The sequence below is a fragment of the Medicago sativa genome, chromosome 6, assembly GCF_051527215.1.
Source record: "Medicago sativa cultivar Bolivia chromosome 6, Bolivia_mono, whole genome shotgun sequence".
In the NCBI taxonomy this organism is placed as follows: domain Eukaryota; kingdom Viridiplantae; phylum Streptophyta; class Magnoliopsida; order Fabales; family Fabaceae; genus Medicago; species Medicago sativa.
This window is the reverse complement of record NC_140754.1, coordinates 78,323,906-78,395,994: the sequence shown is the minus strand read 5'-3', so window position 1 is coordinate 78,395,994 and position 72,089 is coordinate 78,323,906. Positions and strand designations below refer to the sequence as shown.

Genomic DNA, 72,089 nt, shown 5'->3' with positions numbered 1-72,089 from the left:
AACTCTTGGATGATAGCCACAATTTTATTGTCATTTAACAACTTTCGTTTTTATTCTTAAACTGGTTAAGATAGTGAGTGGTTGTTACGTGACACTCTAAACTCCAATTTAAAATATACGACAAAATATGATAGTTCTAAGCTAAATATGCATCGATTTCAAATCAGTGGCAGAACCAGAAATTTTATAAAGCCGCCTGGGGAAAATAAAACAATAATAAGTTTTAGTATCAAAGCTACCAAGGCTTGTTAAACAGACATTCATAACATCATAACATTGTTTTAAGGCATTTTTTTTTTTGGTCAATGTTTTAAGGCATCTTTATTTACTTTTTTTTGAAGTAAAGGCATCTTTATTTACTTGTTATTCTAGTATATGGACTTACAATCAAAACATCACTATATTGAATAAGATATTAATAACATTCAAAAAAAGTGAAATGAGAAAATATTTGAACAACGAAATATAAATTACCTATTTAATTTGTTAGAGTAATGATGATGGCTCTTTCATTATTATATGTGGGATCGTTATTATCTTCATCACCATGATCATTATTATTCCTATCAACACTTTTATTGCTTTCCTGAATTCACATATATAACACAAACAAGAATATAATTAAACTTTTCGCTACATGTCTATCTGATTCGTTCTATTAAATAGAAAATCTAATTTGATATAGAATATTTATTTAATATAAATATTTATTCATTAGAGTAAAGATATTGATAGCAATAAAATATGTATGCAACCTTGACATAAAAAGTTATCTATCTGCACACATCTATTAAAGATATAATATGACTTAGTTTTAGCAATGATTTATAACAACAACAACAACAACAAATCACGAGCCATTTCTAACTAGGTAAAATCTAAATAACAAAGGTGATTTGAGGCATGGCACAATCAAGAGTTAAAATCTAAATTATAAAATCTAAATACTTCATTCATTTGTTATCCCATGTGATTTGAGGCATTTGTATATTTAACTAGGTAATTTAAAATTAAAGAATATAGAGAAAAATCAAAACCAATATCATTGTTTGGTTTGATAGAAAATAAAAATAAGATTATATGGTTCAAGTGTTCAAAACCATCAAATCTTTTTTAAAATAAGGTCAAGAATATTTTTCCGCGTTCTGAGATTAAAATAACAAAGCCACCCTTAATTATAGGCATATAGAAATCGCTAACCATTGGCTATATATTTTTTTTTCACAAGCTAAAATGATATATATTAGAACTGCACAAGAAACGCCCTGCACAAGACGTGCAAAAAAGCAAAACCCTGCTAAATATTTACAACCAACCAGGTGCCAACTGAAAAGGCACCAACAAGAAACATCTAAAAGAAATTACTGGTGCACTCCCATGCAAAGGAGCGGATGTTTACACCAGTCATAGTAACAGTAATTAAAAGAAATGTTCTTAGCTTTCATCCACAAAAAAGAAATGCGTTTGACATGCTCAATAAGAACGAATGAGTTGGATGCCTCATTTTGAAAGATGCGATTGTTCCTCTCTTTCCATTGGTCTATATATTAAATCAATGAAATGATATTAGGTGACCGATGTTAAGAATTGGAGATACATGGTACCTATATCTAAAAAGGAAAATTGAATTTATTTATCATGGATAAAAGATCTAACATGTTTTACATACTATATAATAGGATTAATCGAAAAAGGTATGCATAGTTGAGGTTTTATTTCTAAAAATAAAACACATACTATAACACATTTTCATTCAAGTTGAAATGCTGAAAATGTGTACGTTTGTGCCATGCTTAGGACCTATAACTTTGTGAAGTAGAAGACACGCATGAGAAATATTCTTTCAAAACTTTGGAAAAGAATCATTTAAGCTATAGGGTTTTCTTTGGTTCTCATGAATTTCACGTTCAAGTTTACGCGACAACCGCCGACTACATCACTAAAACCATCTGAACCTCCTGATACAACAATAGGTGGCAACAACATGCTCAATGGAGGTAACAAAGATGAAAATAATGCAACGAAGCAACCCATGTTCATGTCCTTCAAAGACAAGGTCTTGGGATCACAACCTGTTGTTACAAGGAAACGAGTTTTGGTGGCTACCAAACTAGCACAGGTGGAACACATCAAAAGAAATAGATTACTCCCAATGCTCCATGCTCAAGACACAGTGATAGAGGAATTGAGCCTTCCATATATAGGGTGTTTAGTTGTGAAGCTTCTGGGCAAAACAATTGGTTACAATATGATGAAGACAAAACTTGAAACGGTATGGAAACTGAATGGGGGATTTGATCTTATGGAGGTGGGAAACTCTTTTTCCATGGTCAAATTTGATGAGGAGGATGACAAAACAAAGGTGATAAATGAAGGACCTTGGATGATTTTTGATCATTATTTAGCTCTTCGTCAATGGTCTCCGACATTAAATGCTGCAACGGCAACTATCGATAAAACAATGGCTTGGATTCTCAATCTAGTTTATTATGATGAGAGTGTGTTATGGGCGGTAGCTTCGATGGTGGGAACACCCGTGAAGGTGGACATGCATACTCTACGGGTTGCTAGGGGAAAATTTGCTAGGTTGTGCGTTGAAATAGATCTAACAAAACCTGTTATAGGAAGAGTTGGAATCAATGGAGAATGGTACAATGTCCAATACGAGGGTCTGCACATTATATGCACAATGGGCATATTTTGAAAGATTGCACCGCTCAACGGAAAACAACTACTGATGCGGCGGAAGTGGCATCAACTCCGATCACCGCCGCGCCGGAAGTACCAACAGAAACGGTCACAAGCAATAATGGAAAAGAAGTAAATGCTGAAAACGGTCATGGTGGAATTTCAGGTGATATTATTAAAGATATTTTGAACAAAACGGATTCCTTGGGAATTAATAGGGAGCCAGATTCAATGCACGGCGAGTGGGCAAGTGCTCGTATATGGAAGAATAAGCAGAAAAGATCAAGAGGTGACATTGGGTCAAGCAATACCAACACAATCAAAGGAAAGCCCGTGAAGGATACAAACACGGTTGGTGTGTATAAAGGGGGGTACACAGCTGTAGTTAATAAGGGAACTACTAAAGCATATAAAGTTGCAAGTAATGGTCCACTTGTAAAGAATATTGCTAACAATGATAGCCTCCAATCCAAACAAAGCGAAACCGAACTCATTATAGGAGATGGCAAAGGCAATATTTTTAATGTTTCTACTAAAGGGGAAGCTTCTCATAAGTCTGCTATTATTCCTCCACAACAAGAAGATAGAAATATGTGTGATATTCACAATGAAAGTAAAGAAGACCAAGGCACCATTATTAATAAGATGGATGCTGAAGATCGAAACATGGGGCAATCCCATGACGCCCAAATGCAAATAAATTGATGTGGTTTTTTCATATCAATTTCTTGTATCCTTTTTTATTTATTTTTTAATGATTGTTCTTTCTTGGAATTGTAGAGGTGCTCAAGGTTTAAATTTCCGCAGAGCACTTAATAATTTTTGTAGGAATAATAAAGTGGATGTTGTGGCTTTGCAGAAAACCAGGTGTAGCGGCATTGTTGCTCGCAAGGCCATTAAGAGGCTTGGTTTCAAGAATCACATTGTGTCTGAAGCCCAAGGTTTTTCCGGTGGCATTTGGCTTCTCTGGAACAAAGAAGATGTTCAATTTGAGGTGGTTCAAAATAATTTTCATTTCATTCATGTTAAAGTTAAGGAGAAAGATGTTGATCCTTGGTTACTAACTGTTGTCTATGCGAGCCCTCGTGAAAATGAGAGAGATGCAACCTGGTACCAATTAAGGGTCCTTGCTGATACTATTCAGGAACCTTGGATGATGGTGGGGGATTTCAATGAGATTGCTAGTCCCGATGAAAAAAAAAGGAGGAACTTAACCTGATCTCAGAAAATGTTTAAATTTTTCCAATTGGATTAATGAGTGTAGGTTGATGGAGGTCATTACTACTGGTACTAAATTCACTTGGAGGGGACCTAAGTGGAACGGGCGTGACAAAGTTTTCAAAAAATTAGACCGTGTACTCTGTAACGTTGAATGGTGAATAAAATATCATGAGGGATTTACAAAGGTTCTTCCAAGAGTTCAATCTGATCATCATCCTTTGTTGATTGTTTTGGATGGTCTTCCTAACAATGGTGGCAATCGTCCTTTTAGATTTGAAGCTGCCTGGTTATCCCACAATAATTTTCATAATTTATTAATCGAAAAATGGGAAAGAGGTAATGATTTTCTCCACCTTCTGCATGATTTTACACGTCAGCTAAAGATATGGAATCAAGAGGTCTTTGGGAATATTTTCAAACGTAAACGGGAATTGCTTGCTCGTTTGAATGGTATTCAAAACAGCCCCAATTATGGTTATAGCAACTTTCTTGAATCTTTGGAGAAGGATCTACAAAATCAACTTGCTGCCACTTTATATCAGGAAGAGTGTCTTTGGTTTCAGAAATATCGTAGTCAATGGATTGAGGATGGGGATCGGAACACAAAATACTACCATTCCAAAACCATTATTAGACGTAGGAGGAATAAAATTATGACATTACGTGATAATGATGGAGTTTGGATAGAAGACTATGATAATCTAAAATCCTTGGTTCGTAATTTCTATGTGGATGTTTTCAAAGAGGATAAACTTGACCGCGAAAATGTCATCTCTAGGAACACTTATCCTTCAATTGCGGAAGACCACCACAATATTTTGAGTCCTAGTATTAAAATGAATGAATGTAAGAAAACTCTTTTTGATATGGGTCCTCATAAAGCACCAGGAGAGGATGGTTATCCTGCCATCTTTTTCCAACAATGTTGGGACACAATTGCGGAGTCCATGTTTCATTTTGTCAATCAGGTGTGGTCTAACCCTTCTCTTATATCTTATATTAACAATACTCTGCTTGTTATGATACCTAAAATTGATAAACCTGAATTTGTTTCTCAATTTAGACCCATAGCTTTATGTAATGTTATTTATAAAGTTATTTCCAAAGTTGTTGTTAATAGAATTAAACCTTTACTTGATGGGATAATTTCTCTGTATCAATCAAGTTTTATTACTGGAAGAAGTATCCATCATAATATCATTGTAGCACAAGAGATGGTCCACTCTATGTCTAGAATGAAAGGTAATGATGTTTATGTCTATTAAAATTGATTTGGAAAAAGCGTATGACCGTCTAAACTAGAATTTTGTGGAAAAATGCTTAGAAGAGTGCAATTTCCCTCATAAGATCATTCAAATAATTCATCATTGTATTTCTTCACCTTCATACAAAATTTTGTGGAACGGAGAGAAAACTGACACCATAATTCCAACTAGAGGTATTAGGCAAGGTGACCCCCTATCCCCTTACCTTTTTGTCATATGCATGGAAAAACTTTCTCATATCATTGTAGATCAGGTGGATGCAAATTATTGGAAACCTATGAGAGCAGGCAGGTATGATCCTCAAATATCTCATCTTCTTTTTGCTGATGATCTTCTTCTTTTTGCAGAGGCTTCTGTTGAGCAAGCTTATTGTGTTTTGCATTGTTTGGATATGTTTTGCCAAGCATCGGGACAACGGATAAATAATCAGAAGACTCAAGTGTTTTTTTCAAAATATGTTGATAATCAGCTTAGAGAGGATATCTTACATCATACAGGGTTTTCTCAAGTTAACAATCTAGGCAGGTATCTTAGAGCTAACATAGCTCCAGGACGCACTTCAAGAGAACACTTTAGTCATATTGTCAACAAGATCCAAAATAAACTTAGTGGTTGGAAACAACATTGTTTAAGCTTAGCTGGTAGAATTACCCTCTGTAACTCGGTCATTAGTTCCATACCTTACTATCATATGCAGTACGCCAAGCTTCCTAAAACCCTTTGTGTGGAGATGGAAAAAATTCAACGGGGTTTTATTTGGGGAGACACTGAGCAGGGTCGTAAACCCTTTGTGTTGGATGGGATGTTATTTGTTTGTCTAAAATGAATGGAGGGCTAGGCCTCAAACGTCCCCACCTTATGAATGAAGCTTTTTTAATGAAGATGCTTTGGAATCTCAATGCTAAGTCTAATGATCTATGGTGCAAAGTGCTCCTTAGTAAGTAAGGTAGGAATAATGATTTAAGTTCGTCCATTAAATCTCAACCTTATGACTCTCCATTATGGAAAGCTCTTGCTGGCACTTGGGGGGAGTTTCAAAGAAATATAGTGTGGAAAATTGGGGATGGTCGTCATACCAATTTCTGGCTAGATAAATGGGGATCCAACAACATTTCTCTCATCATAGTAGCAACTCAATCTTGTATTGATACCACTCTTAATGTTAAGGATGTGACTAATGAATCTGGAATGTGGGATAACGAGTTCTTGTTTCAAAATCTTCTTGAAAACATTGCGACTAAAGTGATTGCGCTACCCGCGCGTATTGAGGCTGATGGTCCTGACACCATTGGGTGGAGAGGAACTAGTACGCATCAATTCACAGTTAAGAGTGCTTACAATTTGCTTGTTCAGGACCAATCTACTGTGGATGGTGATTGGAAAATGCTTTGGCAGTGGAGGGGACCGCATCGTATTCAAACTTTCATGTGGTTAGTTGCTCATGGTCGTATTCTTACAAACTACCGTCGTAGTAGGTCGGGTACGGGTGTTTCAGCTACATGTCCCTGTTGTGGAAATGCCGACGAAATTGTTCTTCATGTGCTTCGTGATTGCAAGCCAGCGTCTCAGGTATGGATTAGACTTGTGCCTTCTGATTGGATAACTAACTTCTTTTCCTTTGTTGATTGCATGGATTGTGTAACACCCACGTCGTGGCTTTCGATATCCCGCTAGGTGGATACGAAAGGTTCCCGACCTAAGGGGAACGGTTTAAGCCGCAAGGGACCCCCACGATAATAGTAGGAACCGAAACACATCGGAATGAGAGGGATCTGGAGGCCGTGTAGGTATGGGACTACATGGTTGAAGGAAGGCTTATAAGAATTGTTAGGTACTACCCATATCAACAAGATGCATCTTCTTTTCGGGAGCTCAATCCATAGGAACTCCACAGTTAAGCGTGCTTGGCTTGGAGTAGTACTAGGATGGGTGACCTACCGGGAAGTTTCCCGGTAAGCATGTGAGTGAGGACAAAGCATGCTGAAAAGACTCGTGTTGGTTTGTGGGGTTAGTCGGCAATCCTGTAAGCAGTCTGGGATGTTACACTTGGTATCAGAGCAGACCTCTCCCAGTACGGTGTGGTTCGGGGACGAACCAAGCGGAAGCTGGTGGGCATGTAACACCCACGTCGTGGCTTTCGATATCCCGCTAGGTGGATACGAAAGGTTCCCGACCTAAGGGGAACAGTTTAAGCCGCAAGGGACCCCCACGATAATAGTAGGAACCGAAACACATCGGAATGAGAGGGATCCGGAGGCCGTGTAGGTATGGGACTACATGGTTGAAGGAAGGCTTATAAGAATTGTTAGGTACTACCCATATCAACAAGATGCATCTTCTTTTCGGGAGCTCAATCCATAGGAACTCCACAGTTAAGCGTGCTTGGCTTGGAGTAGTACTAGGATGGGTGACCTACCGGGAAGTTTCCCGGTAAGCATGTGAGTGAGGACAAAGCATGCTGAAAAGACTCGTGTTGGTTTGTGGGGTTAGTCGGCAATCCTGTAAGCAGTCTGGGATGTTACAGATTGGGTTTTCAAAAACCTTAGCAAAAGATCGATTGGAGTTTCTGAGTTTAGGTGGCAGACAACTTTCATGACTACATGTTGGCATCTGTGAACTTGGAGAAACAAAGCTATATTTGAAGAAGGATTTCAAAGACCAGATAACCCAACTTATGTCATTCAAAATTTCATTAGGGCCATTGAAGAAGTTGCTCAAGATCATTTGCAGAAAAATCCTCATCATAAGGAAATTGTGTATATTGGTTGGAAAAGACCATTGGATGGTTGGGTGAAACTTAATTGTGATGGAGCATGCAAAGGTAATGGTGAGCTTGCAGGTTGTGGCGGGCTCCTCCGACAATCTGATGGCACGTGGATCAAGGGTTTTAGCCGCAAAATTGGAGCTTGTGATGCTCTGCATGCTGAGATGTGGGGTCTTTATCTAGGGCTGGATATGGCTTGGAGAGAGGGTATATCTCACTTGATTGTTGAGAGTGACTCAAAGGTGCGTATTGATATGGTTACTAACAATTGTAAGATCAATGGAACCATTCCTTCTTTGGTTCAGCGTATTCAAGAGATCCTTCGGCGAGAATGGCATACTCACGTTATTCACACTTGGCGTGAAGGCAACAGATGTGCTGATTGGCTAGCCAATTTTAGCTTATCTTTAAATTCTTGGAATCTGGTAGCTTTGGAGTCTCCTCCTAATGAGCTTCAAAGCCGCATGTTTGATGATATTTCTGGAGCGTGCATGCCTAGAAATATGCGATTAGCTCCTTAGTTTTTTGTTTCCTTCTTTTGGGCCTTTGGCCCTCTTTTGTACCAAAAAAAAAAAAAGAAATGCTGAAAATGTACAAGAAAATTAAACAAATTTTTTTAATATATGTCTAGAAGAGTAGATTATTGGAAGAAAAAAAATCAAACGACTAAGCTCTATTATTTACCTTGTCTATACAGATCAAGCATATATATACAGATATATTGTCATGGATGGGATATCTACTTGCAATTGAGTTTTTGTTGTTAGTGATGCCATCCACTGAAGTTAATTTTCAAAGGTCAACCCTTTGACACGAAAACAGAAGATGATGATGAAAATTTGTTGAACTTAAAATATGGACCATCAATGGAGTTTACAATGAGTTTGAGAAAACTGACAGTTGTGAGAGTTGGTTCACTATCACCAACTTTTGAAAAAATGTGATCTCCCCTCACCTTCGGTTGAAGTTAAACTTAGAAGGATGCATCTAAAAAAGAGATTGGTTTGTACGTAAAGGCTACATTGTTCCACCCAAAATTGTATAACTGTAACGTGTTTTGGACAACTTCATAAGAATCGAGAATCGTGATCTTTTCCTACTTATAATTTTAAAAATATTAAAAGTCAAACTAAACAAGGGGTACATTTGAATATGTTTAGGCCAAACAAGTAAATAATAAAATGCATAAAAAAAATTGAATAAAAATTAATTTATACTCTATAAAAATATTTTAAAATTAGAAATTAACATTGTACATAATAAAAAACAATAAATGTCCTCTAAAAAAATAAACAATAAATGTGTTCACACCTATTTTTTACCAATTAAAAAACAATAAATGTCCCCTAAAAAGATTTTGTTACTCAAGCTAACTAAAAACAAATTACAAAAGATAAAAACATACTCTAGAAAAACAAGGACAATATAGAAACTCCTCCGAAGCTCCTAGAAATGTCTTCCTCTTGAATTGCTCTAGTTCTGAACGATAACTTTTGAATGTGTAAGACTGGTATTTATAGCGAGAGTTTCTACCTGGGTTAGGGCTGAAAACGCGGGCTTTACCCACAAAAAAGCATGAAAAGAGGCTTTCGCCCTGCGCATTTTGGATGCCCAGGGCGCACAACACATGCCCTAGGCACATGGCACATGCCCTTGGCACATGAGTGTGGTTTCCGGACCCAGTTTCTCTGTTTTTTTCGTCGTTTTAGGTGTTTTCCTCCAAATAATTTGCATCAGGATCAAGGAACATAATTCCTCCCTCTTGTAAGTCTCATGAGACCTCTTGAATCTTTATTCTTGGTCTTTCCAAAGTCTACAAATCTTCAGATGTTCTTGATTTGCCGATTTTCATGATTTCTTGGTGAATTACTTCAAAACCCCCTTAAAATTGCTATGTTTTGGGAAAACTAGAATTACACACTCAAATATAAAAAAACATTACAAATATCCCGAAATCATAGGCAATCGTTCTAATACTCCTCCTTTTCACTGCTAAGACCTACAGAAAATGACTGAAAAACATTATTTTTTTTCTTTGCATTTTTTTTTAGGAAAAGAATACCTTTCTGGGAGTTGTGCTTGGGACATCATTCATCAGGTTTACAGCAAAGTAACCTATATTCTCAGCCATACTCTTTTCTATGATACACATATGTATTTCCTAAAGCCAGTAGGACTGGTCACGACATTTTTGCTCACTCAAGTCGTCACATGAATGTACCTTGCTATAAATTTGAAACAATTATAAACAGACAGTCAAGTAAAAATTATTTACACACTTTAAGGACTTTAAGGGGTTATAACTTGGCTTAGGTCAACGGTGGATATATTTGGGAAAGTGGGCTATCAAAATTACTTGGAGTTAGTTTACTAACTTAGGGATTCCTACTAAACATTGATTAACTACCAACCTTCCTTCCTTGATTCAAACAAGAAGGGTAAAACAGTAGAACAATTTGTCTTTATTTTTTTGACAGAAAGATACAACAATTTTTTTTTAAGAAACCAAAATTTTTGGCTCTTGATTTTTTTTCTTCTTTTTTCTATTTTTTTTTCGTGCAGATTCATGATCATCTACATTTTTTTCTTTTTCTCTGACAAAATATGTTCTACTGTTACCAAACCCCAAACTTAAGATGTTGCTATTTCTAAAGAGAAACCCCAACCTTAGCTTTAAAACATGTTCAGTCATAATAATACATATCTAACTTCAGAAATCAAACAGGGTGCCTTTAAAGTTCGGGACCGTGACATGATTCGTCACTAAGTAACATGAAAAGAATTTTTCGTCTGGAGGCTCAAAGTGGTTTCACAAAGGATAATAAGAATATAAAAGGGTGGCTTGGAAGGCTCAAGGTACCAAAGAAAAATTGTCTCGTGTGTATCATAATATAACCGATCGTCCGTAAAAAACGACCGCAAATTCAAGGAAAAATAGCATTTATATATGGAAGTCTCATAATTGCAAATATTTAAGTATCGAACAACCTATAAGGGATATGGAAATATTTGGCTCTAAATCTCACCGGTTATGCTATTCGGAAAAGAGATGGTGATCCTACAAGTACCTTCACTAGCAAGCCCCATAAAGTATCCTGCTCCTGAATGTAAGGGTAAACTAGCCTCCACTGTAAACGCTTTGACTAATTACTTAAGATTAAAACAAATTTGAGCATAAAATAAAATGAAAGGTTGTATATGTAAAGGAAGGAAATGCAACAACTTTATCATGTGATACTAGAATTCCTTTGTATACCGAACCAAAACATCCTGAACCAATCAAGTTCCTATTTGAGAACCCATCAGTTTCATGATATAGTTCACTGCTAAACCGCTTGCATTTTGAAAGACACCTTTGATTGGAACCTCACCTTCCAACATGTTGAAAGATACATTGAAGTATTCTAGGAAAACAATATTTTGCAGATCTTTAGGAATTGATCCAGACAACTGATTTCTAGACAAGTCTAAATATTGAAGAACTTTGATTGTTGTCGATCTCCACCTGTAACATAGCAACTGATATTAATTACTATTGATTGATTTTATAGGAAGACTTGAAACAGAATTCAATAGTCAACCAAGCTCTAGACAAATCCGTCACATGATAAGATAATTTTTAAAAAGATAGTATATAGGTAAATATTTTCTTTTGGAACACCTAATAAAGATAATAAGCTTCCTTTTTTTTAGAAGATATTCAGTTGAGAAAATACAGTTTTTTTAAAGTAAAATATAGATTCCTCAACCAACTTTACAAAATAATCGCTAAAATAGTTATCCTCATTCCCAATTTATAGGCCTAAATGATTCATATCTTTCTCGTTTTTTTTTTTATTCAATTGACACCAGACCCCTATATATACATGGAAGAAGGAAATTGTTTCAGAGATTGTCATTTAGCTCAAAAAATAATTGATTTGATTGCTTCATCTTTGTTACTGTGAACATACTTTAGTATTTGAGTTTATGAACCAAAAAAGTTAAAAGTTAAATAACGCTCATGAAGTATGTTAAGAATGGTGACAAAGATGAAGCAATCAAATCAGTTACTTTTTAGAGTGAGATATTTGTACCAGATTTCATGTTCATAGATTTGTTGGTGTTTCTTGGAGAATCAAAGGTATATTTAAATTTAAGAAGTACGAGGAAGAGTTATATCATGAAAAAAGAGTTTACATAAAAAAGATAATAACCTTTTTACATGATCTAACTCTTCTGCTTTTCAATGAATCATTCTTCATTGCTTCTCCTAGTTCTCAAATTTCAAATATTCATATGTTTAATATTGTTGGTGATGTTCCCTACTACTATTAACACAATAGTTCAAATAATAATGGTACCATGATGAAAGCATCTTTTTCTTATATTTCTTATATTAGTCACATCATCTCTCATAATGTAAAAATACTATAATATTTGATTAAAAAAAAAATCAAATCAAATGTAGATCATTCAATGAATACAACCCCGGGTTGCAGTGTTAACAACACTAGTGGTTTCAATGCCATGGAAAACACAATCACTATAAGATATTAAAGAATTGAGTGGTGGTGGTTGTTTTTCGGTTCCTGTTCTGTTTCTTGTAATAGGAACATAGGGGTTTTTTATTGAGTTTTCCTTTGGTGGAGAGGTGCCGGAACTTATAAGGCTCTCTTATGTTGTACTCTTTTTCCTCCTACGCGGGCGGGTTAAGTGCACCTTGCGCTACCATTGCTTAATAATATTTGCCGATTAAAAAAAATACTATAATTATCATACTAAAGAGTCTAAAATTTGATCTAATTTGAGTGATTTTCTCTGAAGGACACGTTAAATCACATTTAACAATATCATGTGTTCAGTGGTTACATTTGAATCAATTTACGTTTTTTTTAATCAAGTAGCCTAGTGACTTAAATGTGGAGAAGTGGTATGTCCAGGGTTCGAACCCCCGGTCCCTACATATAATATCTCTGCCAACTGAGCTAAGGTCACGAGAATATTTGCGTTTTTATTTGGATCGGCATGTATGTGAGGACTCCTATTAGATAATATTAAATTAATCATTTCAGATAATGAAAATATTAATGAATTTTATTTTCTACGGAAAACTATATATTTATGAAAAATTAAGGATGCATCCAAAGTCAAGTATCTATTTGTTATTTTAATTTTAATTTTTTGATTTTTTTGATTTGATTTTTTTGTTCTCAGTGAGCGTAAAGCATCTAAATAATAGGCATACTGTTTTATTGGTTTAAATATGTCTTTAAACATGTAATAAAAAAAATGTCCTTGAACTAAAAAAGTTATAATTAGGTACTCCTTCATCTATCTAATTAGGTCCCTAAACTAGTGGTTGTAAACTAGCATTCCCCTATAAAATAAAATAAAATAAAATAAAATAAAATAAAAAACAGTCAAGTTCTATAATCCCCACGCTTACCTAATTTATGTGCATCATTCATAATAATTCATTCATAATAATCATAAATATTACTTTTCATTTTAGACATCTATATCGATCCATCCATGTTTATCAACGCCTGAACAGCACAATGGCCGCTGCTCACGATTGTAGGGTATCGCCGTTCGTGCAATCATGAACGCAGGACACAAGCTCAAGCATGACTTTTCTATTGATTTGAATTAAACCAAATATGGCTTGGACTTATAGGTGCCAACAATCAATAACTGATACCATAAACATGGAAAAGTACAATCAATCATTTTTAGAACATACTTGTTCACATTGCACAAGACAAAACTATAACCAAAATTTAAAACATCTTACCAAAAGTCATTACTATTATCAATTTTCAGACATTGATATCACCCCCGTCATTGCATTAGACACAACTATAACCAAAACTCAACATCTTACTAAAAGTCATTACTATTACCGATTTCAGACATAGCTATCAATGAGTGATTTCCTCATCTCATCGACAATGACACTAGGTTGCGAGTCCCTCAACTTGAAAACACTCTCAATAACAGAGAGTTCTGTTGCTGTGGTGTCTGAACCACAAAATGATGTCCAATCGTTAACTATCATTCCAGCACCTATCACTTCACTACCTCTGTTAACTGTTCCGGCAACCAAAGGAACTTGAAGAAGTGTAGAAAGTTCGTCCAAATCTTCTATGGATGTGTGAGGGTGAACCTGCATCATGTGTATGACTATGATCAAAAGACAGTTTAGATGGAAAAAAGTATGAATTTTAAGGGAAAATATAACATTTTTACTCACCAAACCACCTCTGTTGGAGAGAGCACAGAAACTACCAACAAGAATATTGCCAGCTATGGTCTGCCTGAAAACTTCTACTCCAAGAACATCTGCAATTATCTCCTCCGTCTCCTGAGCAAATTATTTCACAATGAATATAAGAGAGCAAGCCAAGATTCATACAAGTTAAAAACATAAATTGATGTCTAAAGGAAGATAGCTTGAACTTTGAAGCTATAATGAGAAAACGTTTAATCAATGAGCAGTGTTAATAATAACCCCCAAAACTTAATAATGTTCCTACCCTATATATGAGAGATTGGCTCGACAGGCATCACAAATCGCAGTTAAAAGAACAAATTTGAAGACCAACAAAACTTAATAATGTTCTTAGCAGATAACTGAAGTAATGTGGTTGAAATTATAAACAAGGGATTGCTTGATTGAGTTGTTAAAATTTATGGTGATCAGATTCAGAAAGACTAGCAGTGTTTGTGAGATAATTTGCTCATTTCCTTATTCAACAACATTCATGCTTTACATGAAATACAAGTTTCTCTTCAACTCTATCTCAAATCCTAAGCATGAATAACCGATTAATAAGAGAGGAAAAATAATCTATAATCTACAATAAGACAATACCCTGTCAAGATCGGTGTGAGTGAGAGCCACGTGGTCATTACATGCTATACAATTTCCCAAAGCAGATAATTTTTCTTCTATCCTCTGAACAACAACTTGATCAGGTAGACTGTTTCTCAAATGTTGAAGTTCTGCAGCAATAACCATGAAAATACAATCAATACCATAAGTTCATATTCGTATAGTATTATATTACCACGAACAAAGGCAAAACATAAGATACCAGAGGGGAGAGAATATTAACAGTCTAAAAAGCCACCCTAAATCATAGAGAATTTGTACAAATGGAAACATGTTACAGCTGATCAATCTCGGCAAAAATGAAAGGAAAAAAAATGCTGAAAGGTGCCAAGAGACTAGAGCATTGAAAGCTATGTTTTTTTTTTTCTGTTTTCAATTACAAAGCAGCATTAGTGTTTGTTATGTTCATAGAAACGGGGAGTTTGTATCGTCTCATATGTGCAGACAACAATCAGAATCATTGGTTTTGACGAGTAACAGTTTGATATAAGATCTTCAGAGGAAACGGGAAATTACAAATGTGTTCGAATAGGCCATGCTACATCATATTAAAATAGCATCATAAAGTACCAAAAATAATCAACAACATATAATAACAATAGGAATTACCTTGATCTGTGGTAGTATGGGGCAAGAGAAGGCCATTCTTGTTTCCTACGAGTCAATGAAAAGGTAAGTTAATTAGGTACGATAAAATGGTTATGATTTAAAAAAGGAAATTGATGCAGTAATCTCATTCTATGCAGAAAGAAACATGACAAAACCAACTCAGGAATGGATACTCCTTAAGGAATCAATAGCGAATGAGGGTAAGAAAAGCTTTACCAGCACAAAGACGACCAACGATGCGGGTGCCAGCAATAGATGTCTTCACCACAGGGATAACACCACCTAGCTCAGATTCAAATACACTGCAACAAGAACCATATTACTTTATTCATTTAGAAAATTACCATAACAATTTCAAACTGTTCGAAACCAAATTCAAGTAACTTAAATTGACTCAAGAACTTATTTTCATTAGTTTTTGAAAAGAATGAAAACCTGTAGAAGCTTTCAGAGCCTCCAATGGCAACCATACAATAGCCATTGGTGAGTTTAGAGAACACTCCAATATCACAATTATTCTCAAACTGAAGTCCTGCAGAAAAAAATAATCATTCAATATAGTAACTTAAAGTAAAAAAACAGAGAAGACCATTAAGTAACACACACACACATGTGTCAGTGTGTGTAAGTATACGTCTCACTTACTAGTTGCCATGGTTGAGACTGTCACAAATCTTTAACCCACGTACACAAAAGGAAGATCTACAAGAACCAGAATTCTAATCAGAAAACAAAGTAAAGAACCATAATTAAATGCAAATAAATTCAAAAATGTAAACAATACACACCTAATAATATATAATCACTTGTAAGTTGTAACTCAGACACACTCAATAAAAGAGCAACAGGACTCACCTTACAGTATAAATCAAGAAGTTTACATATATCATCAAGATTAAAACAGAACGTTTAAGAAAAGAAAGTGTAAGATGTGAACCCGTGAGTATGTTATGTAATTATGCATAAGCATTCCATTTTGCATGAAGGGGTAAGGATTGTTTAAACCAACTCCCATAGAACAGTCATATATACTTACATATATGTTATACTATAAATCAAGAATTTCACATATTAAAACAGAACATAAAAGAAAGGAAAGTGTGAAATCTGAATCTCTACGTATGTTATGTTATTATGCATAACCATGCCATTTTGCATGCAGGGGTAAGGAAGGATTCTTTAAACCAACTCTCAAAGAAAAGTCTTATATACTTACATAAATAACATGTAACATAACATATTTAGTACAAACAGAACTGATCTTCGACGATTTCAAATGAAAACTTAAAATAATAAACGATGCCTCGGCTATAAACTCACTCAACCATTAAAAAATTCACATGTTTGTTAACTTGAAAACAATTTCCCTATCGAGTCTTTTAGCAACTTCCACATAGAAACAACCAACTCAAAAAACCCACAAGCAATAACAATTCTTAACATCAGAAACCCTCAAAATCAAACAGTCCTTACAATTGCTTCAACAGTAAAAGAATCAACTTCAAAAATCCTGCTGTTTATTTATTTATTTTTTTAATTCGCTTATCTTGGGTAAAGTGCACAAATCAACCGTTAATATTTTAATCACCCATGATCTATGAAGCACCGACACACACAACACAGACACAAGTCAAAATTGAAAAAAAAAATAAAAAAAAATATTTAATTGAACGTAATCTCATGTGTCGGCGACGTGCTCTATAGCACCGACACTTATGATCGAAGGGATGCCCCAGTATCCAACATGTGTCGGTGACCGAACACTGACACGAAACCAATACATGTGATTACATAGAATTATATCATTTTCTCAAAATTATATCAAAGTAGACATGTCTGTGTTTGTGTAGTGGACATCGTCCACCGACACTGGACACAACGCAGACGGCGCACCACAGATAAAATTTTGTGAAAATGATACAATTTAATGCAATATCGGTGTCGGGCACTTTCATGTGTCGACACCGGAATACACCTTCCATCAGAAGTGTGGGTGTTACTTCAGAGCCCATGATTGTTATTGTTATTCATATGCACATAACAATTGATATTTACTCACTTTATTCTCACAAGTGAATTTCTCACCTCCTTATCAAAAAAAAAAAAAAAAATATCCTGCATTTCAGAAAAATTTCTACAAAACTTTCACATACTTCATCTTCATACATCAAATACTTAATTTAATTTCAGCAACACAACACAATAATAATAACAACAATAAAAAAACCCTAATTAAAAAACTAGTATAACACGATAAAGATAATAAATTTCCATTAAAACTGGAACAAAAATTTCAGAAACAAAATTGGGGGTATTGGTTTTGAAGTTGGGAAGAAAAAGAGAAGAGAAAAGAATACCTGAAGCGGCGAAGAGAAAGCGACGGTGGAGGATGCGACAGCGACGGAGAAGAGGTTGCCGTGTGTTTGAGAGATGAATGAAATTAGGGTTTGTTTTTGTACTGCTCTTTTCCGTGGGGTGCACACATTTGTTTATTTTTATATTTTAATTTTAATTTAAAAATGTGTGGAAAAATGGTGCACTTGTATAACCCACCTCTCCACTCATGATCTTTTTTGTCTCTTTATGAGTTTACATTGTTTGATTTTTATTTTATCTTTTGGTATCAAGTTGTTTAGGGTGAGGGATTAATTAATTTCTTCATATGTGAACCAGTTATAATAACAAACAAAAGCAATTAGATTAATCATCGTGGACTTAACTCAGTTGGTAGAAACAATGCATAATATAAATAAGGTCTGGGTGGGGCCTCCGTCAGGGTGATCCTCTTTCACCTTATCTGTTTATCCTATGTGCGGAAGGTCTTTCAGCTCTTATTCGTAAAGCTGAACAGAGAGGAGATATACATGGCATTTCTATCTGTACTAACGCTCCTATTATTTCTCATCTTTTGTTTGCAGATGACTGTTTTTTGTTTTTCAGAGCTGAGGAAAGAGAAGCTAATATGATGAAACATATTCTCGAAGTGTACGAGGCAGCCTCTGGACAAGCTATTAGCCTACCAAAGTCTGAAGTTTACTACAGTAGAAGTGTTCCAATCCATACACAGGAGTCTATCACATCAATTCTAGGTGTTCGTGCAGTTATGGGGACTGGTAAGTATCTTGGGCTCCCCTCTATGATTGGCCGAAGTAAAGAAGCCACTTTCAGTTTTATCAAAGATCGCGTTTGGCACAAAATTAATTCGTGGAGCAGTAAATGTCTTTCCAAAGCAGGCAGAGAAGTTCTAATTAAATCGGTACTCCAGTCCATTCCTTCTTATGTCATGAGTATTTATTTGTTGCCAAATAAATTAGTCAATGCTATAGAGAAAATGATTAATGCCTTTTGGTGGGGACATGGTGGGTCTACTAGAAGAGGTATGCATTGGCTTTCTTGGGAAAGATTAACTGTTCATAAAAATGATGGTGGTATGGGATTTAAGGATCTCACATCCTTTAATGTAGCAATGCTCGGCAAACAGGGTTGGAAATTCCAAACAGATTCAGAGAGCCTTGTGTCACGTTTGTTTAAGGCGCGATATTTTCCTCATACTGATTTTCTGAACTCACGTATTGGTGCTAATCCTAGTTATGTATGGCGCAATATTTTTAGTGCTAAAATGGTTGTTCAACAGGGCGCTAGATGGAGGATTGGAACAGCCGCTAATATTCCTTTGTTTGGTGCTCCGTGGCTCAAAGATGGGCGCTCATTTACAACAAATTGTCCTATGTATAACTCTTTATCTCATGTTAAAGTCCAGGATATTATTGAGCCATCGACAAAGGTTTGGAATTCCACTCTTATATCTTCTCTTTTTGATCATAATACTACCCAAATTATTATGAATACTCCTCTTCACCCACTTGTTAGTGAAGATAAATTAGTGTGGAAGGCTGAGAAAAATGGCAATTATTCTGTCCGTAGTGCATATCGTATTTGTGTAACTGATATTGCAGATAATTCTTATTTACATGTTCCGGGGAGATGGAATTTGATTTGGAAGCTAAAAGTTCCTCCTAAGATCAAAAACTTTGTGTGGCGTGTGTGTAGGGGCTGTTTCCCAACGCGCGCACGCCTTAGTAGCCGAGGAGTTCATTGTCCGACAGATTGTGTTCTTTGTGGTAGCAACTTTGAAGATAGTATCCATGTGTTGGTGGAATGTCCAGGTGCAAAGCAAGCTTGGCGTGAGGTTCAGTTATGGGACAAGATTGATAGTACCCTCCGGAAAAACTATAATATGGATGCACTAATTTTTACTCTTCTTGATCAGCTGCCTTTGGTCCAAAGAGAATTATTTGTGACGATTATGTGGAGTTTGTGGAAGCGTAGGAACTTGAAGATGTGGCAGCAGCAAAATGAAAAAATCATGCAGGTTGTGGAGCGCGCAAAGCACCTTCTCGATGAATGGCGAATAGCCCAAAATATAAGAGCGCAACGAGAAGATGTTCCTTTGACTCATCAAGGCTATTTCGACGATGGCAATGTGGTGGAATGGTCGAAGCCGGCTTATGGTAGGTATAAATGTAACATTGACGCATCCTTTTCTTCTTCCATGAATATGGTGGGTATTGGAATCTGCCTTCGGGATGACAGTGGCGAATTTGTTAGTACTAAAACAGATTGTTTTTCCCCACTTTGTGATGTTGATGTGGGTGAGGCCGTAGGCTTTCACACGGCGTTGAGGTGGATGGCGGATCTTCATTATGATAATATTGACTTTGCCTTAGATTCCAAGATAGTGGTTGATCAATTTCAGTCTTCTGTAGAGGATGACAGTGAGTTTGGTTGTATTATGCATGCTTGTAGGCAGTTGTTTGAGAATAGTTTTCAGAACTCTCATGTCGAGTTCAATAGGAGGCAAGCCAATGGGGTCGCTCATGAATTAGCAAGGGTAGCCCCATATAATGCTAGCTCCCATGTTTATGATAATGTACCGTCATGTATCTCTTCTTTGATTGATAATGAAAAGCAATGAATTCTTCCTTTCAAAAAAAAAAAGTAAGGTCTGGGATTTAAATCCCGACCACAAAAAAAAAATTAGATTATACTTTCGTTGTCCTTGCATTAACATTTCCTTGAGTTCTTATGTGAGTCAAAATTCACAGCATATATTATATTTTTATCGAGTAGTTTAATGGTAAAAAAATTTTTAAGAAGATTTTATCTAGTAGTTTAGTGATTGTATTTGCACACCTTAGATTTGAAGAATTTAGGATTCTAACTATGGTATTTACATATTATTATCGTTATATTTGTACTTATAGAACACATGATTAATTTTTTGGTCTTGTTACCGAGTGTCATCGGGATACTTTTTAAACATTACAAAATAATCAATTATTCTTTTAAAAAGTAAAATATTTTGATTTCCAATCAATTGAATACACACATTTTTGTAACAAAAAAACATGTATTTTCATAAGTATTTACCATTTATAATCCTTAAAGATAGCCCTATGGACGCCCTTTAACATTTTCCTTAATTTTTATAAAGAAAAGATATACATAATATGACTAACATAATAGTTAAATTCAAAATGTCAATTGAAAATAGGATCCTCAACTTTCACCCCCTTAGCAAAATTGTGGTCCTCGCTGATTTTGACCTGATCAAAGTTGATGTGGCGCTTTTTTTCTAATAAGGTGGATATTATTTAAGTTAAAAATATGACCGCTCTGATTAATGGTTTTAAAATAAAAGCAAAAATGCTAGTAGCTTAGAATGCATGTTACACAATCCCAATCAAATTGGGAATTAGGGTCCTTTTCACAGCAATCACCCATTAACATTGTCTTCTCCTCTCAATTGATTGAAAGGGTTACAAAGAAGAAGATGACGAATCGATCTATATAGGGTAAATCGAAAGCGAAAATGACAGCGAGGAACACAAATTTGAAAGCGAAAATGATTGTGAAGAACATAGATGCGGAGAAGGCATATGCAAAGAAGATGAGCCATGCAGTTACTGTTGGAAAAAAATGTGTTTAACATTGTCACCTTAAGTTTTGATGATAACAGGATATTAAAAGTTCAATTGGATATGCTAATATTTGTTCAAGTGTGTGGGATCATAGACTAAAATTTATAAGTCTTTCATAAAGGCATTGGTTTTGGAAGAACAATTGAGAGCAAAAGAATTTACAAAGGAAGCTATGTTGCAAGTCAGAGTCTGAAGACAATCAGAATCTAAAGATCATCAAAAGTCTTGGCAGTCAGAGTCTGAAGTCACCCAAAGTCTGAATTTCATCAGAGTCTAAAGTGAAGAACCTGAAGTCAGTTATATTGATTATTTGAAGATACAAGTTTGCAGAAGGAATAGAAGCCTGGAGCAACGGCTAATTTAGAGGAATTATGTAACGCCCTATTTTATTATTTATTTATTTGATTGAGTTTAGAATCTTTTTATAATTTAATTAATATATTTGATAAGTGATATTTTTGTTGTTCGTTAATATTTATTAGTAGCCCCTATTTTATATTTAGTGGAAGAATATATTTAGTGGAAGTATATATTTAGTGTGGAAATATATTTAGTGGAAGAATATATTTAGTGGAAGTATATATTTAGTGGAGAAATATATTTAGTGGAAGAATATATTTAGCGGAAGTATATATTTAGTGGAGAAATATAATTATTTAGAATAATGAGGCTTTGGGGCAGAATTGGAAATAAGGGAAAATAAGTAGGTTAAAGATTTATATATAAAGAGGAGAGTCAGAGTTAGAAAATAAGGATTACGTGCAAACTGTTTTTGGGAGAAAGAGGAGAAACCTAGAGAAAGAGGAGAAACCTAGAGAAGAGAAGAACCAAAGAAGAGAAGTTTGTAGAATCCTTGCAATCAATCAACCTAAGGTAAGGGTGGGACTATCATTCAATAATCTTGAGTCTATGATTCTGAAATTTCATACATGTTGTAGGTTTAGTTTTTGAGAATTGGAGAATTAGGGTTAAGAGTGATAATTGATGATTTATGTTATGTTGTTGTTGTTGTTGATTATTGTTGTTGTTAATGTCATATTATGAATTGGGTATGAATTATGTTGAGTTGTTGTTGTTGATTGTGATGATTTTGAATGAATGTGAAGTTTGAATAATATAAGTTGCTTTTCCTGATTTTTTTCTTATCTCTGTCCAGAATTTTGAGATAGAAACTGGTATTGATCGGTACAGAATTGGTCTTAGGCGTAAACACGAAAGTTGTAGGTATGGATGTTAGTTTTCTAATGCCATTGGTCTGATGTCAAAACGATTTATAGAACTTGAGTTATGGTCAAATTACTGCACGTATGTCACAGTGAATTTTTATGGACTTTCTGCACAACTTTTTCGAATTTCAAACGAAAACTGGTATTGATCGGTACAGAATTGGTCTTAGGCGTAAACAAGAAAGTTGTAGGTATGGATGTTAGTTTTCTAATGTCGTTGGTCTGATGTCAAAATGATTTATAGAACTTGAGTTATGGTCAAATTACTGCACGTAGGTCACAGTGAATTTTTATGGACTTTCTGCACAACTTTTTCGATTTCGAAACGTAAACTGTTATTGATCGGTACAGAATTGACCTTGGGTGTAAACATGAAAGTTTTAGATAATTTTGTTAGCTTTCCAGTGGCTTTGGTTTGACATGAAAATGACTTTTAGTTTTTGAGTTATGATGAAAATACTCCGAGGAGGTCTTAGCGAAATTCTACGGTAACAGCATTCTCTGTTTCATGTTTTTGCGTCTTTTTCACACGTCTCTGTTTTAAATTGGTCTTTGGTATAAACATGAAAGTTGTTGATAATTGTGATATCTTTCTAGTATCCTTGGTTTGACATGGAAATATGTTATGTATAATTTATTATGTTTTTACAAAATTGCATGATAAATTGTTGATGTTTGAATACGATGTTATATGATGAATTGTTGATGTTTGAATATAATATTAACGATGATCTGTGAAGTTGTTATAAGATGATTTAATGTTGTTACTGATGATATATATATATATATATATATATATATAATCGTATATGCATTATGTGAATTATAAGTGATGTTTTGAGACGATGATGACATTTGATATTGTTATATCTTGAGATTATTGATGTGCTGCCATGTTGCTGTTTACTATTGATTAAAGCTGCATGTGTCGGTCTAAGATGTGAGATGTTGATCCAAATTATTGGAGTCATATAAGACGTTCATGTTGTCTAAGTTGTAAGATGTTGAGTCCATGCATACTCATTTAAATACGATGGCTCATGCCCTAGGAGCTTTTGTTCAATAAAGACGAGGGCTCATGCCCTAGGAGCTTTTGCTCAATAGCGACGAGGGCTCATGCCCTAGGAGTATATTTATGCTCAAAAGGGACGAGAGCTTATGCCCTAGAATGGTACCACATGCATGAGTAAAATGATAGAGTTGCATAGTCGAGTTAAGTTGCATTGTCGAGTCAAGTTGTTAAGTTGATTTATGAAGTTGATATTGATGTTGATTATGAAGTTTATTATGATGATGATAGTGATGCTACATGACCATTGTTATGATATGTTGATGATGTTTATGTTGTTAAATATAATTGTTGAATTATATGTTTAACATTATTGTTTGTGAATCTCACCCCTTCTGCTTGGAAATGTTGCTCTTCGTATGAGTAACTTGCAGGTGATCGAGAATAAGTAGTTGTTGATTGCTGTCGTGAGTGGCTATCTCTCACTGTGTCTTTAGGTGCTCTGATACGTAACGGGATGGGAACTTTTGTGGCTATTTTCTATTCCTTACTTATTGCTTATGATTTTACATGACTATGATTTAGTTTTTGGATTATTACGAGATGTTTTGATGACGCCTTCGTGCCAAGACTAATTATGTTGTTGAATTAAAATCCACTGCGAAGTTTTTGAATATTTATGTTGACCAATTTATGAAGGATGAATTGTTATTTATTCCATTTATGATTTTTAAGAAGTGTAGCATTCCGTTTATGTTGAATGACTCTGATTTATATGTGAAATTTTTATCTTGGAAAAACGGGGTGTTACAAATTAGAAGGCATTTGATGCTTATCCACTGAAGGAGGTCAGAGAAATGACAATAGTACAATTGTACAACCACTACTCCACTATTGTCTGTGCATAGTACTGCTACAGTTGTGTCTTTGCTGGTTAATTCTCCATACAAGGAATGGTTTTCAAATTATTCCTTCATAGGACATTAACCAAATCAAGCAACAGATCATTGGTGATTGATCAAGCTCAGTAACGACTCTTTTATGTGTTGGCACCTCTACAACGTCTATTTCATACCTCTATATAAAAGAATGAAGACTTGAAGATTAGTAGAGACTCTACAACATTTAAATTGTGCCAAAATTCTGTTGAAATTGTTGTGCATCAAACACTTAGAATTTCTTAATAATTTTCATATCTTAGAAATTCTAGAGTCTTAATAGTCCAATTTATTTTATATTGTGAACACCACTGTTTGTATATCAAGTGTTCCAACCAAACTTATTTATGTGTAATTTGTTTCTTTAGAAGTCTCTTGCCTTTGTGCTTGAGCATAGGAAATATCATGCTTGTCTGCTTGAGTATTTGAAGTCTCTTGCTTGTCTGCTTGAGCATTTGTAATCAGAATTGGATTATAGTAAAATCTCCTTGGAAGTGCAAGGGGGACTGGACTACTTCCGAATTGTGGAAGGAACCAGAATAATTGCTTTGTGTCTTTCTCTTCTCTCTCTATCTTTACTTTATCTGCTGCATTAGACTCTAAACATTGCTCCAGATTCTGAACTCTATCAGACTTTGGACTTTGAACTTATTTTAAAAAGAAGAAAAAGATAACACAATTCAGCCCCCCTTCTTGTGTTTTTCTCACCTTCAGTTACCAATGGAGAACATGTTACCAATGCATAATTAGCTCCGCAATGGCACATAACCTTTTTTTTTTGTTTTGTTTTCCTGAATAAGATAAAGCCGCCATGTTAATGTAACGAGCCATGAATCAATAACGAAGAAGAAAGGAATGACAAGAAAGGAACGACATAAGGGTTTGAAGTGAATCAAGAGAAAAAGGGTTTGAATCGAATGAAGAGGAAAAAGGAAAGGCAAAGAATTCGTAACAAAAATAGAAACAATAAAGATTGCTGGAAAAGAGAAGAACAAATCAAGAAGAAGAAGGAGCAATGAAGATTTGGCTATGGGAGATGAAAGGCTAAATCCCTAATTTACGGAGAAGAAGAGAAGAATAATGAGAAATGGAGCTATGTGGAAGAAGAAGAGGTCACATGAAAGCTGTTTTTTTTTTCTTCTTAAAATACACGTATGCGTCTTATATGTCACTTGGTTTTTAGAAAAATGCGCTACATCAGCTCTGCCAAGTAAAAATAGGGAGGGTCACAATTTTGCAAATTGGGTGAATGTTAGGGGCTAAAATTGCGATTTTCAAACTTGGGAGGCAAAAATCGGTACTCCCTCCAATCACATTTATAAGTAAAAACATTTTTTTTAAAATTCTTTGAACACATAATGTATTTGGTCTATAATATTAAAAATATTTATGTTTAATTACAATTTTGGTCATTCTCTTTTACATGGGGTGCAAACATTTTTTTTTTAGAATTTATTTTAATTTAAAAAATGCGTGAAAAGTACCGATAAAATGACTAACATAATAGTAGTTAAATTTGAAAGAAATTGACTACAATTTCGAAATTGTTAGGTTGGACGTTATGATTGGATTCGAATCCCGCATTCTTCTCTTGTGTGTGCAGTTTCCAATGAGGATTGTCGTTTTGTCTATCTACCAAAAAATATTGAAAGAATTTATCTAGTATACTCTCTCATTGTACAATTATTTTACATACGCATTTAATGATGTGTTGACATGTCAATTAATGAATATGACAACTATGTATTTTCATATTCATTAATTGACGTGACAACACATCATTGAAGACATGAGTAAAATAATTGTACACCGCACAATATACTAGTTAAATTCAATTTGAAATGTTAATTGAAAATATTTAGACTAAATTATACTTTTTTTTTTACACTTTTATCCCCTATTTTCATGAATTCATGAAATAGACCACCTATTTTAAAGTTATGGTTAAATATGTTTTTGGTCCTTATAAATATTCTAATTTTCCGTCTTAGTCCTTCTAAAAATATAAAGTTTACGAGATTTTAAGTCAACTAATGTATACCCTTCTATAAATATTCCCATTTTTTCGTTTTAGGCTTTCTACCTGTTCAAATCTTTCACCCACATTTTAGGTCCATGATTTTAATTCAGCTCATGTATACCCTTCAAATTTATGAATTAGATTTTACATGGATGTTTAGAGTATTATAAGAATCTCTCCAAAATATAAACAAAACTAACAAACCATGAATTTTTAAGCATAAAAAACATAAAATTTCAAGTTTTTGAATGATACACATAAGTTGACTTAAAAGCAAGGACCAAAAGTGGTGATGAAAATCTTTTGGAAGACTAAAGGTTTGTTTGGATGCGCAAAGAAAGTGAAAGGAAAGAATGAGAAAGGAAAGATTGTGTAAGGAAAGAGAAAGAGTAGAAAGTGAGAGGATTGTTTTGGTTGTTTGGTACAAGAGAAAGTGGAATAGAAAGTTGGAGGAAAGAAAGGCCTAAATGTAGTAATTGACATAAGTACCCTTAAACAAAAAAATACGTTAATAAAAAATAAATAATAAAAATTGGGGTATTTTGGACATTTTAAACATAATACTAGTATTTCTCAAGTTCTCTGTCCATAATAAATTAGATAACGACCCATATATTAAATTGATATGTATTTACTTATATTAATATTTATAATATCCCTAAGAAAAAATAAATTCATAATAAACGTCAAAAAAAAATCATAATATAATACAAAAATAGAACATAATGTCAAAAAAAATACAAAAAAGAAAACATAGAAATGGCAAAAAAAAAAAAAAAAGATGAAAACCTGACACAAAAAGAAAAACGATACTTACACTAAAAAAAGCGCTGGAAACAATTTGAAAGCAAGGGCATTTGTGACTTTTCAACATAAGAATGGGTTTTCTACACCCTTTCCGCACAAACCAGCACGGAAACCATTTTTGAGTGGGGCCCATCAATATTCTTCTTTCCTATGCCTTTTTATGTTGCTCCAAACAATGGAAAACTTTCCTTTCCACTTTCATTCTGTCCTCTCACAATCTCCCTCTCTCTCTCTCTCTCTCTCTCTCTCTCTCTCTCTCTCTCTCTCTCTCTCTCTATGGAAACAAACACACCCTAAAAGTCAAAGAAAAATATTAATGGGGCTACAATGAAAATTTGAGATATTTATAGGGACCAAAAACATATTAACAATTTCATTAACAAGATGCAGAGTTATACATGTTGGTAGGGGTGTACAGAATTCGCTCCGATCTTGCAATCTATCATGGCTCGTACACAAGGGTTCGGATTTGATCCGGTCAAAAAAATAAACAACGACAAGACATGGAGAAATCAGGTTCGGGTTACCCGTTTCGTCCCAGTTTAGTTTTAGGACAAAGACGTTTTTTCAATTTTATTTTATACATTATTCTATAACACTCTCACACTTCACTCTATTATTTCATACATAGAACAATACTTTATAATTTATGAAGATAACTTTGCATTATTTAGATTCATGCTAGGAATTCAGTATTTATACATGTACTCTGATGGTTTATTTTATGTAGAACTACACATAGTGTCATAACAAATACCAAGTTTGTGCGTTGAAAGGTAAGATGTGACTATGCTACATGTTGATCCATTGATTCATGGACATAAAGTTGTTGTGCACATCAATGTTAAAATCAACAAATGAAATTACAGTTTTTATTCAGAGCCTTATCACGATGACTAGGTGGTCATCATAGACTCATACAATTGCGTTTTAATTTTGCTTTTTGCGTGTTGCTTTTGGGTTTTACGTTTTAATTCTAAGTTTAATGTTTTGGCCAATGTTGGGGTGTAAAAATGAAGGCGTTGGGCTATGAAAATGAAATGTTCTGAGTTGTAAAATAAAAAGGGTGAAGGGCTACTGGGCTAAAGTCTGATAAATAGTTGGGCCCTCTTTGCAATTTTTGCTATATCAACCCCCAATGAAACAAATGTTTCTATATACACCCCCCAAATAAAAAAAATTGGCCCCCTTACAGGCATGAGACCTAGGCCACCACACCCCCGAACTATGCCTTGGGACGGCCATGGAAGGCACTCACAACTGTTTTGGAGTCAATATTGCTAAATTGCACATCGATGACACATTTTACGGCATGATATAGCTCAAGTGCTTCGCCCATTTCAACTGGATACACTGGAGATAACCACATAGTCTTAGCGAGCATGAAGGCTCCTTGCTTGTCCCATAAGCACATATATACACCTGCTTTTTTGTTTGTTGAATAGGAAACAAAGCATCTACATACATTCAAGTCTCCCTCGTTGTGGGCGTTGCCATCACACTTGCGTAGAACTTGTTGCTGCCTTGATGTTCCCCGTCCTTGTTGTCACAAATTTTGTATGAAGCTTATACGATACTATATTTTTTGTATACACCTGGTATCTCTATGTGCAGGTGTAAAACTAATCTCTCAGAATGAAGAGAATAACACGATTTCATTTTTATCATTGAATTCGAATTCAAGACCTCAGATTAAGTTGAAAAAGATCATTATCATCTCATCCAAGTATTCTTAGGTTTATAAAGACCAATTTCGGGAGTGAGCGAAAATAGAGGGATCAAAATTGTAATTAAGTCATTTTTTTATAATAAGATACATTTTATTTCTAAATAAATAAAATAACGATTATTTTTGTAAATCAAATAACTATCTGTATGCTTTTGTCTTTTAGAAAAGATCGTTTCTTGAGAAAAATATATAATTTTTTTTATAAGCATTATACTGAATTTAATAATTTTTGTTCAAGATCTATGTAAATTTGTGTTGGATCCACCCTCTGCATCATTATTCAAAGATTTCAGGAAGGAAAGCTGATATGGAACTTCAAAATTTGACATATTTGTTCAGATAGAGAATAAGATTGGTTGCAATCTCTAAGTTAGGGTGAAGAATTTTGGAATATACGAGTTCCAATGAACCTTAATTTTAATTTATAGGAGAATGGGTAAAGCGGGAAGAATGAGATGCTAACTTACATGTCACGTATGGTGCAATTAACGTCGTTAGCATTTGATGGATGAAAATGACTAATATGGTACCAATTAAACAACTTAAAAGATCTATCTGCATTTTTTTTAATAAGAGACTAATATGAACCCTGAAATAAAGATAAGGAACCAAAAAGGTGTTTAAGCCTTTAATTTTTTTATTTATCTTAAATTATGGTCCTCTTGTTGTCGAATCGGATCTAATAATGCCAAGTACCGAAACATTACTTGTAGTACATCATTTTTTTATACTATTTTGTAGATTATCATTTAATGATCATAAGCAGAGGGAGAATAAGCTTTAGAGAGGAAAAAAATTGATGTATAAAAAAGGTAGAAAAAGAAGAAAACAAAAACTACATAACAGACACAACATTATGATAGAAAAAATCTACAAGTTATAACTCAAGTGACAAAAATGTTAAAAGGTCAGACGTCATTATTAGGGTTCGAACCATGTTCCTGCAATTTTGCTCATTTCGTTCATCCATCTAAAAGAAATTATGATGCAATTTTGCAAGAACAAATCCAACAAAAATGCCTAAGATTGGGGGTGAAGGTCCCTCGCCATGTTCACACACATTATAGGACACTCAAATACAAGTAACAGCCTGGTAGCTTCACTTGTTGGACATGTTCAAGCAAGCAAACAAAACAAAAATAGGGTATATATACAAAAATATATAATTTGGACAACTTTCATTATTCATAGATATATTATTCAAAGGGAAATTTTATTTTACAGCTAGACAAATCCAAAAACTATAAGATTCAATTCTTCTGCATTTTCTTCATTGACTCTTGGATCCTCATAGTTGATCTATTATTTATATTTATGTGAACATGACGGTCCAATTCTTTATATTAACCGAAACATTTTTTAAATTATTGAGTGAGATTTTCTATTTAAATGGCTGGAGGTAAAAGATCTAACGTGTGTGAGATCTCTTGCAAATTATTATTGTATGAAGCTTGCTTTTCTGACCTGGAGAAGTTCACATTGACACATGGAAAATACTAAAATGCCCTCAGCGGTAGTTAACTACCATTGAGGGCCCAGCGGTAGTTAACTACCGTTGAGGACCAGCGGTAGTTAACTACCGCTGGAAAATTGCTTTACCGTACAACCTTTCTTTGTTTCTGCCACTTTTTCATCCCCCAACAACCCCCTCTTCTTCTTCTTCTTCTTCTTCTTCTTCTATTTGAGACTGAAATTGAAAACTTGTTTACGAAAACTTGTTCACTTCTTCTTTTGTTATGTGACACTGAAACTTGTTCACGGAATGTAATACTGCTTATTTCTTTCAAAAACTCAAGGGTGAATTGCTTAATCTCTTTATTGGAATTGGAATGGAAAGTGGAACCTCACCGTAATTTCCTCCTTTGACGTGGGTGCTTGTTGTACCATAATCATGATTTAGGCTTCGGCGAGAACCATGGAATTGAACTGGGATCAGCCCACGAGCATCAATTGGGACAAACCCATGAACAATTTTGCAATCTACTCTTTCAATTCACTCTCAACTGCTCTCTCTTTGTTCACTCTTTCCGACTTCAATAACAGTGGCATCTTCTTCCTTTTTCCCCTCTATTCAATTCAATTCAATTAATAATTTCTCAACATTTCTACCATTTTTGGTTTTTTTATTTAATTTTGAATTTGTTCATAATCAAATGAATAAATGGTATGTGGTTACAAAGGGATTTTAAAGATATAGAAAGAAACAGGATTGATGGGAAGTTCTGGAAAATGGAGAAGGAAGTGTACAGAAGAAATAGAAATGAAGTTTTTCTGATGGTCACAGAGTGGTGCGTGCATTTGGATTTGAGAAGGTTTCCAGCGGTAGTTAACAACCGATGGGTCCCAGCGGCAGTTAACTGCCGGCGTGTTTTTCAGCGGTAGTTAACTACCGCCAGGGACAATATGGTCATTTCCATGTGTCAATTGGAAGTATTCTATGTCAGAAAAGCAACTCTCTTATTGTATAGGTAAAGGACTAAACTATTTTGTTTGGTGGTCCTATAATGAATTAGACAACACATATTAGTAAAAAAACTGTGTAAAGAATAGAAATTGTATACATGTATGTTATGAAACTATAAAAATCTTGATCAAAATAAAGATATTAAACATGAATGTTAAGGCAAAAAATGTAACAGATGTCCTCGTGAACTTAGATCAGTTGGTTGGACAATGTATAAAATATGCAAGGTCCGGGGTTCAAACCCCGACCACTACAAAAAAAATCAAAGATCTAATTTTAAACATGCACTTAACTATATATATCAAATGCTTCCTATGACTGTTTTTTCTCTTCAACGTGAAATAATAATTTTCATGTCCTGAATTTGGGTATGGGTATTTATATTGCTATTTCATTTTGTTGGGTGCATAAAGAAGATAGAAGTTTTAACCATGAAAATGGAAGGAAAAAATGGAATATCTATAAATATATGTTAACACCAATGGTATCAAAATATGAAAATCTATAGCAAATGTAAGAAAAAATTGAGATTGACCGGAATGAATCAGTTCTCTAGTTGTGGTAGGATAAGGAGTACATTAGAAAATGATATATTTTTCTCGAGCTTTGTAGGACCAACATGAACGATAAACTTTTGCTAAGAGTTTTAACGTTACTGCATGTCTAATGTTAAATTTGAACTAAAAACATTAGTTAAATTAAAAGAGACTCGTATCATCTAATCTAATCATCGTTAATAGAAAATGATATCAGTATTGAGAGTTAAAGGAAAATGCATTAAGTTGTAGATCATTTATGTTATGTATGTGACTTTGGTTGAAAAATCTGGTGGGAAAAAGAAAAACTACATAGATTGAACTAAAAAAAATAATTGAAAAATGGATACTCCATGTGATCCTTTTTATAAGACTAGTTTACAAAAAATACGAATATTAAAAAAAGTTGTTGAAGTAATAAATTTATCATAAATATATGTATGTTTTACCAAATTGTTCATTGTATATAGATATATTTATTGTTAATTTTTCATATTTTAAGATACATTGATAATATTAATGAAAGGTGTATTTAAAAAAAAAGTTCATCTAAAATTTTGTAAATAATTAAACCAAATTTACCATTAGAATCAACTGGTAATTTTTTTTTTAAACGCGCACAACTCTAAAACGACTATTGCTAGAATGAGCATGAGGGAGCATTTGATTAGATTATTAGTAGTGGTCTGGTGGAAGTAGAAGACTACAAAAAAGTCATATTCAATGCCCAAGTGTCAAATGATGATTAAGTAAAAAGCAATAGGCGGAGAGGAGAGGAGAGTGTTTTGCGTGCAGGGAACAACTTATCTTTGGACAAATGTTGGGTGGATGTTAAAAACGTGACATCGTGCCACCAATCTCTCTCCATCTTCACATTCATGCCAAACATAACTTATACTTCTTTCATTTTTTTTTTGTGTTCAATTAAGATTTGCAATGTTATCTTATTTTTAAAATAGATTTGTCAAAAAAAGAATGAATATTGAAAAGTACAATTTTCTGACTTAATTTTATTCAATTATAAAAAACATTTCATCTTTTAAATTTATTGAATAATCAATGTATTTGATAAGTATTATATAATTGTGATCAAAGTAGTATATAAACACTTTCCCTAAATAAAAAGTAGTAAATAAACACTAATGAGAGTAAAAAATAATTTATAATAAAAATTAGTTTTTTACTAGTGCTTCAAACCTTTCATTCAGAATAATATCAGCAATATAAATACTTACTTCTTTAAAATAAAATTACTTTGTTTTTTTTATTTATAAAAAACACTCCTTCATAAAAGATTTTTTTTACTAGAAAGATATAATTTTTTTAGCTAAAAAAATTAATACTAAATTACTTTTTTTTGACAAATAATACTAAATTACTTATTAAATTGTGAGTCTTGTAAATGCAGCTATGTGCATCTAATTTGATAACTCAATGAACATTGAAATACACTAATCGGGGTCCAAATTACGAATTCTCCATAATAAGTCTAGCCATTGTTGGATTATAATAATACATATATACTCTTCGGATTAAGTGTGTCTAGTGTCAGACACACGTCAGTGTCCGACATCAATACATATAGTTACATTGAGTTATATGATTTTTTTAAATTATTATCGGTGTTGACGTGTCAATGTACCGTGTTTTTTTTTTTTTTAAATTATTCATAGTTAGATTATTTTTGGTATTCCTTTCTTGTCTCTCATACATAAATTAATAGGAATATTGCTCTTTTTTTTTTGTGGTGATAGGAATATTGCTATTTTAATGTAACACTCTTATTTTACTAATAATGTTAATTAAAAGATAGGATAAGAACAAACAACCTGAAGTAAATTCAAATCTATCTTTATGCATTCAATAGTCCAATAATTTTTTCAATTATTTCATTTTCCTAAACAAGAAAAAAAAAATACATTTTTATTTTATTTATTTATTTCCTTAAATTAGTCAAATATTGTGGCAGCTATTGCATGTTATAGACAGAGAGAGAAACATTGTCCTTATAGTTTCTTGAACTGTTTGAGGTTGTTTTATGTTACTACATGTTTCCATCAAACTATAGAGTTTTCTTGGACTTTGTAAAGTGATCTTGTAAATTGGAACACTTCAGAAACATTATTATTGGCTACTGCAAAGTAAAGCTTTGCAGCTTTTTTCAGTTGAAGTTCAGAAACTACAACCAAACACACCTTTGATTAGTGTATGTATATATTTCTTACTCAGATTCATTTATTTTATGTTAGTTTAATTTATATGGTTTCTGTGATTTTTTGCATGAAGAATTTGTTGGAGTAAGACATTAATCTGTGTAAACAAAGTTTTGTTTTTAATTATATTTTTTGATGAAAATTTCAATTTTTCAAGTGATAAAACAGTTTGGATTGGATTCACACATAAGGGGTTTGAACTTTGATCTTGCACCAATTGGTGGATCATGTATGGCCCACCTTGTTTTTCTTACAGTTTTTACTGTTGTTATTTTCTCATGTTCTTCATTGATAAGCTACTAGAATTGGCTGATCCCAGGTTTTAAATACTTCTGATGAGGCCACTGGTCGTATATAGACGATCTTTGATATCGCGGAGAATTTTTGTTGAATACAATTGATGCAGCTACAATTACAGTCTGATGTGGTTTTGAAAGTATGAATTAAAAACTTGACATCACAGCTACAATTACGGTTCCGGACCATTTTTTAAAACCTTGCAGCTAGTTGCCACGGTTTGATGTGATGTTTTCTAGTCCTGTAGTGAGCTCATATTTTCTCATGTTATGTGTTTCGAACTCAAGTCTGTTGCACCGTGCAACAGACTTGAGTTCAGAACATTATGAATTAGCAGTAGAATCCATGTGTATATAACTCAGCTTATTTTCAATTTGTAAGCTGACTTAACCATTTCCAGAATAGCAGTCGGAATTATACTCCTTGATAACCTACGTAGCACTGACACTTTAGATTGAAGGCATGTGCAGCATCCGATACTTGTTGGTATTGGTGTTAAACACGACATCGACACATGTGGCAGTGACACATTCAATAATTTCATTTTCTCAAATTTTGACTGGTGTCGACATATTAGATTGTCAATATTGTGTCTGGTGTCTGTGTCAGTGTTTCATAGCTGATAACTTCGGGTCAAAACTAGTTTTCTCATATGCGTAATGCTGAACATTGTGGTGACTACAAAGAAAGTTGTTGGAAAAAAGTCTGTATTTTATTGTCGAATGTTAATTGTTAATTGACATGAAATTTTGATCACATGCTTAGGATGTGGTTTCAGATTGCTGATGGATTTGTTGTAAATTAGGTTCCTATGGCGTCATCAGGTGAAGTTGCTGCAAAGATGGATAAAGAAAATGTAAATAATGGTGACGATGTGCATGATATAGAAAATGACGGTAGCTTGGATGGGAATGACGAGCAAATTGGAAGGTATTGGTCACAGTTTTCCGAAAGGAACATGACGTATCAAGAACCACTTCTTGTGAAGAGGATTAACACTACGTCTCAGATTGCTATAGTTGGTTCCAACCTTTGCCCTATTGAAAGCCTTGATTATGAGTAAGCAACATTCAATTCCTTTTGTACAACATATAATCTTAAACTCCATGACATATTCATACGTTGTTTTCAGCTTATTTTCTTAAACTTCATGATATCTTTGAAAATTACTTAAGCTTCTTTTGAAACAGCTTAACTTTATTTTATCTTTTTTAAAGAAATAGCATAGGATAACTGCTTATGCTACAAGCGCTTAATAAAGTTCCTTAGCCAAACAGGGCTTTAATAACAAAACTATATGAATTAATCAATTCACGGTGATATGTCAAAAACAAAGCTTTTTGAAATCTTATAATTATGTATCAGCCGATAAGAATAACGATTAGCGAGAACTTCAAAGAGATTTTTAACGTATTGAAATATCAAATACTGATGGAAAGAGTGATGATGTAAGTATACTTATTCCGTAATTTTCAGGGTTTTTGATAATGAAATGTTTAATCAGGACTGGAGGTCCAGGAAGAAGGTTCAGATATTCCAATATGTGGTACTTAAATGGGTATTTGCTCTTCTTATTGGATTAGGAACTGCACTTGTTGGTCTTTTCAATAATATTTCTGTCGAGAACATAGCTGGTTTCAAGCTGACTCTTACAACCGATCTCATGTCTAAACAAAGGTGAGCTTCCTTTTAATCACATATTGATGTTCATTCAGGATCGACTACATGAATTGAACGACACCACAATATATAGACAATTTAAGTTCAAATATCTCTTGAATTCAAACGACATGACAATGTTCCGATTATTGTTCATATATTCTCAAGAATAGTGGTTGTAGTGCAGATTTTTTGAGGCTTTTCTAGCATATGCTGGTCTCAATATGGTTTTAGCAGCGGCGGCTGCAGCACTCTGTGCTTTCATTGCTCCTTCAGCAGCAGGCTCTGGCATTCCAGAGGTTAAAGCATATCTCAACGGCATCGATGCTCACTCTATTCTTGCCCCAACCACCCTATTTGTAAAGGTGAGTAATACTTGAACATTTGAAAATTAATAAAATATCACAGTTTCGTTTTAGAAAATGATTTTCAGTGAAGAATGAACATTATTTTCTTAATACAAAGTGGTGTTATGTGGCCATATCATGAACTCTTGTTGGATATTAGTATAAAGCTATTTTACACCGACACTATGTCTCCTTTAAAGTCTTCTTTTTTTGGTATGCACAAAATGCAAACTTTTATTTCTCGAGACACATTATGTTTCCATATAAAACTTATGATTTGAACCTTTTCAGATTGTTGGTTCAATCCTTGGAGTGTCTGCTGGATTTGTGGTGGGAAAAGAAGGACCTATGGTTCATACAGGAGCATGTATAGCTTCTATTTTGGGCCAGGGCGGATCTAAAAAGTATGGTTTGACTTGGAGTTGGCTTAGGTATTTCAAAAACGATCGAGACCGACGAGACATGATTACCTGTGGTGCAGCTGCTGGTGTCGCTGCCGCCTTTCGATCTCCAGTAGGTGGTGTCCTCTTTGCCCTTGAAGAAGCAGCTTCTTGGTATCTATTTATGCTAAAATTAATCTATCTATCTCTCTCTTTTTCAACTTTGTGGTATCTTTTAAATTGTAAATTTGTTATTATAGAAGAAAAAAATTACTCACTAATCTCTAACATTTTTGTCAGCAGCAACATAATTATATTCTAAGATTCTGTGTAAGATGTTAATTAAAAACCAGAATCTAGTTTTCTTTGAAAGTGAGTGAGTTCGAGGAAAAAGAAAAAACTAAACAGTAATGACATGAGTAGTGATAGATAATGTGAAATATGGTTTTAAATTGCAGTTGGACCCTCAGTTTCAGTTACGCTGTCAACTTTTATAATAATGAAAGTTCGGTTGATGCAGTCGAAATTGCTGTTGAGACCTCAATATTTCCATAATCGCAGCTGCAGACTGCAATTTAAAATCATACGACCATCAATGTGTAAAAAATTAACATTCTAAGATGGTAAAATTGAATGGCATGAAAACTGATATTCTTTCTTATGGCGCATATATGTAGGTGGAGGAGTGCTCTTCTTTGGAGGTCATTTTTTACTACAGCAGTAGTTGCTATTGTTTTAAGAGCTGGAATTCAGTTTTGTTCAACAGGAAAATGTGGACTATTTGGTGAAGGTGGTCTTATATTGTATGATGTTGGTTCACCCCAAACAGAATTTAGTGCCGGTGACATAGTAGCAGTAATAGTCTTGGGAACTGTTGCTGGTATTCTTGGAAGCATATATAATTTCCTTGTCGATAAGGTCGTCCGTACATATAGCATCATCAATGAGTATGTCCTCACATTTAAGTTGAATATTATTTCGTCAATTTACTTGCTTCTTTCTGATCACAGTCCTGTTTGGATAAACAGCTCAATTAAGCGCTTATAGCATAAACATTTATCGTATAAGTGTTTATGTATAAGCAATTTCTATAGAGAGCTTATAGAAATAAGCTTAAAACAACGTATGGACTTGTCATAAGCTGTTTCGATAAGTTCAAATAAGTCGATCCGAACATGCTTAGTCTAATCTAGTGTATTAGCAACATAACTAATGGTTCTATCTTTTTCTTTTTGTTGCAGAAAAGGTCCATTTTTCAAAATCTCTCTTGCTGTTGCAATTTCTCTTTTGACATCATGTTGTTATTATTTCTTACCATGGATTGCAAACTGTATCCCTTGTCCTACCGATTCAAAGGTACCATGTCCCTCTGTTGACGAATCAGGAGAATACAAAATATTTCAATGTCCACCGGGATACTACAACGATCTCGCTTCCCTCTTTCTAAACACCAACGACGACGCTATTCGTAATCTATTCAGTCCTAAGATAACCAAAGAGTTTCATATTTCAAGTTTGTTTATCTTCTTTGCCACTGTTTACTTTCTTGGAATACTCACTTATGGTATTGCTGTTCCATCTGGACTTTTCATACCTGTGATACTTGCTGGAGCTGCGTACGGCCGCGTTGTCAGTAGACTCTTCGAACCGATCACACAACTCGACAGAGGATTCTTTTCTCTCCTAGGAGCTGCCTCCATGCTCGGTGGCACCATGAGAATGACGGTCTCAATTTGTGTTATATTGCTTGAACTCACTAATGATCTCTTGTTACTTCCACTTGTGATGTTGGTCTTATTGATCTCAAAATCCGTGGCTGATATCTTCAACAAAGGTGTCTATGATCAAATCTTGAAGATCAAAGGACTTCCTTATTTGGAAGCACATGCCGAACCTTACATGAGGAATATAGCTACGCGTGATGTTGTCTCGGGTCCATTAATGACCTTTTCTGGCATCGAAAAGGTTGGGAATATATTACATGTTTTGAATACTACAGGGCACAATGGGTTTCCGGTCATTGATGAACCGCCTTTCGTGGATGCACCAGAGTTGTGTGGACTCGTACTGAGGTCTTATTTACTAGTTTTATTAAAGGCTAAAAATTTTACCAGAGAGAAGGTTTACGCGAATCCGAGTATCTTAGAGAATATTTCTGTGTTGGATTTTGGAAAGGCGGGATCAGGAAAGGGAGTTAAACTAGAGGACTTAGATATCCAAGATGAAGATTTGGATATGTATGTTGATCTTCATCCAATAACTAATACATCGCCGTACACTGTGGTTGAGACGATGTCACTTGCTAAAGCCGCTATTCTTTTCCGTCAACATGGACTCAGACACATGTGTGTTGTTCCAAAGAGCCAAGGGGTATGATATTACTTGCACATACATAATACTGGTCGATATAACATGCACACGCTTAACACGTAACAGGTTTATTAAAATAAACTTTCATAATTTTCTCATCAGGTATTGGAATTTCGTACTTCAGCTTTTTTATGTAACATCTAACTGATAAAAGTACGGAATCTCTACCACTGATGAGAAAATCGAAATATAATATCACATGCAAGTCATCACTATACATCCTTGATTTTCTCATCAATGATTGAAAATCTTTACTCGTATCCAGAGTGAATTAGCCTCTTCACAGAAGCGAAATGGTACACCGCTTTTCAGTAATGTTGGTCACATAAACATGTTACATTTATAAAAAAAAATCGGCATTATTTGACGATTCCAAATTAGATCAGACAATTTTACAACTTCTATTGTTTCATTTGGTGCAAAATTTACTGACAAACTCTACACTTTGCAGAGACCTCCAATTGTTGGGATTCTAACACGCCATGATTTCATGCCGGAGCATGTTTTGGGACTTTACCCTGACATCAAGCATCACAAATGGCACTGAGAAAGAATCTCGATGAAAAACGTAATTCTTCTTCTTGATTGGAATACTGCATTCCTTAGCTGCATGCAGATGATCAAAATTTTTACTACATACATTGAGTTCAATAGTTCTTCACAGAACCCTTTTGAAGGGAAAAATGCTGCTAAAAGATGCAAATGCTTCATAGTTTTGAAGGGTGTGTGTTTATAAACAGTGTAATATATGTATTGTTAATATACGTATTGTTGATGGTACCAGTCAACACCAATCAGTGTTGTAGTACATTTTGTCAATAAAATCTCTTCTTCATGTTGCTTGTTTGATTTATATTTTTTGGATGATTTAAAAACTCTATGATAAAAGTTTTTTTGTATAATATTGTTAATTTAGGAAAATATGAAGTGGTATTGTGAATCTTACAAGATTGTTACCTTATTCATATATTAGGCTGTATAATAGAAACTATATGTATTTTATCTGGTTTTGACTATAAACAAAAAAGTATTCTGGTCTCAAATATAGGTAAATTTAACTACTTTCACCATATTTAACTAGTGAAATAATGCTTGCACATGTTTGTTATATATCGTTGTTTTGCTAAATGTTGGGAGTATTGAATAAATAATATATTTAATTAGTTAAAGGAACTTAACATAAACTTACCTGATATATTTGAAATTAAATGAAAGAATGAAGGAAAGATAGTCTATAAGAAGGAAAAAAAAACGGACAAGTTAGTCTATACCCTCTTTACACTTTGTTTGGTTGATGAAGGAAAGATAGATGAAAAGTGAAAAGAATAAATTATTTTGTAGTTTGGCATGAGATAAGATGAAAATATATCGTTTGGCGTCTTCTCCGTAAGTGGTGTTGCCAGGACCTCGGTCCAGGGGGTTCGAACTTTTGAATTTTACTTGATAATATATATACTAGACTCTAACCCGTACGATGCACGAGTTTTGTGGAGTTTCATTGACGCAGTACGGAAACGTAGAGTTAGCAAGCGCTAAACCTAGATAGAAAAGAACAAGTTTGCAAGCGACAAACTTGCGAAAATAGGGTTGCAAGCGACAAACCTATCAAAATAAGGGTTTCCGGAATCCACCAGAATTGAGAGAAAATCTCGAATAATTTTATTGAATCAAAAAGTGTCCTCTTAGGCTACATAAGTTCTGCTTATATATTGAAAGAAATAACAAACCCATGGGCCGAAATAAAATAAAACGAAATAATAATAGAAAGTACTAGAAAATCACTAAGATTTGGCTAAATACTAAATTACTAATAAAACCCCCCTGCATCAGTCTCCTCCACCTCTAAAGAACTCGACCCGAGTTCTCATTTTAATAAAGAGCTTCATTGACACCTCCAATGAACAAGAGACCACCCTCCAGGATCCCATTGAGTGAAATGTAAGTGCTTGACGGATGGAGAGTCATGCCTTTTCACAGAATATAGCCTCCTAATAATTTTGAAAACCCAAGCGATATGAGAATCAGCAGAACAGAAAGTTATGTAAATAATCACATCATCACCCAAAGCTTGGCACAAAATAATTGTTGGATCAATTAGCCCCCATGGTCCAATTTCACACTTGACAAACATATTTGAAAAATCATGGCAAGGAACTCCAATGACAAAGCTCTCCATGTGCACATGTAATCGGTCTATAGCTTTATTTTCCCATTCCACACAAGTACTAGAAATTGGAATGTAGTGTTGGGCTGGTGGTTCACTCACAAAAAGATAATTTTGAGCATAATGAAGATCATGCTCTTTGATTTGCCTACATATGCAAGCTTCTGCACTGGTTATGTAGTTAGGAGTACTTGTGAGTTTCTTGTACTTGTGACATCCCGCAGTAAAGGCAGAATCAAAAAGCACTTTTAGCAAATAAACTCCTATTTCTGAAGTACTTACTTTCTTTGTGCAAATAAGCTCAATGTAATCTTGTGGTTGGATATCATATACTAAACCTGGATCAAGAGCTTTTCTAGGATTAATAGGTCCAGCACCATGATCATAAGGAGTTGAAAATTTAGCAGAAGAAACAACTCCGAGAGGTTGAATAATATTATCATGAACATAAGCTGTTGTCATGATAAAAGATTTTATAGCAGCTGGACTCCATTCGGGATGCTTTGCTTTGATCATTGCCGCGATTCCACTTACATGAGGACATAACATTGAATTCCGGAAAACATGTTAAACTTCACTCTAGCACATTCGGACTCAAGCTTGTATTTACAGGTTGGAAAAGCCTCTTGATAATTATCACACCAAACTATTGACTGTGTCTCTGAACCTTTGTAGATCTTCCTACAAATTGAATAATATTTTCCCTTTTTCTTCTCAAATACCTGTTCTGCAATTTCAGCAGCATTGTCTATTTTTTTTATCACCAAAGTATCAAATTCAATTGCCCCTGCAACTTCTGCTTTGCCTCCATAAACCAATCTCTTAATTTTTGAAATATTAATGGCACCAAAGCACATTAGACAAGGTTCACAAGAAGCATAGATTCCACAGTCGGTAAGGTAAATTTGATCCAGCTTTTGACAAACCTCTCTTATAGCAGTAATTAATCTCAGCATGAGCAGTGGGATCTTTGTTTCTTAATACCATGTTATGACAGCTTACAACTACTTCATCATTTCGAACAATGATTGCACCAAATGGGCGTCCATCACCACATTCAACACCTTTATATGCTTCTTCAACAGCTTTTGTTATGAACTTTTGGTCTCTATCCTCTACAGCGTAAGATTTGTGGCAAAACCTGAACTGAACCCCATCTACATGTAATTCCTTGAGTCCAATGTGACGGCTGTGATGCGGCGGTTTTGCTGGTGGTCGATGTGGCGGATTGGACATGGGTCGGAGCTCATTCTTCTCAACATAAGTACTCAAGTTCTGCAGTTTGAGTCGAGCCAGAACGCTGCTTCGGTCTGGTGGTTTCTTCAAACTATTGACTTCAGCCATTAAAGAGTTAATCTTTTCAGTATCTTCAATTATAACTGGAGTCTCTTTAATAATTGGAGGTGCTTCTTGAATGGCCTTTTCATCCACATTAGATAACAATTTATATGATAGTTCCTCCTTGGTGGCATTATCTTTCCCCATCATCACATTTTCAAGTATGGATGTAGCAAAAAGAATTGGTTATTGACCAACCATCCCAATTTGATCCCTTAACCACTTGACTTGCAGTGTCCTCAAATCAAGTCCATCCATTGTCAATTTTATTTTGCTAATCACAAATGTCGGTAATGCATTTGCATCTGTTGCTGTCATATTCATAAGCTTCCCATATGAGAAATTCTTTCTACTTTCATGAGTTAGCCTCAAAGATTTTCTAGATATAGCAGCCACCAATGTTGATCTAAGTCGAAAACCGACACGCGTAACATTCTGGAAATATTGTGTCTCACATAGAACACCAACTGAATCTAAGAGATGGTTCAGCAAAATTGGCGCAAATGATTGAGAAAGATCATAACCAATTTTGTAGATGCCTCCAAACCAAAACCTTTTCCCCAAGCTATTGTTTAATGCTCTCAAAAGCCAAGGGTTAGAGCTTTGAAATTCTGACGTCCAACACTTTTGGAACTTTTCACTTAATGTGTCTGTTTGGTCCCATTTGTCTAGCTTCCAAACATCCTTTTCAGTGATAGGTTTTTTGTAGAGCCTCGTTTCATGAGTGGAGTTATCCATCCAAAACTTAATCCTGAAGTTGGTGGTGGTGCTTGTAACAGACATGAATAATGGTTGGAGGTGTTGTCGGAGGGAACCTCAGAGCATACAAGCTTCAGCAGAACAACGAAATTCGAAACAGCCTCCACGGAGGAATTGAAATTGACTTCCGAATTTGCAGCAGCAACACTTCTATCAGGTGGTTTCGTGATATCAATGGGACATATAACACACAAACTCACAAACAAACTAACAAAGAACAAAGGAGAGACTTTCTATTGAACTCTATTTTTATTCATAAAAACTTGATACACATGGAGAGAGAGTTACACAGCCTTTTATAGGCTTAGAATCCTTAATACATAAGCAAAAGTGAGTCGGTGCTGCACCTTGTAGAAAGTGGCGGTGCACACTAGATTTTTCTAGGTTGTGCTACACTTAGGCTTCGTTTGGATGCGAGAAGAAAGTGGAAGGAAAGATAGTAAGAGGAAAGAATGGTAAAGGAATGAAAGTGAGTAGAAAGTGAGTGGAAAGTGAGATGATTATTTTAGTTGTTTGGAATAAATGAAAGTGATAAGAAAGTGGAAGGAAAGAAAGATGTATAATTATTAGTTTACATAAATACCCTTGTATTTATATGGACATATATATTGACCATGATATACATGTATGTATATATATAGTGTGATAAACCTGATTCTGTATGTCCATAAAAACTTACCATAGGCTTTTTTTTGGAACAATAGTCACACAAAAAATGGAACATTATATTAAAAAAATTGAACATAATTTAAGGAAGCAAAAAAAAAAAAAAAGACTGCACCGTTTTAGAAAAATAATGTTTCATAAGTGGGGTTGTTTTTGTCATTTTAGCATGTTAGATGCCCAAAGCAAAGTTTCTGCAGGCTTTCTGCACAATTTGAGAAGGAAAGGTTTTAGGTGTGGGACCCACCAAATTAAAGCTTTCCATCCTCTCTTATGGACATGCCAAACGGTGGAATGATGCTTTATCAACAGACTTTCTTTCCTTGGAGCTATCCATCCTTAACCTTTCTCTTGAAACAAACGATACCTTAGATTACTTCTTAATGGCTAAGTAATTTACATTGGCGGTTAAAAAACTATTCTAGGTGGTTCTACATATTTCTTTATTTTACTTAATGATTAATCATAAATCTTTAATAGGCAAGTAGTAGACTAAGTCAAATTTTGTAACATTGCATCTCTTCTCCATTATTCTAGATGGCTTGATTTAACTTTTTTTTAACATTTGCCTCCCTTAAATCAAGCTTGCATCATTCCAAGCATTTTCTTCAATTTATAAAATGACTCGGTCTTCAACGGCTTTGTAAAAATATCTGCAATTTGCTCTTCAGTTGGACAATACTCGATCACAACTTCTTTCTCAGCAATCAACTCTCGTATCTTGTGAAACCGAATATCAATATGCTTGGACCGTCCATGAAAAACTGGATTTTTGCTTAATGCAATTGCTGACTTGTTATCACAATATATCTCCGTAAGAGTGTTTTGCTTCTGAAGCATCACTTCTAAATTTCTTCTCAGCCACACTGTTTGACTAGCACAACTGGTTGCTGCTATATATTCTGCTTCAGCTGTGGAAAGAGCGACCACAGGTTGTTTCTTTGAAGACCATGAAATTATACCGGTGCCTAGATGAAACGCGTACCCTGACGTGCTTTTTCTTGTTTCTATATCTCCTGCCCAATCACTATCTGTATATCCAACAAGCTTCACATCATTATTATTACCATAAAAAATTCCTTCGGTCAGAGTACCTTTAATATAACGAAGAATCCTTTTGGCTCCTTGCAAGTGACTAACACGCGGCTCCTCCATGTATCTGCTAAGTAAACCAACTCCATATACTATATCTGGCCTTGTTGCAGTCAAATATCTCAAGCTTCCAATCAAACTTTTATAATGAGTTGGGTCTACCCTTTTACCATCTCTTTCTCTTGTCAGCTTCAACTTTTCTTCAACGGGTGTGGAAATTGGCTTTGATTGCTCCATCTTGAATTTCTTCAAAATATCACTTGCATACTTCTTCTGAGAGATAAAGATTCCATCCTTCTGTTGAACGACCTCAATGCCGAGAAAATAGGACATTAGGCCCAAGTCTGTCATTTCAAAATAATTTATCATAGCCTCCCTGAATTCAGCAATCATCTTTGAATTGTTGCCGGTGAATATCAGATCATCAACATAGAGGCACACAATAAGAACATCTCTAGGATCAATGAATTTGATGTAGAGTGTGTGCTCGAATGGACATCTCTGAAAGCCGTTTTGAATGAAATAAGAATCAATCTTTTTGTACCATGCTCTTGGCGCCTGCTTCAAGCCATACAATCCTTCAATCTATAAACTTTATCTTCCTTTCCTCTGACCACGTATCCTGCAGGCTGCTCAACATACACTTCTTCTTCCAAAGTACCATTAAGAAATGCAGACTTAACATCCATTTGATGTATTTTCCAATTATTTTGAGCTGAGAGTGAAATAAGCATGCGAATTGTATCTAATCTCGCAACGGGAGCAAATACTTCAAAATAATCAATACCTGGTTTTTGTTTGTAGCCTTTAGCCACCAACCTCGCTTTATAGCGATCAATTTCACCACTGGGTTTGTACTTTGTCTTGTACACCCACTTCACTCCTATTGACTTCTTGTTTGCTGGTAATTCAGTCAGCTCCCATGTTTTATTCTTCTCAATTGCATTGATTTCTTCATCCATAGCTTTTATCCAATTTTCATCACCAGCAGCTTCTTCAAAAGTAACCGGCTCACAATCCGTAAATAAGGCAAAGTTGATAATCTCTTCATCTGATGGATCATTATCAGTACCCAAGACACAATCTTGCAGTCGAGCTGGTACTCTTCGATTTCTTTGTGCTCTGTTTGATGTTTCTGGCTCATCAGGTTCGTCTGGTTCATCAGGTGTTGTATCTATATTCTCAGCCTCCTCTTCATAATCATTTGGAGTTACTACCGGCTCCTTTTGTGACTTTGATGACCAATTCCACATTCCTCCTTCATCAAATGTCACATCTCTGCTGATAATCACCTTCTTGGTCTCTGGATTGTAAAGCTTGTATGCCTTTGAATTTGAGATGTAGCCAATAAAGATACATCTTTCTCCTTTATCATCTAACTTCTTTCTGAGTTGATCCGGTACATGAGCATAGGCAATACATCCAAAAACTCGGAGGTGCCTGATTAAGGGCCTCCTTCCACTCCATGCTTCTTCGGGAGTCTTCTCTTGAACACTTTTTGTTGGACACCTGTTCAAAATATAAACTGCAGTAGCCTCTTCACAGAAGCGAAATGGTACACCGCTTTTCAGTAATGTTGGTCACATAAACATGTTACATTTATAAAAAAAAATCGGCATTATTTGACGATTCCAAATTAGATCAGACAATTTTACAACTTCTATTGTTTCATTTGGTGCAAAATTTACTGACAAACTCTACACTTTGCAGAGACCTCCAATTGTTGGGATTCTAACACGCCATGATTTCATGCCGGAGCATGTTTTGGGACTTTACCCTGACATCAAGCATCACAAATGGCACTGAGAAAGAATCTCGATGAAAAACGTAATTCTTCTTCTTGATTGGAATACTGCATTCCTTAGCTGCATGCAGATGATCAAAATTTTTACTACATACATTGAGTTCAATAGTTCTTCACAGAACCCTTTTGAAGGGAAAAATGCTGCTAAAAGATGCAAATGCTTCATAGTTTTGAAGGGTGTGTGTTTATAAACAGTGTAATATATGTATTGTTAATATACGTATTGTTGATGGTACCAGTCAACACCAATCAGTGTTGTAGTACATTTTGTCAATAAAATCTCTTCTTCATGTTGCTTGTTTGATTTATATTTTTTGGATGATTTAAAAACTCTATGATAAAAGTTTTTTTGTATAATATTGTTAATTTAGGAAAATATGAAGTGGTATTGTGAATCTTACAAGATTGTTACCTTATTCATATATTAGGCTGTATAATAGAAACTATATGTATTTTATCTGGTTTTGACTATAAACAAAAAAGTATTCTGGTCTCAAATATAGGTAAATTTAACTACTTTCACCATATTTAACTAGTGAAATAATGCTTGCACATGTTTGTTATATATCGTTGTTTTGCTAAATGTTGGGAGTATTGAATAAATAATATATTTAATTAGTTAAAGGAACTTAACATAAACTTACCTGATATATTTGAAATTAAATGAAAGAATGAAGGAAAGATAGTCTATAAGAAGGAAAAAAAAACGGACAAGTTAGTCTATACCCTCTTTACACTTTGTTTGGTTGATGAAGGAAAGATAGATGAAAAGTGAAAAGAATAAATTATTTTGTAGTTTGGCATGAGATAAGATGAAAATATATCGTTTGGCGTCTTCTCCGTAAGTGGTGTTGCCAGGACCTCGGTCCAGGGGGTTCGAACTTTTGAATTTTACTTGATAATATATATACTAGACTCTAACCCGTACGATGCACGAGTTTTGTGGAGTTTCATTGACGCAGTACGGAAACGTAGAGTTAGCAAGCGCTAAACCTAGATAGAAAAGAACAAGTTTGCAAGCGACAAACTTGCGAAAATAGGGTTGCAAGCGACAAACCTATCAAAATAAGGGTTTCCGGAATCCACCAGAATTGAGAGAAAATCTCGAATAATTTTATTGAATCAAAAAGTGTCCTCTTAGGCTACATAAGTTCTGCTTATATATTGAAAGAAATAACAAACCCATGGGCCGAAATAAAATAAAACGAAATAATAATAGAAAGTACTAGAAAATCACTAAGATTTGGCTAAATACTAAATTACTAATAAAACCCTCCTGCATCAGTCTCCTCCACCTCTAAAGAACTCGACCCGAGTTCTCATTTTAATAAAGAGCTTCATTGACACCTCCAATGAACAAGAGACCACCCTCCAGGATCCCATTGAGTGAAATGTAAGTGCTTGACGGATGGAGAGTCATGCCTTTTCACAGAATATAGCCTCCTAATAATTTTGAAAACCCAAGCGATATGAGAATCAGCAGAACAGAAAGTTATGTAAATAATCACATCATCACCCAAAGCTTGGCACAAAATAATTGTTGGATCAATTAGCCCCCATGGTCCAATTTCACACTTGACAAACATATTTGAAAAATCATGGCAAGGAACTCCAATGACAAAGCTCTCCATGTGCACATGTAATCGGTCTATAGCTTTATTTTCCCATTCCACACAAGTACTAGAAATTGGAATGTAGTGTTGGGCTGGTGGTTCACTCACAAAAAGATAATTTTGAGCATAATGAAGATCATGCTCTTTGATTTGCCTACATATGCAAGCTTCTGCACTGGTTATGTAGTTAGGAGTACTTGTGAGTTTCTTGTACTTGTGACATCCCGCAGTAAAGGCAGAATCAAAAAGCACTTTTAGCAAATAAACTCCTATTTCTGAAGTACTTACTTTCTTTGTGCAAATAAGCTCAATGTAATCTTGTGGTTGGATATCATATACTAAACCTGGATCAAGAGCTTTTCTAGGATTAATAGGTCCAGCACCATGATCATAAGGAGTTGAAAATTTAGCAGAAGAAACAACTCCGAGAGGTTGAATAATATTATCATGAACATAAGCTGTTGTCATGATAAAAGATTTTATAGCAGCTGGACTCCATTCGGGATGCTTTGCTTTGATCATTGCCGCGATTCCACTTACATGAGGACATAACATTGAATTCCGGAAAACATGTTAAACTTCACTCTAGCACATTCGGACTCAAGCTTGTATTTACAGGTTGGAAAAGCCTCTTGATAATTATCACACCAAACTATTGACTGTGTCTCTGAACCTTTGTAGATCTTCCTACAAATTGAATAATATTTTCCCTTTTTCTTCTCAAATACCTGTTCTGCAATTTCAGCAGCATTGTCTATTTTTTTTATCACCAAAGTATCAAATTCAATTGCCCCTGCAACTTCTGCTTTGCCTCCATAAACCAATCTCTTAATTTTTGAAATATTAATGGCACCAAAGCACATTAGACAAGGTTCACAAGAAGCATAGATTCCACAGTCGGTAAGGTAAATTTGATCCAGCTTTTGACAAACCTCTCTTATAGCAGTAATTAATCTCAGCATGAGCAGTGGGATCTTTGTTTCTTAATACCATGTTATGACAGCTTACAACTACTTCATCATTTCGAACAATGATTGCACCAAATGGGCGTCCATCACCACATTCAACACCTTTATATGCTTCTTCAACAGCTTTTGTTATGAACTTTTGGTCTCTATCCTCTACAGCGTAAGATTTGTGGCAAAACCTGAACTGAACCCCATCTACATGTAATTCCTTGAGTCCAATGTGACGGCTGTGATGCGGCGGTTTTGCTGGTGGTCGATGTGGCGGATTGGACATGGGTCGGAGCTCATTCTTCTCAACATAAGTACTCAAGTTCTGCAGTTTGAGTCGAGCCAGAACGCTGCTTCGGTCTGGTGGTTTCTTCAAACTATTGACTTCAGCCATTAAAGAGTTAATCTTTTCAGTATCTTCAATTATAACTGGAGTCTCTTTAATAATTGGAGGTGCTTCTTGAATGGCCTTTTCATCCACATTAGATAACAATTTATATGATAGTTCCTCCTTGGTGGCATTATCTTTCCCCATCATCACATTTTCAAGTATGGATGTAGCAAAAAGAATTGGTTATTGACCAACCATCCCAATTTGATCCCTTAACCACTTGACTTGCAGTGTCCTCAAATCAAGTCCATCCATTGTCAATTTTATTTTGCTAATCACAAATGTCGGTAATGCATTTGCATCTGTTGCTGTCATATTCATAAGCTTCCCATATGAGAAATTCTTTCTACTTTCATGAGTTAGCCTCAAAGATTTTCTAGATATAGCAGCCACCAATGTTGATCTAAGTCGAAAACCGACACGCGTAACATTCTGGAAATATTGTGTCTCACATAGAACACCAACTGAATCTAAGAGATGGTTCAGCAAAATTGGCGCAAATGATTGAGAAAGATCATAACCAATTTTGTAGATGCCTCCAAACCAAAACCTTTTCCCCAAGCTATTGTTTAATGCTCTCAAAAGCCAAGGGTTAGAGCTTTGAAATTCTGACGTCCAACACTTTTGGAACTTTTCACTTAATGTGTCTGTTTGGTCCCATTTGTCTAGCTTCCAAACATCCTTTTCAGTGATAGGTTTTTTGTAGAGCCTCGTTTCATGAGTGGAGTTATCCATCCAAAACTTAATCCTGAAGTTGGTGGTGGTGCTTGTAACAGACATGAATAATGGTTGGAGGTGTTGTCGGAGGGAACCTCAGAGCATACAAGCTTCAGCAGAACAACGAAATTCGAAACAGCCTCCACGGAGGAATTGAAATTGACTTCCGAATTTGCAGCAGCAACACTTCTATCAGGTGGTTTCGTGATATCAATGGGACATATAACACACAAACTCACAAACAAACTAACAAAGAACAAAGGAGAGACTTTCTATTGAACTCTATTTTTATTCATAAAAACTTGATACACATGGAGAGAGAGTTACACAGCCTTTTATAGGCTTAGAATCCTTAATACATAAGCAAAAGTGAGTCGGTGCTGCACCTTGTAGAAAGTGGCGGTGCACACTAGATTTTTCTAGGTTGTGCTACACTTAGGCTTCGTTTGGATGCGAGAAGAAAGTGGAAGGAAAGATAGTAAGAGGAAAGAATGGTAAAGGAATGAAAGTGAGTAGAAAGTGAGTGGAAAGTGAGATGATTATTTTAGTTGTTTGGAATAAATGAAAGTGATAAGAAAGTGGAAGGAAAGAAAGATGTATAATTATTAGTTTACATAAATACCCTTGTATTTATATGGACATATATATTGACCATGATATACATGTATGTATATATATAGTGTGATAAACCTGATTCTGTATGTCCATAAAAACTTACCATAGGCTTTTTTTTGGAACAATAGTCACACAAAAAATGGAACATTATATTAAAAAAATTGAACATAATTTAAGGAAGCAAAAAAAAAAAAAAAGACTGCACCGTTTTAGAAAAATAATGTTTCATAAGTGGGGTTGTTTTTGTCATTTTAGCATGTTAGATGCCCAAAGCAAAGTTTCTGCAGGCTTTCTGCACAATTTGAGAAGGAAAGGTTTTAGGTGTGGGACCCACCAAATTAAAGCTTTCCATCCTCTCTTATGGACATGCCAAACGGTGGAATGATGCTTTATCAACAGACTTTCTTTCCTTGGAGCTATCCATCCTTAACCTTTCTCTTGAAACAAACGATACCTTAGATTACTTCTTAATGGCTAAGTAATTTACATTGGCGGTTAAAAAACTATTCTAGGTGGTTCTACATATTTCTTTATTTTACTTAATGATTAATCATAAATCTTTAATAGGCAAGTAGTAGACTAAGTCAAATTTTGTAACATTGCATCTCTTCTCCATTATTCTAGATGGCTTGATTTAACTTTTTTTTAACATTTGCCTCCCTTAAATCAAGCTTGCATCATTCCAAGCATTTTCTTCAATTTATAAAATGACTCGGTCTTCAACGGCTTTGTAAAAATATCTGCAATTTGCTCTTCAGTTGGACAATACTCGATCACAACTTCTTTCTCAGCAATCAACTCTCGTATCTTGTGAAACCGAATATCAATATGCTTGGACCGTCCATGAAAAACTGGATTTTTGCTTAATGCAATTGCTGACTTGTTATCACAATATATCTCCGTAAGAGTGTTTTGCTTCTGAAGCATCACTTCTAAATTTCTTCTCAGCCACACTGTTTGACTAGCACAACTGGTTGCTGCTATATATTCTGCTTCAGCTGTGGAAAGAGCGACCACAGGTTGTTTCTTTGAAGACCATGAAATTATACCGGTGCCTAGATGAAACGCGTACCCTGACGTGCTTTTTCTTGTTTCTATATCTCCTGCCCAATCACTATCTGTATATCCAACAAGCTTCACATCATTATTATTACCATAAAAAATTCCTTCGGTCAGAGTACCTTTAATATAACGAAGAATCCTTTTGGCTCCTTGCAAGTGACTAACACGCGGCTCCTCCATGTATCTGCTAAGTAAACCAACTCCATATACTATATCTGGCCTTGTTGCAGTCAAATATCTCAAGCTTCCAATCAAACTTTTATAATGAGTTGGGTCTACCCTTTTACCATCTCTTTCTCTTGTCAGCTTCAACTTTTCTTCAACGGGTGTGGAAATTGGCTTTGATTGCTCCATCTTGAATTTCTTCAAAATATCACTTGCATACTTCTTCTGAGAGATAAAGATTCCATCCTTCTGTTGAACGACCTCAATGCCGAGAAAATAGGACATTAGGCCCAAGTCTGTCATTTCAAAATAATTTATCATAGCCTCCCTGAATTCAGCAATCATCTTTGAATTGTTGCCGGTGAATATCAGATCATCAACATAGAGGCACACAATAAGAACATCTCTAGGATCAATGAATTTGATGTAGAGTGTGTGCTCGAATGGACATCTCTGAAAGCCGTTTTGAATGAAATAAGAATCAATCTTTTTGTACCATGCTCTTGGCGCCTGCTTCAAGCCATACAATCCTTCAATCTATAAACTTTATCTTCCTTTCCTCTGACCACGTATCCTGCAGGCTGCTCAACATACACTTCTTCTTCCAAAGTACCATTAAGAAATGCAGACTTAACATCCATTTGATGTATTTTCCAATTATTTTGAGCTGAGAGTGAAATAAGCATGCGAATTGTATCTAATCTCGCAACGGGAGCAAATACTTCAAAATAATCAATACCTGGTTTTTGTTTGTAGCCTTTAGCCACCAACCTCGCTTTATAGCGATCAATTTCACCACTGGGTTTGTACTTTGTCTTGTACACCCACTTCACTCCTATTGACTTCTTGTTTGCTGGTAATTCAGTCAGCTCCCATGTTTTATTCTTCTCAATTGCATTGATTTCTTCATCCATAGCTTTTATCCAATTTTCATCACCAGCAGCTTCTTCAAAAGTAACCGGCTCACAATCCGTAAATAAGGCAAAGTTGATAATCTCTTCATCTGATGGATCATTATCAGTACCCAAGACACAATCTTGCAGTCGAGCTGGTACTCTTCGATTTCTTTGTGCTCTGTTTGATGTTTCTGGCTCATCAGGTTCGTCTGGTTCATCAGGTGTTGTATCTATATTCTCAGCCTCCTCTTCATAATCATTTGGAGTTACTACCGGCTCCTTTTGTGACTTTGATGACCAATTCCACATTCCTCCTTCATCAAATGTCACATCTCTGCTGATAATCACCTTCTTGGTCTCTGGATTGTAAAGCTTGTATGCCTTTGAATTTGAGATGTAGCCAATAAAGATACATCTTTCTCCTTTATCATCTAACTTCTTTCTGAGTTGATCCGGTACATGAGCATAGGCAATACATCCAAAAACTCGGAGGTGCCTGATTAAGGGCCTCCTTCCACTCCATGCTTCTTCGGGAGTCTTCTCTTGAACACTTTTTGTTGGACACCTGTTCAAAATATAAACTGCAGTAGCAACTGCTTCTGCCCAAAATTCCTTTGGCATTTGTTTGGCTTTCAGCATGCATCTCACCATATCCATGATTGTTCTGTTCTTCCTTTCAGCTACTCCATTTTGTTGAGGAGTATATCTGGTGGTTAGCTGATGTTGAATTCCATGTTGCTCAAAGAAATTTGTGCCGACGAGGTATTCTTGACCTCTGTCTGTTCTGAGTGCTTTGATTGGACAACCACTTTGTTTTTCTACAAACGCTTTGAATGTCTTGAAGGCATCAACAACTTCTGATTTCTGCTTCAAAAAATACACCCAAGCCTTTCTGCTAAAATCATCAATGAAAGTAATAAAATACCTGCATCCACCAGGTGTTGGTATTTCAACCGAGCACAAATCTGAATGAACGATCTCCAAGAGTTTCTTTGCTCTCCAAGACTTTCCGGTTGGAAATGATTCTCTATGCTTCTTTCCAATTTGACATGTCTCGCATACACCACTTGGAATGTTCACAACAGGCAAACCAGAAACATATTAGGAGACATTTTTACCTTTGTTATGAATCTTCCATTTCTATCAATCAACGTGCAATAGCCTTTGTGAATCTGCATGTTGTAACCTTTCTCTGACAGTTGTCCCATGCTCAAGAGGTTGTGATGAAGACCAGGAGCATAGAAAACATCACTAATAAAATTTTGCGATCCATCTTTCAATTTGATAGCAATTTGGCCTTTCCCCTCAATTGGAATATTTGAATTATTTCCAAACTTCACGGTAGATTTTACCATTTCGTTCAGAGAAGAAAATAATTCCTTTTTCCCACACATATGATTACTACATCCGGTGTCCAAATACCAGATATTTTGTTCTTCCGAAAGTGTATTGCTTTCTAAAAATAAACTGTGTTGATTTTGGGAAGACTCACCAGAGTATTGATATGAATTCTCTACCATGTTTGCCTGATGTTTGTATCTGCAATCAGCTGCTTTATGCCCGTACTTTCCACAATTAAAGCAACCATTATTTGTCCTCTCTTGGTTGGAATAACCTCTTCCTCTGCCACGGTTGTTGAAGCCAAAATTGTTTCCACCTCTTCCTTGATGGGAAGGATTAAAATTGTTGTCTCTCCATTGATTGAAGTTGCCACGTCCTCTTCCTCTAAAGGTTCCTCGACCTCTTCCTCTGAAATTTCCTCTTCCTCCATTGTTGAAATTGTCACGTGCTCTGGCTTCACCCATCTGACTGGATTCAACAGCGTTGTTGAGGTTCACCTGGCTTTTCAAGGCTTCCTCCTTCACTTTTTCAGTCTTCTCTAATATTCGGTTGACGTGGCTTTCAATACTTCCCTGCAACTCTGCTACCGACAAGGTATCGGTATCGTGGGACTCTAATATCGTAGTCACCACATGATCAAACTTCATCGGCATGGTGCGTAGAATTTTCTCCACCACCTTGCTATCCGGAATATCTTCTCCATACACCCTCATCTTGTTGACAAGATTTATAACTCGAGTGAATATTGTTCCACTGTTTCAGAACTGGACATTTCGTACCTTTCATATTCTCTACGCAGAGACTGCAGCTTTGATTTCTGAGCTTTCTCTATTCCTTTGTGTGACAACTTCAATATGTCCCACGCCTCTTTCGAAGTCTTCACATTTGCTATTTTGCCGAAAATTGAGTAATCTATTCCTTGAAGAATTTGCGATAGTGCCAGCTGATCCTTTCTACGAGCAAGTTCATCAGCTCCTTGTTGTAAACCAGACTCCACATAGCTCCATATGTTGTGAGCTTTTAGATGTGTTGTCATCATAAATTCCCAATAATTGAAATCTAATTCAGAATTCAATTTGGGACCGGACCAAACAATATTGAAATTATTGTTTGACATATCTCTCTCAGAATATGCTTACAATAATTTCAACACAATGAGAACTCTTTTGTTCCTCACACACAGACTATTTTTGACTCAGTGAGAACTATTTTGTTCCTCATACACTCAAACTATTTTTGACGCTGACACTTTGCAGGAACTAACCCGCTCTGATACCAATTTGATATCAGTGGGACATATAACACACAAACTCACAAAGTAATAACTAAGAGAACAATGGAGGGAATATGTTTGAACACACTAATTTTATTCATGAAAACTTGATACACATGGAGAGGAGAGTTACACAGCCTTTTATAGGCTTAGAATCCTTAATACATAAGCAAAAGTGAGGCGGTGCTGCACCTTGTAGAAAGTGGCGGTGCACACTAGATTTTTCTAGGTTGTGCTACACTTAGATTACTTCTTAATGGCTAAGTAATTTACATTGGCGGTTAAAAAAACTATTCTAGGTCGTTCTACATATTTCTTTATTTTACTTAATGACTAATCATAAATCTTTAATAGGCAAGTAGTAGACTAAGTCAAATTTTGTAACATTGCATCTCTTCTCCATTATTCTAGATGGCTTGATTTAATTTTTTTTTAACATTTCGGCGGCGGAGACAACGTCGGAGGTAGAGCATAGATCGGTGATGGTGGTGAATGAGTAATAAGCAGACCCAGTAGCTTCGATGATTGATCCTGTGATTTCGACTGCGCCGGAGACGGTTGAACTGTAGTAGAGAAATGTTGCGGTGGTGGCCTCAGAGGTGATTCTGTTAAACACTGAGTTTCCTGACAAAGTTGCGCTTCAGATTTATTATCTTCATTGAACATTGTTTGATCTATGTCAGTGGACTCAACTCTATCAATATTTTGTTCTTGAAATTTAGTTTCAGATTTGTTTTCTTTTACTGTTGCTGGCATGTTGTTTGGAACTAAGGGTACCACTGTTTCATGATAGACCTCATCATTCGTAACCTCTTCATTCAAGACAGCATCATAAACAAATTTATACTTCTCCGCTGTTTGTTCCTTTTCGACAGATTCTTCCTCTTTGATTTCTTCAGATTGTTCCTCAATTACTTCAGGCTCTTCAGTTTCTTTTTCTTCTGGTTCTTCTTTCGGTTGTACATCATTCCTATTTTTTCCATCACAAAGTGAAACCATGTGCTCATCAGTCTCCACAATACCAACAGGTTCGGTGCCTGAATGTTCTTCGACCGGTTTCATAGATGCCGGAAACGCTTCGGTCGTCTGAGCAATGTCGATCTCCTCTTTCAATTGCGTAAGAATTCTTAGAATATACGTTATCAAAACAGAGTATTTAGCAATATCTTTAACCATCTTACGCGAACACGGGTAACCTGCAATTCTGAAAGCATGTCTCAAAAGGCCGGACAAGGAGTAATCTTTGTTGTAACAAAACGGACAACGATATACTGAATCGGAGATTTCAATCTCGTAGTAATCATCCGTCAACTTGTTGTAATATCTACGCTCATAATATTCCAAATCAGATTCATTGGCATATTTTGATTGTCGGTACGTAACAATAGTAGGGATGTTATTACAAACCCTAATAACCGGAATTGGTTCTCCTCTGTTCGGATTGTTTCTGTTGTTGTTGTTGGCGTTGTTGTTGTAAACCTTAGTTGTCCACGCCGACATCTGATCTAACAGAGCTTTGATGTCCGTGGTAAGAGTCGCGGTGATGCCGGCAAACTCTGCCCTCGTCATCAGTTGATCTCCCATGGCTGATCCGTTAGGAAAAGAACAGGAGAAACTTGCTCTGATACCAACTGACGCAGTACGGAAGCGTAGGGTTAGCAAGCGCTAAACCTAGATAGAAAAGAACAAGTTTGCAAGCGACAAACTTGCAAAAATAGGGTTGCAAGCGACAAACCTATCAAAATAAGGGTTTCCGGAATCCACCAGAATTGAGAGAAAATCTCGAATAATTTTATTGAATCAAAAAGTGTCCTCTTAGGCTACATAAGTTCTGCTTATATAGTGAAAGAAATAACAAACCCGTGGACAGAAATAAAATAAAATAAAACGAAATAATAATAGAAAGTACTAGAAAATCACTAAGATTTGGCTAAATAATAAATTATACTAAATTACTAATAAAACCCTCCTGCGTCATTCATATATAGGTATCAAACTGGCGATAATATTAATTTTAGAGTTACATTCAAAGTCATCATAGAAATAACCAAACTAAGTTATGATTGAGAATAATTGACATGTAAAATCTAAAAAAAAAAAAAAAAATAGAAACATTCAGTTTGCATCAACAAAAGTGAATATGAAATCAAAGTCATAAATTAAATTCTATGACAGTAATCAAACGTGGAAATAAACACAATAAAAATGATAAATCATAGAGAACTAGTGGTGTCTTCTAGCAAACCCATATATATATATGTATATATATATATATATGTGTGTATATATATATATATATATATATGTATGTATGTATATACAGTATAAACTCTATAAATTAATAATATCAGGACCAGAGAAATTTATTAATTTAGTGAGTTATTAATTTATCGATAAATTAATAATTATTAATTTAAAGAATTTTTAAGTAATTATACTGTACATACCAAACAAAAATGCAAATTAGTCTATGCCTCTTAGAATTATGTTGCAGCGAACCTTGGGACTCAACGTAAATTAGTAACTACTGTGTTCATATGCATTGGAAATCAATAATGACTTTTGAAATTTAAAGGAAAACAGACAACTATTGAATCATATTTCAATAGAGTGTAATATATTTTTTTTCAGTTTCTATGAATTATTAATTTATGATTTTCTTGGGACCGAAAATTATAAAGGGATCTCCTGAAAAATTATTATCTTATTATTTTATCGAGTTTTTCAATTTTTTACATTGGCCCAAGTCGGGACCGGACAAATTTATTATTTTAGAGAGTTTATTAATTTACCGAGTATTAATTTAAAGAGTTTCTACTGTATATATATGTGTGTATATATATATATATATATACATGTGTATATATGTATACATGTATGTATATATATATATATATATATATATATATATATATGTATATATGTATATATATGTATATATGTATATATATGTATATATGTATATATATGTATATATATGTATATATGTATATATATGTATATATGTATATATATGTGTATATATATGTGTATATATATGTATATATATGTATATGTATATATATATTACATTTAATTTTTTCTCTGTTCAATTTTCTCCATAATTAATAACCAATGAAAATTGTTTTTACGCTTACGATTTGGGACATAGCGAGTATATGTGTGTGTGAGAGTCAGAAAATTTGTTAACTGCAGATGTCAAAAAAAAATTAACACAATATTATTGGTTGATTTTGTTTGATCGGAAGACTGGTATTTATTTTTCTTAAATGCCTCATGTGACGGATGTTTTAGTTTTACCTCTTTTCTCTATTTTAATAGTTCAATTTTTATATATTACTTCCTACTCTGCAGGTTAACTAATATAATATGAGGTGAGAGAGACGAGCTTTGGGTTAGTGGTGCAAACTATATATTTGAGGGGATTCAAGATAAGATAAAACACAGGATGGTAGGTGTAAAATTAAAGAGTTGAGGGGGTTCAGCTGCATCCCTTGGATGTATGCTGGCTCCACCCCTGCTCTTTACTACAGTTAATTTATTTCATCATGACGCTCAGACTTGTGTACCCAGTTGTGGTTATGACGAAACGGCGGATCATTTATTTTTGGGTTGTTCATTCTTTGGAAACATTTTTTTTCCAGAATTGGGTGATTATTTCATCTATGTACCCTTTATATTTATCTGATCATTTTACTCAATTTGATGGATTGAAAAAATATATCCGGTACTTGTTTTATCTCGTTTGGTTCGCGTGTGTCTAGGTAATGTGGAACGAAAGAAACAATCGAATTTTCAATAACAAGGAAGCAACATTACAACAACTCTTGGACAAAATTAGGCATGGCAATGTGGGTGGTGGGGGGGGGGGGACGGATTTTTCCCATCCCCATACTCTACTCTCATATACTTACCTGTTACCCTACCCATATATAATAGTATGATACAACACAAACTGGTCGACTTTTTTGTTGGTTTAATAGGGTAAACATAAGAATAAAATGGGGTCAACATGTTAATAATTCTTACAAATGGTTGAAAAATAAAGCTAGAGTGGGGCCAATTGACCCCAAAGCATCCTACCTGCATCCGTGCCTGCCGCCACATCCCCATCCCTGCAATGGATATTTTTTTATAATAAAAATAGAAGCATTTTTCAGTCCCGAGCGTAATGTTGTAATGCATTATCTAGAAAAGAGATGATGACAATCGATGACTACGGTGAAGGAGAAAAGAGAGGTCGAGAGTGTGGGATATAGAAGGATAAAAGAGAGAACTATGATAAGTGAGTGTTATCTCAAAGACTGAGACTCTGACTGTGTGAGTAAAATGATTTAGGGTTTGAGTTTCTACTTATATAAAAGGGATAATAAATTGATTTTCTACATTCGGTACGAGTTTGGGTATGGGTTCGTTGTTGGTATCTATATCCCCGTTACCCGTCCCATACACATGTTTTAAAATTCCAAAGCCATACACATACCCAGTAAAAGAGGAGGAAATCCATCAAATTGAGTTTGGTTCGGGTGGGTACCTGCGGGTATGGATTTTGTTTCCATGCCTAGACAAAATTAAGTTACTGTCTTTTGGTGGTGAGAGGCAAAAACTACTAATTTAGCTTTTGAGAGTCATATTAGGCGGTTTAATCCCTTCCAATGTTTAGGATAATAATTGTAGATTTTTTTCTCCTTGGTTTTTGAGATTGCTTTGGCAATGTTGTTGTTTGTATAACTTTGCGTTTTGATCGGACACTCCTTATATATTCCATTTTAGTTTGTTAAAAAAAGATGAAAATAAAACATGATAGAAAAGAAATATATGTATCAAATATCAAGGTTTATCAGATATTAACAAGTTATTAAAACAATTTATCAAATGACTCGTCTATCATAGTAAGAAAAACAAATGTGGAAAGTAAAAGGTAAGGGAATACAAAACACCGAATTTATATAGCTTCTCGCAATCGTCCTTGCTATGGGGTATGTCCTCTAGATGATCAAATTTGGCAAGTGTACCAAACTGTTTCCAAATAATAAAGTCATAAGTAAAATTGTCTCCACACGGATTGTGTTGTTTTTGGATTTCCAAACTGTTGTATTTGGATTTCCAAGTTCTATTATCTACCGAAGTTGTTACTAGGTTGAGTCACGACCAGGTCGCTCTCTTTAAGACGTTTCGTGGCACTGCCCAAAATTGTGCAAGGCAGACTATCAACCACGCCGCCTCCAGGATAAAAACAAGCCCAGCTACAATTGTGCGGTTAACTACTGCACTGTAGAAAACCGTTCGAGAATTACACCCTCAATTATGGTACTAAGACCACTCTTTAATACTGAAACCACTTTAATATGGTATTGTTACCACTCTGTTATGGTGCTGAGACCACTCAAATATGGTGTTACCACCATTCTAACTTTAATTTCTCCAAAACATCAACATGGCACTACAACCATTCAAATATGGTGATACCACCATTTCTCCTCAAATAGAAAAATATTGAAATATTTTATATACTATTAAGATCATTCTTAATTCCGACGGGACATTGTTATTCCAAATAGGGACTATGATCTTAAAAGTACTCTTTATTCCGAAGGGACATATATTATCGAAGGGACTATGTTTTTAAGACCATTCTTAATTCCGAAGGGAAATTAAACCGAAAAGGGACTATAGTCTTAAGAACACTCTTAATCTCGAAGGGACAGAAAAAAGGAGATGAAGAGAAGAAAGAATCGTCAACACAAGTCAAGAAAGGGAGAAGAGAGAAAGAGTTCCCGACAACTCAATGAAACTCTTTGGTGTGTTTTTTGAACTAGGTGAACTCTCCTTTTATAGGGAGAGTTTGTAACTAATTTGGAGAAACTTAAGAATTAAGTAAACTTAAAAATTAAGCAACCCACAGATCAGCTCAAGTAACAAACTAATCAGATAAGTTCAAAAAGAAACAAATCCACTAACTAAGGAAAGATAGGAAATTCAGTTGGGTTCTCAATCTTATCACAACTGATATAAACTAAAATTATGGGGAGTGATATCCATGAATTAAAAATAATAATTACTATTATTTTCATCATTATCGGGTATTTAAAATTAAATACCGCAATTTAAACACTACTAATGTGTGTGTTCTATTTTATGTGGGACCCCCACATTCTATTTTTTTAATTCACACAACACTAGATCAAAGTTTAATTACTTAGTGTTTAATCTTCCAATCTTCCAATTTCTTTCCATCTTCACACTAATGTTCCAACAATCCCCCACTTGAATTTAAAAAATGGGTTCAATAATAACGTCAAAACGTTTCTATAAGGTTGCTAATAAACAAAGGTGTCGCCTACAACTTGAACCTTTGCATAGCGGTTAATATTCCGATTTACAAGAGTTGCTTATAGCATTGAACTCTATCTCAGACATAGAACCCGAACACAAACCTTTTCATAAGGTGTATTCTAAAAGCTCGTGCATTTATGGCCCTGCACGTGTATCCCGTTTTTAACGAACGCTCTAGGTATTCTGCCCCGAATCCCATAGGAACCGGCCTTAGTTCCACATTCGTATAGGTGAATCTATCAAGAGTACTCCTGTAGCTATGTACTCCACTCAACATAAAATATAGATCTCATTAAGAGTTTCTATTATCTCATCCTTCTGTCGCTGCAGGATTCATGCTTTCTTAATTTTTTTCATAGCATGTTCTATCACCCATGACTTGTTATTACCCATTGAACATATTTCTTGGGATCTCCAGTCATGTAGATCGAGTTACCATCACTTGTGACCTTTGGGCATTAGTCTCATCCTATTGGATGTGTTTAGGACTTTCTTTTTTAGTAATTCCTTTCGTCAAAGGATTGACTAATTCTTTTTCAGTACGTACATGATCTACTTTAACCGCTCCTTTTGAGAGTATCTAGCTCTCTAATCCTTTATGTGTTCGTGCCTTAATTATCGTCTCTTTCCATTGTAGTAACGATTCTCAATTTTTGTAATAGCTGCAGACTATCACAATAAATTAACACTTCGGACAACGGTTTCACCCATTAAGGGTTCTCAGCTAGCAAGTATCTTATCAACTTGCTTCTTGAATAGTTTTCTCTAGTGTTCTTATCTCAGATACATTCCATAGTGGACTGAGTCAATATTGTTTGTTTCAACAAACAACTCCTACAGTGATGCCCAATGTGCAGTCACTGGTCGCTTTAAGACTCATCTGAAGGATGTTCTGCTTTGTATCTTGTACCATTCAAGTTCAATAGGTTACTCCTCATAATTTAATCTTAGAGTCATAGTCTTCTTAAGGCACCTCATGACTCTTTTAATAGCATTGCAATGCTTCTTATTCGTCTACTAGTAAACTTGCACTAGAGTTTCACGACATCAGCAATGTCGGGTCTAATACATTCAGTGGCTTACCTAAGGACTGCCAATGATGCTCGCATATTCTGTTTGTTTAACTTCATCTCAAGTGTTCTTATACTTGGATCATAATATATGCTTGCAAGTTTACACTCAAATAGTAACATTTCCTTAAGATCTTCTCAACTATGTGAGATTTATCAAAAAATTTCTCTTTTCTGATCTAGTAATCTTGAAACCAAGAATTACTTCAACTTTGTCTAGGTCTTTCTTATCAATGTTGTTTGATAAACAATGATTTCACATAATTCATAACATGAATCTTTAAACCAAATATGATCAAGTCGTCTTCATAGAGACATATGACCGTGCAAATATTATTCATCACTTTCATTCACTTTATACTCATTCGATAGCATTAAAATGTCAAATTTTTCATGTCATTCCTTAAGAGTTTATTTTAGACCTCACAAAGAATTATCTAACTTACATACCTTGTTTTCTTGTCAATGAGTTGTAAAACGTTCAGGTTGTTTCATATATATTTCTTCTTCTAATTCACCATTAAAAAAGGCAACTTTCACATCCATTTGGAGCACTATCGAGTTATGAACAGCGGCTAAAGGGACTAGTACTCTTATGGATATATGATTCTAGTTATCGGTGAATGAGTGTCGAAGAAGTCTATATTTTTATCTCTGTCTAAAACCTTTGACTACAAGGAGAGCCTTGTATTCATCAACCGTCCCATCAGGTTTTAGATTCCTTTTCCAAAATCCAAATACAACCGATTGTTTTTGTAACTATGAGGCAAGTCAACCAAGTGTCATGTTTTGTTAGACTTTAGAAAATCCATTTCATCGTTTATTGCTTCTTGCCATAATTCAGCATTCAATGAGGATATAACTTATTTAATGCTTAATGGATCTTCCTCCAATGTATAAACCATAAGTTCATACTCTTTAGCAATTATTGCTTTCTTATCTCTTAGAGGTTCTATAACATCTCGTACGATGTTTTCATAACTATTTCTGATTACTAGAATGTGATCAGATTTAGTGCCCCCACTAGTTCTTAATTTTTAAAAGGGAATTTATTTTGCCCCCACTAATGTCGTGCTCCCACTAGCGCCCCCACTAATGCCCCCACTATTCTTTATTTAAAGGGGTAAATATTTACATAGAAATCAACATCGTTTTATTCTACGATCACTTTAGCATTTATGTCATAAAACATATATGCGTCACTAATTATAACATACTCAATGAATACACGTTCATAGACTCTACTAGTGAGTTTAACTTTCTTGAGGTTCAAAATCCGAACTTATGTCAGACAATCCCAAGTTCAAAAAATAAGACAAGTTAGGTTGTCTTTTCTTCAAAAATTTATTAATTAGAATTTTTGTTCTTAGATTTGGGTACTCTATTCAATATAAATTTCATTTTTTGTTCTAAAAATTGAACATATCAAGCGTATCAATTTTATTTTCCAAAATTCACAGTCATCAATAAATATGATAAAAATATCATTTTATCATTTCTAATTTATGTGCCATTAAATTCACACATATCATAATTTATTATGTTTAGAGATTCATATTCTCTAAATTCTGATGATTTATATGAACTTTTGGTTCATATATCTTGACTGCAATAAATAAAATTGTCTAATCATATAACTTGAAATTAAGTCCAAGTTACTCAAGTTTAAAATTAAACGCTTGTTCATGAGTCAAATATTAAAAATCACATGATAGAGGTTTGGCAAGTGCACCAAATACTATCGAAGTAGTAAAAATATCGATCCCACGAGGACTGTTTTTAACTTCAATAATTCAATTGCGTTATAAAAATAAGATGTATAAAAGTTTATTTTAATTTGCCACTAGGCAGTAGATTTGGTTTGATTTTAAGAAATCAAATAAAAGAAATAGATTTGATTAAGAAAATATGGAGAGAGATGAGATCAGGTCTTCGAATCCTCTATGTTTCCCCTAATTGGTTACTGCACCTATTGTTACTAATGATTTTCTAGTTTCACGATAGTTAACAAATTAGCCCTAATCAATCCCTTGAGTTAGGACCCTCTTCTTAAACTACAGCCCCTAATTCCTTAGGTGGTCTAATAATCCTTGAAGGTTTTATGAACGTTAACCTAATATCACTAACAAACGATTATCCATTCCTAGACTAACCATGTTTATTAGAACAATTCAATTAGGTCTAAGTCGAAAGCTATGGTCAGTAGTCATTCGATCTCACAAAATCATGTTTATATTTGATCAGGATATAAAAAGCAGTAAGAACAATTGAATTGAATAAAGACTAGAATTTCATTAATAAACAATAGAGTTTCACAGCAACATATAATCAATTAGGGTTACATAGGTTCATCTCTGACCTAATCTCTAAGAGATTTAGCTACTCATAATTGAGTTTACAAATAGCATAATCAATGAAAGAATTAAAACATACATAAACTGGGTTAGAGATGATGAAATCCTCTCCGCTGCAGCCTTCTGGGTGTTAAAATCGCACTTTCGTTCTCCAAAATCGTAACCCTGTTCTTCAGATTGAGTGCAGTATTTATAGAAGTCATGGGCCTGACCCATCAAAATCGCGCCGCGCCATGTATATAGGCGTGCCGCGATTTCCTCTTTACAGGAAGTGTGTAATTTTGCTTCAAAAATCGCAGCACGGCTTGAAATTGGCGTGGCGCGATTTCCTTCGAACAGACTTCAAATTTTAAGCTTTTTGCACTCCAGAACAGTATAAATTGCATGAGAACTCTATCAAAATGTCACAATAAGTCCCTAATATTACGTAATGACAGGATGTCATCACAACCCCAAACTTAAATCATTCCTTGTCCTCAAGGAATTTGCTTGCAACAGTGACAAACGACAGTAAAATAACAGTTACCTGACAAAACGATAGTACCCAAAAGTTCATTCTCCTTCTAGCTAAAGATGAGCTAGTTTGACTTGTTCGCATCCACCAGTTCACAACTCCACGCATCAATATGAAATAGGGTTCTACCAGTCGACATGCAGGTCTACATATTACCATACGCTTGAAAAGTTTCTAAACATCAATCAAAGTCAATATCATTACACACTTTTGAGGTCTTTAGGGTTATAACGGGGCTTAGGTGAAAGGTGGGATATATTTGGATAAGTAGGCTACACAAAATTTGAGTTAGGCATTCCTACGGAAGTTAAAGCACAAAATTCAATCCTTCATTCATTCACCTTGTGGAAATACAATCAATGCAAAGGTACTAGAGAATATTTTTAACATTTAGGGAGTCTCGAGTTTGAAGTTACTCGGGTTTTCAATGTTTTGTCCCTTTTTCATCATTCAATTTCTTTTTTTTTTTTTGATACACCATTTTTGTGTGTATTTTGCATGACAATTTCATATTTCTTTCATTGTATTTTGCATGACAATTTCATATTTCTTTCATTTTTGTTCTCTTATTCTCTAGTACCCCCACCCCAAACTTAGTTGGTTGCAAATTCCAATAGCAACCCCAAACTTAATCTTTAGCAACATACTACAATGCCTTAACTCAGAAAATACATTAAGGGACAAATCCTAAAAGTCTCTAGGCTTGTAATGTAGTTTGTCACCGAACAAAAAGTTCTAATCATACCGGCTCACAATTGGTTAAGAAAGGATAAATTTAACAAATTAAAACAGGGTAGGCTTCAAAAAGGCTCACAGGACCAAGCACTTTTGCCTCAGTGTGTAATTGACAAAGACCAATCAATAATAGAGAAACAATGCAAGTTCTAGAAATGTAGTTGCATGGAAAACTAATCTAAATATAAGTAAATTGAAAAACAAGATTTGGCAATGAACCTTATGGCTGAGATTTCTGGGAGTATGTGACTACCTAGCAACGCCGTACACTTCGCCTTTGAATCAAGTCACCCCTCCTTTAGAACTTTTGGAATACCGTTCCATCAAACAACTGTTACTAAACTGGAATAGGTCACATGAAACAAAACAAATTCATTAATAATAAACAAGTGCAGGAGCAATTACAATAGGGAAATAAGTTCAATGGACTTCGACATTAAAAAGAAAATAAAGAAAATACATCAAAAGAAAAATAACTGAAAATAAAATACAAAGCAGAAAATGCTAATCCATCAGTAGATCAGCCCATGTTCACATCATCATCCGAGTGTCCAGCCCCCGGTGTCCTCAATCCTTCAAAGATGCCATCCCCTTGATCTTGCTCGGTGGCATTGAAATCATCAGTGATTTCCCTCCTCATGCGCAGACAATACTCTTCTTGATGTGTAAAATATTGCTCCATGCGCTCACGGGAGCCTCCAAACCTCTCATAAGAACCACTAATCGGACCCATATGCAATTGAGCCTCCGCAGCAAACGCAGCTGAGAACCTAGGACGGTTCACCCATAGCTGGTCCGAAGTCTCATTCATCCAATTAGCTTGCACATGCATGAATTCCTCAAGCTTTGGGTGAAGAGGAGCATAACCCCCTTGGCTACTACTCCCTCCTTGCTCCATTTGTTGTTGCCTTGCTGCCTCCCTCTCTCTCTCCTTCATATAGCCCTCATATTTCTTCACAAACCCATCCATGACCGAGTCGGTGATCGGCTTCATATTGCTTGTGTTGAGATCACTGTCATAAGCCGGCACCAACTGTTGCTCACACAACCAATTAATTAGACTCACATGCCCCAATTGTGTGGTGTTTTCGGTTGCTAGATCATGAAGACTATTGGCCAAGAGGCGGCCAATATCTATAGGGTGCTCCTTGATGATGGCATAGGCAGCAAGCACCCTCTTGAGAGGAATTTCAGAAGTGCAAGATGCACTCTCGAGAGTCTGGACCACATAAGACACCCATGCCTTGGGTACCGGCAGCATCTCCGCATAAGTAAGCATCCGAGACTTTTTCCAAGTCGACCCAGGCCTACACATGGTGGTGATGATCTCATCAAAGGTATCCTCCGTAATAGCAAATCTCTCCCTCCTCAATTTTTCAACCCAACACTCCTCCGGTGTTTGAACATTCAGCCATGCATTGAGAGCATCCGGGCTGAAATCAATGTATTTGCCTCGAACAAAAGATTGAAAGGGTGTATCGGACACCCTTGCGTTTGCAAAGAATTCGACGATCACCGTTTTGTTGTTTGCCTCGTCGATCATCTCATTCAATCTCGTCCACCCCCTCCTTCGTAATTCAGACTCAAAGAAAGGATATTTCACAAGCTTTGTGAAATCAAACTTCCTCTCCCCTATGACTTCAAAACTCTTCATAGATTGATGGAACTCTTGGGCTAGGTCATTGATGAAATGGATGGCGTTTTCGGGTGGTTCGGATGCGGCACGAGGGCGTTTGGATTTGCTTGTGGATGGTTTTGGGTTGGTGGTTTTCTTTGAGCGGGTGTTTCTTTGGTTTGAGGCCATTTGTGGTTTAGGAAGATGGTGAAAGGGAAGTTTTGTGAAGTTTGGGAAAGTTGGGAATGATAGTGGTTTGATGGTGGTTTGGATTGATGAATTGATGATAGGATTATGGGTAGATGATGTTTAGGAAGTGAAAAAGGAGATGAAGATGATAAAAATTCGTGAGTAGAAGTTTAGGGAAGTTTTGGTAGAGAAAGTTAGGAAGAATGGAATGAAAATGGTGATGAACAGTGAAGGTTTTATAGTGCTGTTTGGGCAAAATCGCGGCACGCCAATATACAAGGCGCGGCGCGATTTTGCATTGTAACGGGTAATAACGGGCAAGTTTGTAACGGCTAGTAACGGCTATAAGTTCCAACGTCTATTTTTTTTTCACATAACAGCCAAAATCGCGCCGCGCCTTGTATATTGGCGTGCCGCGATTTTGGTGAAACAGGGGATCACCTTTGCTGCTTCTGAAAATCGCGCTGCGGCCATATATAGGCGCGGCGCGATTTTGAATGTACAGGGGGGAATTCCTTGCTTTCTCAGGCCAAAAATTTTGTTTTCTTGAAAAATGCCTGAGTTCATTGAATCTTTGAAAAACTTTTGAGGAGAAAATCATGCAAGACATCAGTACCTTGCATGACTTTCTTGGCAAGAGGTATCCTTGAATAAATTTTTAAACTTTCCTGCCTTGTATTAAAAGAAAAGAAAAATATTTTTGTGTTTTTTTTTTTTTGAAAGCAATAAAATCATACCTGAAAAAATAAATAGTGGGTTGCCTGCCACTCAGCGCTTCTTTACCGTCACTAGCTTGACTGATGACCGTCCCTAAGGATCAGTTGATGTGGCTCCCTCTTCATTGTTTGGGAGTCCTCCTTTACGGTACCGTTTCAGCTTTTGTTCCTTACCCTTGAAAGTTCCTTGTGCACCAGACTTCCTTAGGTCCACAGCTTCATCAACAGGCTTGTTTCTTGCCAACCCTTCGTCACAGTACCTCCTAATTCTTTCTAAAGTATCAGAGAGAGTTGAAAGCATACACCATTGAAAAACAGCCGGCCCATTACGCATCCCACAGGGAATCCTTTTATAAGCCAATTTACCACCTGGACCAGTGGTAGTAGTCTTTATTTCATTGTTACCAGTTGTCAATCCCCCATACTTGTTGTCACGGATGTCTCCTGATGATTGTTGTTGCATCTGTTCTTTGCTTACTTCCAGTTGCTTAACACCCTCTATCATTCCAACATCTTCAATCACTTCTTGTCTGTCTATAGATTCCACACTTTCCACCTCCGTAGATCGAATAGGTTGAGATTCAAGCGATTTATCTTCGACTGTTTCTTCCACCACGTCAATCCGGTAACACTTGGGATTCTCATCTTGGTGCTTTATTGCCTCAAAGATATTGAAGACTACCTGCTCCTTATGGAACCTCAACATTAGCTCTCCACGTTCAACATCAATCAAAGCACGACCAGTTGCAAGGAAAGGTCTTCCTAGAATGAGTGGCATGTCTTCATCTTCAGCCATATCTAAGACCACAAAATTTGCTGGGAACACCAAGTCATTAACCTTGACTAGCACATCTTCAAGCACACCGAAAGGATAAGAGATTGACCGATCAGCTAAAGTAATGGTCATTCTTGTTGGTTTTGGTTCCCCACACTTAAGCTTCTTCATCATTGAAAGAGGCATCAGGTTGATACTTGCTCCCAAGTCACATAAAGCTCTTCCAATGTCTACCGGTCCAATTGAACAAGGGATAGTAAATGCACCAGGATCCTTCAGCTTAGGTGGCAGCTTCTTTTGAAGAATAGCACTACAATTTTCAGAAAGTGCTATGTTCTCATCATCCTTAGGCTTCCTTCGTTTAGTCAACAAGTCTTTCATGAACTTAGCATATAACGGCATTTGATCGAGAGCTTCGCCGAAAGGAATGTTCACCTGAAGTTGTGAGAAAAGTTGCATGAACTTCTTGAATTGACCTTCATCCTTTTCTTTCTTCTTTGAAAGGTGAGGGTATGGAAGCTTCACATATGATGGAATAACCTGTGGTTTGTCTCCATCTTTCAAAATTTGACTCTTCGACTTCCTCAAGATTGAATCTTCATCAATTAACTTCTCACTTTTTTCTCCCTCTATTTTTTTCTTCCTTTCATTTTCAACTACTCCATTATCATTTTCTTTTTCAACTACACCCTCATCATTTTTTTCAACTACACCGTTCTCCTCCACCTCAACTACATTATCAACCTTCTTTGGAGCTTTAGGAACTAAAGTTGTCAAAACCTTTTTGCTCCTCAATTCAATAGCATTACAAGACTCATTCTTAGGGTTATCTTTAGTGTTACCTGAGAATTCGCCTTTGTTTTGTTCAGCCAACTGCTTAGCCAATTGCCCCAGTTGAGTTTCAAGCATCTTCCTAGAAGCTTCATTGTTCTTTCTTTCAGCTTCTTGACTCTTCTTCATCTCTTCAAAGTTGCCTTGAGTCATCTTCATGAAGTTCATCATAGTTTCCTCAAGAGCTGATGGCTTCCTTTGTTGTTGTTGAGGAGGAGTGAGCATCTGAGAGTTCAAAGCATTGTTATTTGAGTAGCTTAGATTTGGATGCTTATTGATGCCTGAATTGTAGTATTGATTCTGCCTTTGATAACCTCCCATGAAGTTAGCTTTTTCACTTGATCCTTCTGGAACACACTCACCGTTGGGATGTTCTTCGCCACATAAGTCACATTTGATTGCAGCTACTTGTTGTTGCTTATGAGCCAAAGTGAAGCCTTGAAACTCCTTAGTTAGAGCTTCGATTTGTTTGTTCATAGCTGCTTGGTTAGCAAGGATAGCAGTTTGTTCACTCACCCCAAACACTCCTCTTTCTTTCTTTTTAGCTTGATCACGATACTCATTGCCAGCCATGTTTTCAATTAGAGCTTGAACTTCATGATCAGTTTTGCTTTTGAGACTACCTCCCGCGGAAGCATCTAAGAACATTCTAGTGTTTGGAGTCACCCCCTCAGTGAAGATTTGGAGGTATTGTTTCTCGGTGAA

At 35.3% G+C, this 72,089-nt stretch overlaps 2 protein-coding genes and 2 pseudogenes across 4 annotated transcripts; 1 reads left to right on the top strand and 3 right to left on the bottom strand.

Moving 5' to 3' along the window:
- Positions 1–13,591: 13,591 nt before the first annotated feature.
- LOC146917051 (eukaryotic translation initiation factor 6-2) lies at positions 13,592–17,849 on the bottom strand. 2 transcript variants are annotated; one of them, XM_085718878.1, is made up of 8 exons: positions 17,782–17,849; positions 16,070–16,143; positions 15,860–15,956; positions 15,641–15,726; positions 15,425–15,469; positions 14,795–14,925; positions 14,174–14,284; positions 13,592–14,086 (listed from the first exon to the last, which is right to left on the bottom strand). In XM_085718878.1, exons 2-8 carry the CDS (start codon positions 16,077–16,079, stop codon positions 13,829–13,831), a joined length of 738 nt encoding a protein of 245 aa, XP_085575004.1. In that variant the 5' UTR covers positions 16,080–16,143; positions 17,782–17,849; the 3' UTR covers positions 13,592–13,828. The 2 variants fall into 2 exon arrangements, with proteins under 2 accessions (XP_085575004.1, XP_085575003.1); XM_085718877.1 differs by having other exon boundaries at positions 16,070–16,126.
- Positions 17,850–34,142: 16,293 nt separating this feature from the next.
- LOC146917050 (chloride channel protein CLC-c-like) lies at positions 34,143–40,235 on the top strand. Of its 2 annotated transcripts, none has more exons than XM_085718875.1 (8): positions 34,143–34,340; positions 35,450–35,703; positions 36,149–36,321; positions 36,491–36,668; positions 36,942–37,204; positions 37,708–37,977; positions 38,272–39,400; positions 39,852–40,235. In XM_085718875.1, the coding sequence occupies exons 3-8, from the start codon at positions 36,308–36,310 to the stop codon at positions 39,945–39,947; spliced, it is 1,950 nt and encodes a 649-aa protein (XP_085575001.1). In that variant the 5' UTR covers positions 34,143–34,340; positions 35,450–35,703; positions 36,149–36,307; the 3' UTR covers positions 39,948–40,235. The 2 variants fall into 2 exon arrangements, with proteins under 2 accessions (XP_085575001.1, XP_085575000.1); XM_085718874.1 differs by having other exon boundaries at positions 36,121–36,321.
- Positions 40,236–41,036: 801 nt separating this feature from the next.
- On the bottom strand, positions 41,037–43,932 carry LOC146917049 (uncharacterized; annotated as a pseudogene).
- Positions 43,933–48,384: 4,452 nt separating this feature from the next.
- Positions 48,385–51,207, bottom strand: LOC146917048 (uncharacterized; annotated as a pseudogene).
- Positions 51,208–72,089: the final 20,882 nt, after the last annotated feature.

Bases quoted from the DNA above. Each gene is read 5' to 3' on its own strand.
- LOC146917050 (XM_085718874.1), top strand. From the start codon at position 35,456: ATGGCGTCATCAGGTGAAGTTGCTGCAAAGATGGATAAAGAAAATGTA. The intron at 36,322-36,490 runs GTGAGCTTCCTT...GTTGTAGTGCAG, and splicing joins GATCTCATGTCTAAACAAAG to ATTTTTTGAGGCTTTTCTAG. The intron at 36,669-36,941 runs GTGAGTAATACT...GAACCTTTTCAG, and splicing joins CAACCACCCTATTTGTAAAG to ATTGTTGGTTCAATCCTTGG.
- LOC146917051 (XM_085718878.1), bottom strand. The intron at 15,727-15,859 runs GTTTTCATTCTT...TTCTTGTTGCAG, and splicing joins GGCTCTGAAAGCTTCTACAG to TGTATTTGAATCTGAGCTAG. The intron at 14,285-14,794 runs GTATTGTCTTAT...TAATTTGCTCAG, and splicing joins CTCACACCGATCTTGACAGG to GAGACGGAGGAGATAATTGC.